At 30.7% G+C, this 62,616-nt stretch overlaps 2 protein-coding genes across 2 annotated transcripts; one reads left to right on the forward strand and one right to left on the reverse strand.

Moving 5' to 3' along the window:
- Nucleotides 1-26,938: 26,938 nt before the first annotated feature.
- On the reverse strand, nt 26,939-29,848 carry LOC124920832. Its single transcript, XM_047461396.1, has 4 exons — nt 29,738-29,848; nt 29,525-29,585; nt 28,429-29,010; nt 26,939-28,346 (listed from the first exon to the last, which is right to left on the reverse strand). The coding sequence occupies exons 2-4, from the start codon at nt 29,528-29,530 to the stop codon at nt 27,210-27,212; spliced, it is 1,725 nt and encodes a 574-aa protein (XP_047317352.1). The 5' UTR covers nt 29,531-29,585; nt 29,738-29,848; the 3' UTR covers nt 26,939-27,209.
- A 7,915-nt stretch (nt 29,849-37,763) lies between these two features.
- LOC124926337 (paired amphipathic helix protein Sin3-like 4) lies at nt 37,764-38,924 on the forward strand. The gene has a single exon (XM_047466544.1). The coding sequence runs from the start codon at nt 37,764-37,766 to the stop codon at nt 38,922-38,924; it is 1,161 nt and encodes a 386-aa protein (XP_047322500.1).
- The last annotated feature ends 23,692 nt before the right edge of the window (nt 38,925-62,616 follow it).

The raw sequence follows: 62,616 nt of genomic DNA on the forward strand, positions 1-62,616 counted from the left end.
TTTTAGTATTTTAAGTAATGAATTAATAATGTAACGAGAGATAGAAAATAATATGATATTTTTGAGTTATAATTATTTAAATAACTTATATCAAATGACGCCTCATATACACCACAAAAATTAAATCATAGTATTTGAAATCATAGTAATGGGATGGTAAAGTCTTGAGATCTTGACTATTTAAAATATATATATATATATATATATATAGATATATATATATATTAATTTCTAATACTTCAATTTTCTTAATAAGAAATTAATTCTTATTAAAATAAATAAATAAAATTATATGTAAAATATTAATTTATAAATAAAAGAAAATAACATTTAAAAAATCAAATCTAAAAGTTACATGTACATTTACCATACTTAAAATTCATTCAAAATAATCCATGCTCATTATATACATTTATTTATATAGAGAGAGACCATTTAAAGTAGAAAAATAGAGAAAAAAAATTAAATTATATTAAATATATTACTAATAGTTATTTAATTAATTTAGAAAAATAATTAATAATTTTAAAATATTTATACAAAAGAGATTTTATACATAATATTTTAACATATTTCAAACAGTTAATACATATTTTATTTTCATAATTAATATTATTATTTAAAAATTATAATTATATCATTTTAAATCTATATTATTAAATAAAAATATTGAAATAAAAATATTAATTAATAAAAAAAAATTGTTGAAAATAAAATAAATAAATATTTAAACTTACAAATATTAAAAATTATTTAACTAACCATATTAACTTTTAAAATTAATATATATATATATATATATATATATATTTAATATTATAATAAACAAAATCAAGAAATCTAATCATATGGGCAAAATTCAAAGAAAAAAAAATACAAATTACCTCGATAACTAAATTTGGAATTTAGTGAACTTGTTTGTTTTGTTTATGATTGTCATCTTTACATATTAGTTAGATGAATATTTGTCCAATAAACTTTTTAATGTATTCAAAGTTCTTTTTTTATTTGTCCAATATCATATTCAATGAGAATCAATTTGATAAGAAATGCATCAGAGAAAAATGGTGGATAAGCCAAGCCAAAAGAAAAGTTGATAAGTGCTAGCTAGAAATATCCAACAACAACCAAAAAAATAAATACAAGAATTTGAATAAAAACAAAAAAAAAACAAGGAATTCACAAAATACACTAGTAAAGCAAAGAAAGTGTCTGATTTCTACAAATTAAGTCGGTTGTTACAATGTTTGCTTTCTAAGCAAAAGGTAGAGGGTTGGTTTTAGAAAAAATAGCAAAGCAAAGACAAAAGGCTAAAAAAAGATTAACATCAAAGGACAACTTCAAAATCAAAGGGACAAGTTGAAAGTCAGGCAAAGACGAGGGCTCCCTAAGCTCCTCAAGTAAATCTACTAGCCAACCAAGTTACAAGACAACTTGGTCCTAACATCAACTAAATTCGTGAATAAGGAGCAGACGTTCCAAGAATCGAAGTGACATTTTGTCATTTAGACGCCGATTTTTGTCACTTAATCTTACATAGTGGAGTTGATCCATCGGAAAATGACTAAAATGACTAAAATGAATATTCATTTCTTATTAACTAGCAACCCATGAATGAGAGACATAACCCACTCAATAATCAAGAAATTCCAATGGAGCCCCGAAATTTTGACGACAAAAGGGGTAGAGGATCAAGATGCATGTAAGCTAAAAATGACTAGATCGTAAATTTTTTAAAAAAAAAAATAATACATAAATATTTAGTAGGTAATACATTTTCTTAGTTAAGCTTAAGCTTAGTACAATTCTACATAAATCCGTTCCAGGTTGGTTGTACGGAACTATTTCTTGTTCTACCCACCTTTCAAACAATTTTTCTCAAACTACCCACCTTTTCATTCACATTCTCAAACTACCCACCTTACTCTCTCTAAATCATTAATCAACTTTTTAATTACACATCTTTCACATTAAATTCACTAATTACTTTATTTTATAAATACAAAAATATATATATATATTTTAATATATAATTAAAATTAAACATTATAAATATAATTCAAATCAATATTATAAACTAAAATAAATTATTATACACTAAAATAAATTAAATTACATAAAGTTTTAATATTATAACATTTATTAAAATAAAATATATATTATATAAATATTAAAACAATACATATATTACATAAATATTAAAATAACACGTATATTTTAAAGTTTATTGTAATTTATTTTATTTTAAGTTTTTTTAAATTAATACTTTTATAAATATTTTAAGATTTAGGTCATTTATTTTAAGATTTAATTTATTTTCTTTTATTTAAGGTTTATGTTATTTATTTAATTTTAGTTTATAATATTTATTTTGATATTTAATTTAGTATGTTTAGTTTTAATTATATATATTATATTTATAAAATTAAGTAGAAATAAAATATATGTGTTGTTTTAATATTCAATGTAGTATATGTGTTATTTTAATATTTATATAATATAATATATTTTATTTTAATATATAATATTATAGGGTTAGGTGATGATATTTGTTTTAGTTTATAATATTTATTTGTATTATTTAATTTATAATGTTTTTTTTAATTATATATATTATAATTATAAAATTATGTAAAAATAAAATATATGTGTTATTTTAATATTTATGTAATATATTTTATTTAATATATATTATTAATTTTAGTTATATATATTTGTATTTATAAAATAAAGTAATTAGTGAATTTAATGTGAAAGATGTGTAATTAAAAGGTTGATTAATGATTTAGAAAGAGAAATGTGGGTAGTTTGAGAATATGAATGAAAAAGTGGGTAGTTTGGGAAAAAAATTTTGAAAGGTTAGTAGAACAGAAAATGGTTCGGTTGTACGGGGTATTCGGAGATTTCTGTATTCTAACTCCCATATTTTGTTGATATTCGAATATTTCCATATTCTAACTCCCTCTTTATGCATGATTCAAACCAGGCGAAATATTAAGCAATTGAGGAGGTTTCACATTAATTTAAATAATATAAGCGTGATCATGATTTAAACGGGGAATTTGAGCAAATGACCATAAAAAGAGGCCTAATTACGGATGGTGAGGGCTGATAATTTTAATAGCGCTGGTGACCCTCTTTTTTTTCTGACGAAAATGCCCCTATTGCGTCACGCATCCTCCAGTTGTGTGACGCACCTGGGTGCATTGTAAAAAGTCCACAATGCCCTTACTATATAATTAGAAAATTTCCAATTCTTCCCATTTTTTTTCATTTCTTTCTTCCCTGTTCTCTCTCTTCACCCCCTCTTCTCCCCTTCTCTTCCTTCTCTCTAAAAAGACCCCGACCCCCGACGTCGGAATCCCAACGAAGACGTCGAAATCCCAACGAAGGAAGGATGTTCGCTGCTACTGGTATGCTTACTTCTTCCTTTATTTCTTTCTTTGAACGCATTGTTTGTTAGGGTTTAGGGATTAGGGATTGATTAGGTAAATGTCACCGGCGGCGAAATCCGGGTGTGTCACGCAGGTGCGTCACGCAGGTGCGTCACGCAGGTGCGTCACGCAGGTGCATCACGCAGTTGCGTGACGCACCTGAGTGACGCACCCCAAACCATTTATAGTTAGTACTTGCATTTCATTGTTACGGTGTCTCTCGATTGATAATAGCAACCATCTGAATATGTTATTTCTTTTTTGTGTTAACAGTTTAAATATGTTGGGTTGATGAAATGCCCTGTTGAAATACCCAATTTATTCTTTGAAGAAATGAGGGTAAATGACAACTGATTTTAAAGTGTTGAAGGCTTGAAGCATGTTAGTTTATTCTTGAATATGAAATCTTCCTCAAATTGGATCTACATAGCTATCTGGTATCAATCCAAGCTGTGTGGCCCATAAAAGCTAGATTTTGTAGTTTAGGATTGTGAAGAATGGTTATTTTAGCACATGAAGTAAAGTTGGCCATGTGATAATATATAGAGAAGTGAATGACTCACCTGGAGGTTGCAGCCGTTCATAATAGGATGAATTAGACAATGTAGTAGATTGATTAGCTTCTATTTTTAATTTGATGACATAGCTTGTCACATATTTCTCCATTGTCTGTTGAAAACTCAGGATAAAGAGATTGATGGGTTTAATGAGCAATTGGAAGAGGATGCAAAAAGTGTTGAACACCTGCAAGTTCATCTCTTGGAGGAGAGAAATAAAAGGTCTCATGTAGAAAGAGAGAACGTGAGATTGCAGAGCCAGATCGACGTGTTAATCATCTTGGCGCGGGAAAATGACGACGAAGAACCCTAGTTTCTGAAAATGACGACGAAGAACCCTTCCAACACAACTTCGTAGAAGCACTTCAGATTTTTCTCAACCTCTTTTTCCAACAAGCTAGCTTTGCGGTTTCTTTTGTGTTTTTTTCCAGAATGCGAGCTTTGAGTTGAGTCTACTTCCAAGACCACATCTGGTAGGATAATATTCACTAAGACAGGTCATATACTATGAACACGAGGCTGACAGAAAGTAGACTCCTGCAAGTTAGGCCATACAAAGAAGATTAAGACTAGTTTTGCATAAAAGGAAGAATCAAGAGAAATCCAATTACGAGCATCACCTTCAAGAAGTTAGAAATAGAGGAAGAAGTTTCCCAAAGACATTGCTTTCAACAAATATTTTCTCTCTCATTTTAAGAGCTAGAAGCAATGCATCGGGATTTCCAGCTTCAGTTGCACCATTAAACCAATCACCAAGACCTAGTGCTTCAAGAATCTCATTCAAGACAGACTCTGCAGGTACCTGTAAACACCACCCAATTAACATATCATATAAATGAGTGAACACCTCAGATAAATAAGTGTACTCATGTCGAAGAAATTTACCTTGTTAATTAGTTCCAGAATTATTGAGACAGCAGGCTCTTGAAGATACCTCTTCTTGGATGCAAGGCCAACTAGAGAACCAATGAATCCAACAATTTGCGTTGAGTTCTGGTCAGTTCTCCAATCTTCAGATAATCTTTAGGATTGTGCAATAGCACCATAAACAAATAATCGACCCAAAAGATTATCTCGCATGTCCTATATTGGCCACCATCATCCAGTTAAATATTAAATGAAAATAAACATTATTCCATTTGGCAAAAAAATATAAAAAAATTTGTTAGGATTTGTATCTCCCAAATCCTACCAGTTTGAAAACAATCTGTAAAAACACAAGAAAGAAGAACTTAAGAACACACAGATTTATAGTGGTTCACTCAAATTGAGCTACATCCACTTCAGCCACCACCAGATTTACTATGAAGAAGAAGAAGGAATACAGAGTTTTTTGCCTCACACTTTATCTCTCTAGAATTCTGTCTCTCCAATGTAAACCCTTAATAATTACATATTTATAGGGTAAACATTCAGGTAATAAACATAAATAACTTTGGTCAGGCCCAAGCCCAAAACCAAAAAAGATAAACCCAATAAACTCTAATTAACAATGTAGAGTTTATTATAAGTATAGGCTCCATAACTCAACAATCTCCCACTTGGAGACTAACTTCATCATCTCTCGATCGGTAGTGGCTTTCCATTCGGTGTCTTAACGAAGAAGACCAGCTGAAGTTGCACACAACTTCAGTTTCTCATTTGTCACGGCTTTCATCAACATATCAGCTGGATTCTCACTCCCGGGAATCTTCTCAAGAGCTAATACTCCATCTTCTAAAGCTGACCGGATGAAATGATAACGAACCTGTATATGCTTCGTCCTGCCATGATAAACAGGATTCTTTGCCAAATGAATGGCACTCTGACTGTCGCATCGCAACACACTTCCCTCGTAGTCTTGACCCAATTCTCGCAAAAAGGGTTGTAACCACATCATCTCCTTAGCAGCTTCTGTCACAGCAACATACTCTGCTTCACAACTAGAAAGAGCAACAATCTTCTACAATTTTGATACCCAACTGATTGTAGTACCTCCCAGAGTATAAATGTACCCTGTTGTGCTCTTCATACTATCAACATCACCACCATTGTCAGCATCAACATATCCTTCTAAACCCATATTAGACTTTCGAAAACACAAAGCGAGACTCGTACTTCCTCTTAAGTATCGTAGTATCCACTTTACTGCTTCCCAATGTTGTCTACTCGGGTTGCTCATGAATATGCTAACAACTCCCACTGCATGTTCTATGTCTGGTCTTGTGCAAACCATCGCATATATAATACAACCAATGGCAGAGGCATACGGAACAGTGGCCATTTAATTTTTCTCCTCCTCTGTTGAAGGCGACTGATCTTTAGATAGTCTGAAGTGACTAGCTAAGGGGGTAGTAACTGGTTTTGCATCATACAAGTTGAACCTACTAAGAACTTTCTTCACATATTCTTCTTGTGAAAGCTTGAGAACTTCTTCATCCCTGAATATTCTCATCCCAAGGATTTGTTTTGCAGCACCCAAATCTTTCATTGCAAATTTTTCAGACAACTCTTTCTTAAGCTTGTTAATCTCATACAAGCTTGCTCCAGCAATCAACATGTCATCAACGTAGAGAAGAAGAATAATGTACGATTTATCAAACCTCTTGATATAGCAGCAATGATCAGCTTCACACCTCAAAAAATTGTTACTTTTCATGAAGCTATAAAACTTCTTGTACCATTGCCTTGGAGCCTGTTTCAAACCATACAGACTCTTCTGAAGCTTACACACAAGCTCATCTTTTCCTTTGATTTCAAATCCTTCTGGTTGTCGCATATAAATTTCTTCATCTAGATCACCATGAAGAAAAGAAGTTTTGACATCCATTTGTTGAAGATGAAGGTATTCTTTCACAACCAAACTCAAAATAGTTCTAATTGTCATCAATTTAACTACTGGAGAGAAGATTTCATTGTAGTCAATACCTTCTTTCTGTTGAAATCCTTTCACAACCAACCTTGCCTTGTACCTCATGGTTTTATCATGTTCTTCTTTAATCCTGAAGATCCATTTGTTGTGAAGTGCTTTCTTTCCCTTTGGTAGCTCAGTGAGCTCCCAAGTCTGATTCAACATCAAAGAGTCCATCTCATCTTTCATCGCAGACTCCCACTTAACCGATTCATCAGATTGTATTGCTTCCTCATAGCATTCAGGTTCACCTCTATCTGTCAACAAGATATAGTTTAGATATGGAGACCACCTCTCAACTGGTTTTCGATTCCTTGATGATCTTCTCAACTGTATAACCGGTGTTTGCTGATTTACCTCTGGGGCCACGTTCTCAACGATTTCATCTTCAACAACACATTGTTCTTTTTCGACAACCGGTATATATTCAGCTGAAAATTCTCTCAAATCGACTGTACCAGTCTCTTCCAACTTGGAATCACCACCTGATGTCTTCCCAACACAATCTTTGTAGAGAACCTGTTCATTGAAGATAACATTTCTGCTACGAATGATCTTCTGATTTTGATTATCCCAGAAACGATAACCAAACTCGATATCACCATAACCAATGAAAAAACATTTATTAGACTTTGGATCAAGCTTGCTCCTATCACATTCATTAATATGAACATATGATAAACATCCAAACACTTTCAAATAAGAAAGGTTTACCTTTTTATTGCTCCAAGCTTCTTCAGGAATTCTGAATTCAAGAGGAACAGAGGGTCCCCTGTTTATCAAATAGGCAGCAGTATTAATAGCTTCTGCCCAAAAGGTTTTAGGCAGCCCTGCATGCAATCTCATGCTTCTAGCACGCTCGTTCAATGTTCGATTCATTCTTTCAGCTACTCCATTCTCTTGAGGCGTTCGGGGAACAGTCTTCACCATACTGATCCCATTCTCAGCACAATACTCTTTGAAATCTGAATTGATATATTCACCTCCGTTGTCGGATCTCAAGCACTTAACTTTCTGATTTGTTTCATTTTCAACCAAAGCCTTTCACTTCTTGAAAATAGCAAATACTTCAGACTTGTGCTTCATAAAGTAAACCCATACTTTTCTTGTTGAATCATCTATAAAAGTCACATAGTAGTATGATCCGCCAATAGAAGAAACAGGTGCAGGTCCCCACACATCAGTGTGTACCAACTCTAGTCTTTCTTTCTTGAGCTCCTTCCCAGTTTTTAAGAAACTCACCCGTTTTTGTTTTCCAAGAATGCAGTTTTCACATAACTGATGTTCAACAGACTTCAGTTCTGGAATCTGTCCATTCTTCAAAAGAATTTTCATCCCTTTTTCGCTCATATGGCCCAACCTGCAATGCCATAGCTCACTATTCTTCGAGTCATCAATTACAGCAGCAACTGTTTCTCTGCAAGTTGAAGTCGTGTATAACGTTCCAGTTTTGTGACCTCGAGCAACAACAATTGCTCCTTTAGTCACCTTCCATGCACCATTTCCACAACTGAAATTGTGACCTTCTTCATCAAGTTGTGTAACAGAGATCAAATTGCGCATTAAACCTGGAATGTGTCTCACCTTATTAATCTTCCAAACAGAACCATTTGCCATCTTCAATTTGATGTCACCAATGCCAACAATATCCAGTGGCTCACCATCTGCGAGATAAACTTTCCCACAGTTTCCAGCCACATAATTCTCCATTAATTCTTTGTGAGCAGTGGTGTGGAAAGACGCTCCTGAGTCCAAAACCCATGAATCTATCGGGATATCAACAGACAGAAGTAATGCATCAGTGACAGATTCTGTAACAACGTTGGCTGCATCATTTTTATCATCTCTGTTTTTCTTCGGTGCTTTGCAGTTCCTCTTTAGATGACCTTGTTTACCACAATTCCAGCACTCAAATGTCCTCCCAGACTTGGACTGACTCCTCCTGCTCCTTGACATAGATCTGCTCTTACTTCGGTTGAAATTTCTATCATTACATCTGCCCCTGTTTTCCACATTCAGAGCAGAACCTTTGAACGTTTCACCAGAATCAATTTTACGAACCTCTTCAGCAATAATACGATCTCTAACTTCAACAAATTTCAGTTTAGCATTTCCAACTGAATTACTAATTGCTGCCCTCATAGGTTCCCAACTATTTGGTAGAGATGCTAACAAAATCAGGGCACTAACTTCATCCCCAAAATCAATCTCAACAGATAGCAATTGATTCACAATTGTATTTAATTCATTCAAATGAGTAGTGACAGAAGTACCATCAACCATTCTTAAGTAAAAGAGTCTTTTCATTAAGTGTACCTTGTTGTTAGCAGATGGTTTCTCATACATATCAGAAAGAGCTTTCATCAGACCCATGGTGGTCTTCTCCTTTGCTACATTGTGAGCAACTGTCTTGGCTAACGTCAATCGAACAACTTCCAAAACCTGTCTATCAAGGAGTTTCCATTCAGCTTCATCCATCTTCTCTGGTTTCTCACTCAAAGGAACATGAAGCTTCTTTCCATAGAGATAATCTTCAATCTGCATTCTCCAGAAGGCATAATCTGTTCCATCAAATCTTCCAATTCCATGTCCTATACTGTTCTCACTTGCCATTGTTTCCAATGCTCAGATCTAGACCAGCTGCTCTGATACCAGTTGTTAGGATTTGTATCTCTCAAATCCTACCAGCTTGAAAACAATCTGTAAAAACACAAGAAAGAAGAACTTAAGAACACACAGATTTATAGTGGTTCACTCAAATTGAGCTACATCCACTTCAGCCACCACCAGATTTACTATGAAGAAGAAGAAGAAATACAGAGTTTTTTGCCTCACACTTTATCTCTCTAGAATTCTGTCTCTCCAATGTAAACCCTTAATAATTACATATTTATAGGGTAAACATTCAGGTAATAAACCTAAATAACTTTGGTCAGGCCCAAGCCCAAAACCAAAAAAGATAAACCCAATAAACTCTAATTAACAATGTAGAGTTTATTATAAGTGTAGGCTCCATAACTCAACAAAATTGAGGCTTTCATTTGTAACGTGTCCTTTCATTGAAGAAGTGGCTGGTAGGGTATCTACTATGAGATTCAGCAATGCATCAATTTTGATGCTTGGGATAGAACCAACTAGGACAGATAAACCCAATGCAAAACTTTGCCTAGCACACTGTAAACGGGACAAATTAGTTAAAGAAACATCATGAACATGAAATCACCAATAATACAGAATTTGAAGTCAGCAAATGTAAGGTAATATACCTCCCTTGATGAAGAAACGCCACGAATAAGCCTCCTGATTGCATACCCCAAACCAGATCATCGCTATCATCGTTATTCTCTCTTTTCATACGCCGTTTGAACATCCTGCAACTCTCGTACAATCGATTCAACATCAGTTTTCCTTAAACTTGCATCAGATGAAGTCAAGTCATTAATAACCCTAACATGAAACTCTAGAAGACCATTGCTAGTGGGGAGAGTGTTGTTAGATCTTTCGGTATCGTCAACTTTGTTAACCAATTGATTCTTCGTCAACTTTCATTTGTAACCTTGCGTGACGCATCCTGCGTGACGTATCCAACCAACCAATCAACCTGCATTTAACGAATTAGGGCGAATCAATGACGTTCTGTAAAGAAATTAACACAAACAATCATATGTAAACGAAATAAACAAAAAATATAAACGAATATAGTGGAAATTTTTGTTACGGCCGTCGTCGTTCGCCGTTGGAGCCGCAGTTCGCCGTTGGAAGTTCTTCGCAGCTATAGGCCATTGAATATGGTGGAATGGTCGATGGTGCCTCTTCGATTGGTTCTTCGGCGATGAGAAAGAAGAGAAAGTCTTCTCCGCCACCATTAGGGTTCACGGCGGAGCGGAGAAGACGGGAAAGAAAGGGGGTGGATGAGAGAGAAAATGAATCGAAAATGAAAAAAATTATGACTTTATAGGGTTTAGGGTGCGTCACGCATCTGGAGGGTGCGTGACGCAGGGGTATAATGGTCATTAAAAAGTTTGGGGGTCACCAGCGCTATAAAAAACATGGGCCCGCACCAAACATAATTTGACTCCTCTTTAGGGTCATTTCCTCAAATTTCCCGATTTAAACACCAGATATATGTCTTCAACTTAAATTGTTTTCTTATTTCTTCTTCCTGTTTTCATGTTCTTTATTTTTTCCAAATTATTTTAAAGTGAAATTCAAAAGCAATATAAAAAAAATTAAAAAAAACTATTAAAAAATATTCCAACATAAAAATGTTCTCGGCCTAAAAATAAATAAACAAAAAGAACAAACTTTAACAAGCACTGAGGTTCTCAAAAAATCAATGGGTTTTCCGACCGTCTCAACCGGTTTACTCAATTAAACATTCTCGATTATCATCACAGTATAATTATGTATTAAACGAATCGGTACATCGCACTCTTAATTTTCATCTTCATATTTAGAATCAATCCTTCAACTTTTACACACATTTTAGTTTTATTTTCTTAATTTTATTCTCTCGTTTCATTTGTTTATTGTTTTTAATTGATTCAAATATATGTTGATTCTATAGTTAAAGTTATCATTCATGGTGTATTACTCTTTTTCCTTCTTTAATTTACTTAGGTTAAAGTTTGTCGTTTAATTTGTATATTCACGAAGTACCTCGGAATTTTACAGTGAACAAACTAAACATGCAAGATTTTTATGGTTGGCTAGTCAATATCAATCAAAAGAAATATTATTAGGATCAGAATCGACGATGGAGACTGGGGTCTCACAAAGTTGAACGCTTACACAAACTTCGTTCGATATTAACTCTGTTAGAAGTTAATATCTGGTTTTTATTCTTCACAAATCGTCACAAACTCCTGAACCGAGTTCAAGTGCGGAAATATTTGTTTCGATTTGAAGCAACACAAAGAGATTAGAGTAATACAAAAAGAACACAAGACACAAGGGTTGTTTATAGATGTTCGGAGTAAACTCTCCTACGTTACCCATTCTTCTCGACCTCGAGAAGGATATTCTTCTCAACCTTAAGAAGAATATTCACTAGAAGATTTGGTTTTATTACAACACGTATACAAACTCAGTCGGACAGTCAGAACTTAGACACTGCATGTTTCCGAACTCTTATTACACAACGCTTGTTGAATAGATATTATATATTCAACTTACAAACAATCAAACATATGTAAAGATTAATACAATGCTTTGTATGAACTGTGTCTCACAGAAAACTCGAAGGCGAGAGCTTGAATATATATATATATATATATTTTGTAGAGAGTTTACTTAGTAAGAGAGCCTAAATTGTCAAGTCTCTTCTCGTCTGTTCTTCCTTTAATCTTTTTATATATTCAAAGCACAACAAGGGTCATATTTTCTTTTGAAGACACCAATCCTCTTTTGATTTGTTTGGCTTCAGAATGGTACAATGGAGAAGATTTTCTTTAATTTTGTCTGTACTTTGATGAGAATAAGCCAAAATTCATTTATGCCCATCCCAAAAATTATCGACAGCTTCCTGAAAACTCTCAAAAGTACTTACCATTTTACTACAATAAATAAATATATATATATATATATATATATATAATTTAACTTATATAATTAAACTTAATTTTATCTATTATTAAAATATTTTCATAAATTATATTCTAACAAATATAATTGTAGATATAAGGGTTGGAGCTGAAGAGACATTATCTTGGAGATGAGTTTTTCTTTCTTCTACCACTTTTTAGATTTTCCTTTTGGTTCTTGATATTGTTGTGAACTTTATTATTTATATTGTTTTATTCTGTTGAGTTCATTATAGATTCTAACATGTTGATAAAATATTCTTCTTTTTGCTTATAATAATGTGAATTAGTAATTCTTCTATATATTTTTTGGTTCATTCAACTTCATAATCAATTTTGTGAGTCAATTTTAAATATGATACTCCACCGTTAAGATATCATAAGTATTGTTAATTTGGCCCTCTCTGAATGTCTTCTATTCTGTTTATTGAGTGAACTTCGAGTTCGCAAAGTTAGAGGTTAAAGTTTCCTATAAGAAGAATTTCATAATAAACTCAAGAGTTAACAAAAATGAATTTGTCCATCTCAATTATTTTACTTCAATTTTTAGTCTTTTATTATCGATTTTCATTTATATATTAATTGATTAACTATTTTTTAAAGTTATTCACATGCTTCCTTAATAATTCATTAGTAAATAAAAATGAAGTAGGTAAATAACCATTGTTCCAAAGTAGTTTTTAAGTATAGAATATTCGAACAAATTCGAATTCATCGGCTGAAAAATAATCAATTCTGTTTATGATTCGATTTTGAGTTAGAAAATTAATTAATTTTTTGTTTTAATTATTTTGTTCTAGTTAATAATTAATATGGCACAAGTAGACCACACTCATCTTTATTCTATCTACTGTCCGTCAACCTTCTTCTTCTCAAATCACACAACATCAACCTCTCTGTGTCGTCATCTCTGGTCTCCGTCGCCAAGATTCTGTTTTCGTGATTTGTTTGATGATGACTCACAAAATTGATTATGAAGTTGAATGATAATTCTTAGTTATCATCTTCTTCTATTCAGATAAATGAACCTGATGATAAGGACACAGGTAGAAATGTTGAAAATAGAGAAATGGATCAATCTGACAATAAAGATGTAACCGGCCAAAAGACATCGTTGTCCAATAGTGATAAGTATATAGGAAAGCCCATTCATGCGATAGATCTCTCCAACTGTGAGAATGTCACTCTAAGTCACCATCTTCTTCTGACTAAGGATTACCCAATTCCTTTGTGTAGTTATAGGACAGAAATTGGTAATGAAGTACTCAACGATCATTGGGTTTCTGTTTCTTCAGGAAGTGATGATTACTCTTCCAAGGACATGTGTCCAAATCCGTATAAAGAAATCCTGTTTCAATGTGAAGATGATAGATATGAAATGGATTTGTTACTGGAGTCTGTGAATGCCACAATTTTGCTTGTTGAAGATCTTTTGGAGAAAATCTTTTGCAGCAAGATTGTCCCATAGAGCAATTTACAGCCCATAATCTAAGGTGCGCCGAACGAATATATGGCGTCCATGGTCTTGATTTCATGGATGTTGAAGAAGAATGTACCTCTTGCTTTACCGGTTCTATTAACACGTTTGAAGCAGAAACAAGAGGAGTGGACTAGATGCCATGCTGAATTTAATAAAGTTTGGACTGAAAGTTTTGCTAAGAATTATTATGAAGCACTTGATCATCGTAGTGTTTATTTCAAGCAGTAAGACTCTAGGAATTTGAGCGAAAAGGCATCGTTGAATGAGAACAAAGAGACTAGAGACACAACCGAAGCCAAAGGATGATGATCTACTGATTGCGGTTTCTACTGAAAAGTATATATTTTTTAGCGTATAATTTTGATTTAAGAAGATTAGGCGGAGGGTTGACGATTGAGTCTTTGATATCCTTTCCTTGTGTTCACTATTCTATTTCCTTACCACATCATCTCAAGACAACTCAAATCAGAATATTCAAACTCCATATGAGATCGAGATGCCTTATTTCCAGCAGAAACCGCAATTAGTAGATCATCAACCTTTTGTGTTTCGGTTGTGTCTCTGATCTCTTTGTTCTCATTCAACGAGGCTTTTTCGCTCAAATTCCTAGAGTCTTGCTGCTTGAAGTAAGCATTCCGCTGATCAAGTGCTTCATAATAATTCTTAGCAAAACTTTCAGTCCAAACTTTGTTAAATTCAACACGGCATCTAGTCCACTCCTCTTGTTTATGCTTCAAGCGTGTTAATAGAACCGGTAAATCAAGAGGTGCATTCTTCTTCAATGCATCCATGAAATCAAGACCATGAACGTCGTATATTTGTTCAACGCACCTTAGATTATGGGCTGTAAATTGCTCTATAGGACAATCTGCTGCAATGGCATTGCCATTGATTTTCTCCAAAAGATCTTCAACAAGCAAAATTGTGGCATTCACAGACTCCATTAACAAATCCATATCATATCTATCATCTTCACACTGAAACAAGATTTCTTCATTCGGATTTTGGCACATGTCCTTGGAAGAGTAATCATCACGTCCGGAAGAAACAGATACCCAATGATCATTGAGTAGTTCATTACCAATTTGTGTCCTATAACTGCACAAAGGAATTGGGTAATCCTTAGGCAGAAGACAGTAACTTGGAGTGACATTCTCACATTTGGAGAGATCTAGGTCATGAATGGGTTTTCCTATATACATATCATTGTTGGACAACGATATCTTTTGGCCGGTTACATCTTTATTGTCAGATTGATCCCTTTCTCTATTTTCAAAATTTCTGCATGTGTCCTTACAATCATCAGGTTCATTGATCTGAATAGAAGATGATGATGAACCCTTGCGTGTTCCAGAATTATCTGTGTTTTCTCTCCTGATCCTCCTCCTCCTAGGTTGATTTGCGAAAGAAGAAGTTTCACCTTGCTCAAAATGTGTGTCATCATCACAATGATCCCTCCAGCCTCTTTCCTCCCTTTTCTTCTTTAATCTTTGACTACGCCTTCCCTGCTCTTCTTCACAAGCTTCGTCTTCCTCATCCTCCTCGGGTGGGAGAGTGATCTGACATCCTCTGGGCAAGAATGTATTAAACCCTAGAACGAGGTGGCGATGTCCTGTAAACAAATCTTTGACTCTGGCCATAACGGCAGTTCTGTTAGTTCTCTGAGTCTTGAAATCAGTCATGACATCAAGAAACTGTTCGTATATTGCTTGATTATCTTGAAATGTGAATTTGACATCCCCGAGATATAAAACTCCATCATATGTTGTTCGTTCCTCTCTTCTTTCTGTATAAACGTCTCTGGACGGCCTCTTCATCTCTATAAACGTCTCTGGATCGTCTCCTTCCTTGGAATGCTGCTGATCGGGAGAGGATGAATTGAAGCCTAAGGAGGATCTGCGACCTGAAGACAAAATGCTATTCTGGGTTTGTGATCTAAAATTCTCTTTTATCGATCATTAAGAACCCTAGTAGCAGAGATCAGTAATGAGTCTTTGAGAGAAAATTATTATATACATACCCGAGCGAAATATTCAAAAGGAATGGCAGCGAATACGTGGAAGGGAGAGTATGTAATAATTTATTTTTTACCTGATTTATTTCTCTTTATTTATTAATTTATAAATATATATTATATATATTTTTTTTAATAATAACTTATTTATTTAATAATTTTTAAGGTAGTAATAAATTTAATAAATTAAATAAAATATATATTTGATAAATACATATTTAAGAGAATATAAAAATTTTAATTATTTTTTTAATTAATTATATTTAGCGATTAATAATTTTTTATTTTTTTAAATGAGTAATTATAATAAGAAAATAAATAAAAATCAAATTAATAAAATATATAAATATATAATTTATATATATATATATATATAAATATATATACTAAAACTCTTTTTCTTTCTTTAAAATAATTGTTTATATATTTTATTTTTTTATAAAATATATTATAAACTCAATCCATTATAGTTAACTAACCTATTATTCTATTAGGTTTTATTTTTAAATATTTTTTATTTTTATTTATATTAAATATTAATAGTTTGAATTACATTTATTTTAAATATCAGTATTTTATTATTTGATTTGAATATTTTAATAATTAAAATTTTGTCAATAGTAGTCTAATTTTAAATAAACTGAATAATAATAAAAAAAATTGATAATACATTTAAAATTATATATATATATATATAAATATATATTAAAAAATGTTTTTTTATAATAATATAATAAAGAGAAATAAATTACTAAATACTTTTTAAAAATATTAAACAATTAAAGATAAAAAACAATGCTGGTGACATGTACAAATCTTTCCTCCTTTATCAACATATCTGTCCATATCTGTTTATATAGAGATGAAAATCTCGCACTAATCCTATATAGACCCTTAAACAATTGTAGAGATTAAATAAAGACCCTTTATAAAATGAAATAGGAAATTGTCCTATATTATCTTACTTGTTTATAATTGATCCAAAATGTGAGATCTCCATCTATAGTGCACAAGAGGGCCTCGAAATTACAATGAAAAGTAATTTGAAGTATACACTCACCAAAAGACATTAAATGAAAAAATCAACAAGAGTAATATACTTAAAATCCTGACTATACTCTCTGAAATATTCAGTCAATGTTTAACAACCAAAGTCAACAAGAGTAACATACTTAAAATTCTGATCATTTTCTATTACCATAATTTCAAATTGTTAAAAAAAAATATATATTAATCATGATTCACAATTAACTTTTATTTTGAAAAATAATATAAACTCAAACTCAATAAAGATAAAGCACAATAAATTGAATCTCACTTTATAACGATCAAAGTCCCAATAATATTCCAAAATAAGATCTTCATATTGGTTCAAATTTATTTGGATGGATCTCTTAGTCAAATATATATTTTTAACCGTTTTTTAGATTTTTAGTCTCTTTCAAGATTATTATTTTCATATGAAACTTTTGAATGTGAGATCCAATCTAAGAGGGAAATTTGACGAAATAACTGATAATAGGGTTATTTCCAAATTTAGCGTAGGCATGATAAATTTTACAAAAGTAATCTTTTGCCATGAACAAAAGACACTTCTACCCTTCAACTAAAAAAATGGGTTATCTTCTTTCTCTTCTTCTCTCTCCATTTCATTTCTTATCTTTCACTCTTCTTCTCTTTGACCGTTTCCTCTTCTTTCTCTCTTCTTCTCCCACAACCAACAAGGCGATCGACGAAGCAACTCACCGATCAACGCATGCAGCAACTCCCCGATCAATGCAGGCAGCAACTCCCATCATTTCAGGTGAGTTTTTCTGTCGTTTATCTCTAACATGCATGCTGAGTAGAAATGTGTTAAGGTCTACAAGTTAATGCCTCAGTTCTAGAACAATTCCAACACCCTTTTCTCGGTCTTAGTGTGCATATGGGACAGTTTATGTTTTTTGTTTAATAATTCTGTTTTGCTTCCCTTCTCTTATATTTCTCTTAAACCAAATTCTGTTATTTCTAAAGTTGTTGTAACAAGTTTGTAACCGATAACTCTTGGGTAATTTAGCCGCTATAAATGTTGATGTCCACCACACTTTTTAACCATGAATGAAAGCTTGTGAAAGTTGTTACTCTAAATTATTCTCTCAGTCTTGACCTCTATCTTGGACTACTAGGTGTATTCTAGTAGTATTCTCTTCTCATCTTTGGTTCTTCTCTCTCCTTAACCTCAATTTCTCTTCTCACATTATATCCGCTATGCTTGATTAAAGAATTTCGCACTCAGTCCCAACACAAGAACCCGTTTCTTGAATTAAAGAACTCAGAAAGCTCAGTTATAGTTTCAAGCTTAACAAAATGATTTTTTGGTTATTTTAGGTTGTAGGGGGGAAGATTGTTTTGTGAATGGTTTGAAACCATCTGTGCAAATGCATTTTCGGAGGCGAAATTACATTTTTCACATGCGCAAATGTATTTTTCTTCTACGAAATTTTTTTTTTCGTCTGCGAAAAATGCATTTGTTACCTGCAAAAATTGCATTTGTCGCCTACGAAAAATGCAATTTCGCATTCGAAAAATGCATTTGTCGCATGCGAAAAATGCATTTGTCGCCTGCGAAAAATGCATTTTCACGCTGTGAGGTCATTTAACTTTCTTAACATTATTTCACTTGGCTAATTTTGCAGAGATTGTTGGTTAAGTATGGGTCTTTGATTTCTTTGATATGTTTTGTGGGTTTATTTGTATACCTGATTGTGACTCATCAAAGTCTGGTGGTGCTAAAAGAAGCAAAATGAAGTGCTAGGAAATCGGTTGTTCTCCTTTGCTTAGGACTTTGAATGAAATCCACTTTTCTGATAAGTTAAAACCCGACACTTGTTTAGATTTTTTCTGTTTGTGTTGTGTTTAGGTTAAAGTTTTTATTACAACTAGTTACTAAAGAAACACAATTTTACTCATTTTGGGTTGTTATAACTTACATGATAATGATTACTTTTTTCGTCATTAGAATTTTATTTCTAGCACAATTGTACAACCGACAGTCCTTTGATTAAGTCATTTGTGCCACTCTAAAGACCAGAGGAAGAACACAACTAACCATTATTATTTTTATACCAAATTTTAAGAATAATGTAAGTTTAAGAATAAAACATAATATAAAAACCACCACTGATGAATTATTAACATCTTCAAAGAGGGGAGAATAATAAGTTGGATCATAGACAAACCCTCCTAGAGCATCATCTAAACCAGATGTATGTGTACCTATAACAGGTTTGCAGGACTAAGAAAACTATTTCGAACATCAAATTCACCATCAGCTCGATCTACACCAGAAACACCCAATTTATACACTTGAACCCATAAAAATGATGAAGACAGTCTAACAAACAATCCATATAATCTGCATCAATAAGGTCAGCTTCACTGAAAATACTACAAGGACCCCATAAATTTCAGAAGAAATGTTCCTGCAAACTCAAGCATACAAACAAACTTCACAATCCAATCAGAAACACCTTACAAGCAGAACATAGAAAACTTACCAAATGTCATGAGCAAAAAGCATGAACTAGACTACATCGAGTATGATTGAGAAGAATAGAAAAACAACATAGGTTCTGCATAGGGTTTGACTACTACTTTCAATTGCAACAAGTGCAAATAGTCCAATTGCTAAATTGATCAACGAAACTCCGTTGTACAATGCTCCCACAAATCCAACCAATGCACAATCAATCTAAAAGTTGAATTATCCACACCGTAATTAGAGATGACATAAGGAAACAATATTATATTGTTACCATATAAGAAAAGAGATTCATACTTGAATGTAATTGAGAATCACGGCAAGGGATTGAATCCTATCATAATCATGAAGTCTTAAAGGCGACAAATGCATTTTTCGTAGGCGATAAATATATTTTTCGTAGGCGAAAATTGCAGTTGTCGGCTGCAAAAAATGCAATTTCGACTCCGAAAATGCATTTGCACGGATGATTTCAAACCATTCACAAAACAATCTTCCCCTACAACCTAAACATAAACCCTAAAATCATTTCTACTCGGCATGCATGTTAGAGATAAACGACGGAAAAACTCACCTGAAATGATGGGAGTTGTTGCCTGCATTGATTGGGGAGTTGCTTCGTCGATCGACTTGTTGGTTGTGGGAGAAGAAGAGAGAAAGAAGAGGAAACGGTCGGAAAGAATAAGAGTGAAAGATAAGAAATGAAATGGAGGGAGAAAGAAGATAACCCATTTTTTATTTGAAGGGTATAAGTGTCTTTTGCCCATGGCAAAAGGTTACTTTTGCAAAATTTATCATGCATATGCTAAATTTGGAAATAATCATATTATTAAGGTTATTTCGTCAAATTTCTCATCTAAGACTAATGGTGTTAAAATATAAAATAATATATTTGTAAGATATTATCATAATATAATAAATTATAATAATATTAATATTATAATATATTATTATATTAGTTACTTATAAGTCTAATTTAATGTCTATATAATAGACATACTATATGTAATTCAGATATCATTTGATAAAATCTCCTTTTATAATCTAACATGGTATCAGTGTTAAAATTTTGTTCTTGAGCTAAAAAAATCTAGTCTTTTGTTGCCTCATTGATGAAGGGATCTAATAATACTCTATTAATTATTAAATTTTAATAGTATTTTTTTCTTTTCAAATAATTATATTGATGTTCTTACTTTTTTCGGTAATCATATTCTCCGAATTTTGATTTTAGTTGTTGCTTCAACCAATAATTTTATGACCATGGGATTGGACCTCTTCGCTGGTTTTATTTTATGCAAAACATGGATAACCCGTCATTGGATAGATTTTAAGACTTAAGAGTAACTTCGGAGTTCATTTAATTGTTGTTTCACCCAAGTATTTAATGCCCATGGGATTCGACGTCTTCGTTGGTTTATCAGTCAACACATTGACATCCTGTAATTGGATGGAGCTCACGAGTTTTTGAAGATTGAAGAATACATCATCAATATTTCAACAACTCGATCGTCTTCAACATTAAGTTGTTCAAGCGTTTTCTATCTTGAGTTTGAGGAGGGATATTAGAATATAAAATAATATATTTGTAAAATATTATTACAATATGATAAAGTGTGAAAATATCAATATAATATAATATTATATTATTATATTAATTTTCTTATAAACTAAATTTTATGTTTATATAATAGACATAACTTATGTAATTCGATATATAATTCCAATATAACTCCCTTTCTATCTTCTAACATATAAAAATTGTATTGGAATAATATATCGAATTACATAAGTTAGGTCTATTATATATAATAGATATTTTATTAAACGTTTAAAGAAACTAATATAATAATATAATATAATATTATCATAATTTATGATAGTGTAATATTATCTTCCTAATATATTATTTTAGATTCTATCCAATGGAATTTGATTAATTAAATGTGTATTAAAATTTATTTTATAAGTGTAATGTGAATAGATTAACTTTTTAAAATTCATAAAAAAAAACAATTCAATTTAAACTTTAAACCAAATAGCATATACTATGCTATTGGTTTAAATTTTGAATTATTATTATTGATAAATTGATTTAATTGTATAGGTTAATATAACAAATGAAAAATTATTAACTAATTTTTAAATGCTATATATTAACAATTTAAAGAACCAATTAAATGATTAGAACCTTATATAGTTTAAATTTGATGTGGTTTGACATATTTAGCTATTTTTATTTTTCTATTTAGTTTATTTGATTAAAGTCAAATCATTATAAAATTACAATGATAAAAGTAATTTGAAATATTATATAGATTATATTTTATACCCAGTAGAATTAAAATTATACCTTTCAATTCATTATTTTAAAAATAATTTTCTTAATAAATAAAAAATAAATTCTCCTCTGATCTTAATTGTGATAAAAGTTAATTATTCACACAAAGTCTTATAACCAATAAAAAGAAATTTTAACTTTAAAACATAAATAAAAAGTAATGCTTCATTACAATAATGATCAATAACAAGACAATGCAGAAAATAAATATAACATTACCAATGGAATCAAGTAGAGCAAAATAGTAAAGAAAATTGATCTCCATACTCAAATTTGGATGGTTTTTATTATATGACATTATAATTTTGAATTTATTTTATATGAGGGTTGAATTATCAATTTTTATTCATTTGAGGTTTTTCCAAATTGACAAATCCTATCTCTTTTTAAATTAAAGTCGTTTTTCTAATTAATTTATTACGTTATTAAATGATATTTAGAGATATTTTGGACATATATTTTTTTCAAGATTTACGCAATCTAATATGTTGAAGTTTGTGTATTTACTAAAAAAATGTGTAATTTGAAGAAAAAAAAGATTTGAGAAAAAAATGAAGAAAAATAAATTTGATATTTATTTTTCAAATAGCTTCGTAGCGACATAACTTTGTATTTGATTTACCAATTTTGACGTATTTGTGTTTTAGTTTTAATATTTTTTAGATATATGTATTCAAATTACTTAATACAATTTAAAACATGTATAATATGTAAAAATATTTTTTTTAGTTGCAGTTTCATATAAAACAATTTAAAGTTGCCTAATTTAATAACAAAAATGACACAAGTTTAAAGCTCAAACAACAATTGGTGACTCTTAATGTCTCAAAATCCTACAAACTTACTCACAAAATTCCCCCAAAAGAAAATTTTATCATTAAACAACACAGGTTATGTTCGACAAAGAACATTCACTTTCAATAACCCATAAAAATCAAATCATTTGCGGACATAGACGGTTATGTCCTGTCCTGATTATACCAGTCAGATACATTAATGAATCGTCTTGCCCACACTATTTAACAAAAGTGACATACTTATAATATAATTTATAATTTCAACTAAAGTTTTCATAACATATAATGAAGGGGCCGAGATCCAATTACTATTTTTGATTGCTTCAAATTGTTCAGAAAATAAATTTGATCACAGCTAACTTTGATTCTTGAATACAAAGTCAACCCGAACTCAAAAAGATATGGATCAAAGTCCCCGTAATATCCAAGATGAGGTTTTTATATTCATTCAAATTTATGTATATTTGGTTGATATGTTATTTATCCTTTCTGGATTTTCGACTTCTTTTATAAGTTTCTTATAGCCCAATTTAAAAACTCCAGTTTGTTTGTATTTTCTTAGTTTTCTTTTTCTTATATTTCATTAGCATTAGTTCAATCATCAATGTATTCTGGCTATTTTTTTTCATTTCTTTAGCATGAGTTCAATCGTCTCAATGTTTTCAGCTCTAACTAATATAGATAATACTGTAAATTTCAATTCTTAAATTCATTTTTTCTGAATTATTTTTAGTAATTAAATTGTGTTAAGTAAATTATCAATGGTTTACTTGCCTGGTTAAAAAACTAGAATGAATCCTGTGATTTTTAAATATAAGAATATATATAATATATTATTTATTTATAAATATTTTAAATAAAATTAATATTATTTAAATCTAATTAATTTTAGTTTGTAAAAATTAAGTTTAATCTTAAACTTAATGTTAATATATATTTTATTCCATCGACACCCACTTAACCCTTCAATTGACCCTTATCTTGTGACTCACACTTTTTCATATGTCTTTTTTATCCCCTCGACAAATCACCCACTAATCTTAGTCGACCTCAATTGATGACACACTTCTTATCTCTTGTCAAACTCAACCACTAACCCTCAATTGACCTTCATCTTGTAACTCACATTTTTTCATATGTCTCTGTATCCCCTCGACAAACCACCCACTAACCATAATCTTGTGACTCACACTTCTTCATATGCTTTTTTATCCCTCGACAAACCACTCACCAATCTTAGTCGACCTATGTTTTACTCTCACTTCAACAAATCAACAACCAATCTCAATTGATCACATACCTCTTATCCAATGTCAAATCAACCACTAACCACCACCCGACTTCCATCTCGTGACCTCACACTTTCAAATGTTTGTCAAACCAGCCACTAATTCCAACCTTATACTCGACAAAACCACCCACCACCCGACTTGCATCTCGTGACCTCATACTTTCAAATACTCGTCAAACCAACCACTACTTCCGACTTCACACTAGACAAACCACCTACCACCCGACCTTCATCTCGTGACCTCACACTTTCAAATGCTCGCCAAATCAACCACTAATTCCGACCTCACATTCGATAAACCACCCACATCCAACCTCCATCTCGTGACCCCACACTTTCAAATGCTCGTCAAACCAACCACTAATTCCGGCCTCACACTTTCAGATGCATTGTATTCTTTGTTTAAAAGGTGCGCCACCATATATTATAATGAATAATACATTTTTGAAAATATAAATGTTTTGACCCTGGTCTTAAACATGAAATGTGAACACTTTAACCGCTAGATCACTTGAAATTGTTGAAATAATATTATTATTTTGTGTATGTACATATATTTTGTATTTAATATTTATTACTAATTAGTTAATTTTTATATTAATCAAAAATTTATTCATATTCATAAAGAAAATATTATATATATATATATATATATAATGAGAAAAAAAAATGTATGATAAAAAATAAAAATATATTTATATAAAATTAGTGATGGAAAATAAAATAATATATATATATATATATTTATAAAGCTTTATTAAGCTTCATACTAACGTGGATGATTCGGATGAGCTTAAATTTTAAACATCATTTTATCTTATTCTATTCTATATATATTTTGCAAACCAGTAAATTCGAAAATGATGATTTCTCAAATAACAGTTAGGTCCTCTGTTACTGTTACGGACTCTCCCTGAGCCCTCTCATAGGGACAAAATGAACATATATATTTAGTCCTTTCCTGTGAGGAAGAGAGTTCTAGAAACTCAGCTGTTCAATTAGAAGTTGAGTGTTGAAGGGATTATCAAGTTCTCCAATAACTTTTATAAAGATTTTTCAAATAATCCTAGGTTGGATGGTAATTTATTAAATTATTAGTGAGACTAATTGGGAGTATTATGGAAGAACTTGTACTAAAAAAGAGGTTTGAGGCGTGGTTAGTAATTATGAGGAAAAAAAACTTCTGGACAAAACTGAATTTACTATAGATGGATTCAAGGAAAACCCGAGAACCATTTAGAATAAAAACAACTATAAACTTAGAGCTATTTTGAGAGCTTGTTCTATTGATTATTTTTAAGTTTTTTTTCTAGAATTTTGTCTAAAAAACTTTATTGGATGAAAAAATAAATTATTTAAAATTTTAATTAGTTAATTATTATAATATCTTTTTGTATTTAAAATTTAAATTTTATAAAGATAAAATAATATTTTAATTTATGAAATTAGTGATTTGATGGTTAAAATATAACAAAGTGATACATATATAATTTATAAAAATTAAATAAAATACTAAAAAAATTAATAAAAGAAAAACATATCAAACAAACTCTAATTGACAACGGATAACTTACATCGAAACACATTGACAACACATTGACAACGGATAACTTACATCGAAACCCTAAACTTACATCGAAACACTAATTGGTTTGGAAACACCTATCATTAATTGGTGGATGTAGCGGCTTGCCAAGATCCAGCTCATCTCTCTGAAAAAAAAAACCTTTTAAGTCTAGGGTTTGTTTGATTTTGAGTTTATTTCAATTTCTTCTTGGTTTTGTCTATAACTTATTTGAAAATTGTTAAATTTATCAAATTTTAACTATCAAAATAAATTTTATTATTTAATATATAAGAATATTATTTTAATCATAATTTAAATATTATAATGTTATTTAACTTAATGATTTTATGTTTTATTGTCTTAATTTTAATTTGATTAATATACTCTATTTAATTTTGTTTTTATTAAGAATTAAATATTTTCAAAATTATTTTTGTCTAACATATTTAATTAAAATTGTATATCCACATAATAATTACCGTATCTCAATTTTAATGATAATAGCCATTAACAATATTTTATAAAAGAACATACATTTCAATATGATAAACAAAATGTATAAGTTATTTAACTGAGTTAAGCATTTAAAAAAATGTTATCAAATTGACCTAAATTATGGGTATACTAAATAATAATAACAAATAATAGCTTAAAACTTAATTAGAAAATAAGAATATATATATAAATTAAATCATCCCAATTATATTTTGGTGGACATCGTCGAACTTTCAAAGATCACAGTCGTCCGAGCATTATTATTCATAATGTTACTTTTATTATTTATTTTTAAATTCATTCTGAAAAGCATATAGAGACCGTCGGGGAGTTAATGATTCTTCATATCATAAGAGCACGATATGTACGAGCACGATATGTACCTTATTTTTTATTTATTTTCTCTTGATATCACACTTTTTTTAGTTGTACTTAAACCAATTTCATTATTTTTAATAAACTTAAAAAAATATTTGTAAAGATATTTGTATCTAATCTAATTACATTATTAATACCAAACATAACAGAAAAAAAATACTTTTCAACCTACCTAAATATATAATTATTCTATTAATAACACATGTATATATGAACGAAGTGCATTGGTTAAGCTTTGACATCATACATGCAAATGAAAGCTACTTAATATATTTTTATTGATATCATAACAAGAAGAATTATAGAGAACTAGATTCCTTAGTTCTGATTTTCTTTAAAGTAACTCTTTTTTTATGACTCATTTTAATTTAAGGTAAAAATCAAATAGTAGATTATTGTATTTAATTAAAATTAGAATTATTTTACTAAATTATTACTAAATATTTTTACACTTCAAATAAAGATTAGGAAAGGAAGTAACTAAGGTATAGATATTTTTTTCTAGACTAATAAGATGACCTAATTGTTCTTTGATATAATAATGAGACTATTTGCTGTATTTTTATAAGTTAAGGACAAACCACACACTCTAATGTAATCTATTATTTTCTTAATTGAAAGTATAATTCTTATGAAAAAAAATAAAAATACTAATAATAATCAGAAATAGAGTAACATTTAAATGTATCCTTGTCTTCAAAGCATGATTCTCTTATGCCAGTTCTCAGCATCTATGAATTGGAGCTTCACAAAAAAGGGGATGAAATATGAGATTTCCTCTCTTTTGATCATTAACATCCAAGTCCATAACCTTTTTTTTTCAAATAATCCGAAACCTCTTGTTCTTGCTCTCGAATCGGACTTCATGAATTACTTCTTGACCGTGAATTCTCTCTACAACGACCTGCTCGGTTCTTGTCTTTTTTGATGCCACTTGTCAATAATCCATCTGCTAAAGCTTCCAAAACCTTTACTGTCGGAGGCCGATACCTAGTACTCTGCCTCCGACCATTAACATTAATAGTCTGTTCCTCCTGTGGACTCGGCTGGGCAACAGTTTCCATCATGAAGATGTCACATGGTTCGAACCCGGGTGGCAGTAGAGGATAGTTAAGGTCAATCAATTCACGCGGTTCAGATTGATTATACGATTGGTCCACATTAAAACTGGAATCCAAAACATTTCCTTCTGTGGCTTCTTTCTGAGAAACCTGTCTCCTCTTGTGTTTCTTGATGGCAACCGAACTATTCGAAGAATTGTTAAGAATAATATCATCTGTAGAAGAGTTTGAATCTTCAGATGAAGGACTAGGAGAATCAGTGATAACATTAATGGATTCATCTGACAACATTCTCAACTGTCTTGTACTAAACGGTTTTCCATCGCTAGTATGACTAGTGTCGACGACAGTGAACTTCAACAAATCCCCGTTTTGATTTGAAGTTCGAGGCTGAAGATAACTCTGACGTTGATGATCACTCGAATTGTCAGGCTCCAGTTTCTTGTCATTTTCGTTGCTTTCATCCGCCTCGAGTTCAATAAGGGTAGGTTCAGAGGCAACTTTGTGTAAGACATCAGTAATTGAATCGAAATAATGGTCGTCTTTTACGAGTCTTCTTCTCGAAAACTTTGTATAACCGGGGACTAGAAAGACCAAAGGTTGTTTCGAAACAGCAGCATAACATTTTGGCTGCTCTGAATGCCAGCCTCGTGCAAGCAAACGAGGCCAAATTGCCTCCCAGAATAGATCATTCGATCTCGCTTTGCTTAACCGAATATCACCAGTTAGAAGCTTGACGATCTCAGATGTGGTAAGAGAGGAACACGCTTTGCCAACTGAATTATTAGCTTTTGGAGGCTCTGATATCATTCCAGTTAGATCTTGCTTACCTTTCCCTATCGAAATTGCTTCTACAAAATTCTTCATTCCCACTATAGCTTTTATAGTAAAGACGAATTCATCCAACCGCATTTTCCCTTCCTCGAATAAATCAGAAACCTGTTAATTTGTTCACAAAATCTGAATTTTCTTTCATCCCAATATTGAATAAAAGAACAAAGACAAATTGTTAGAACAATACCTTGGATAAAGCATTTCGACGTTCTTCTGAAGCGTGCAAGGACAAACGAGACAACAATTCTTGCAGCCTGAAACCCGAGAAAATCTTTTGCCCCAAAACAATCTTCCTGCTTTTCGTTTTCCTGCAATCAGACCATCTTCGATATCCATCAGACTTGTAGAATTTTCCATAGTAAAATGACAATATGGATCCCATTGTTTTGCATGTGAGGAACACTTTCAGCTTCACAAAATCTTTCCCGAAAATATAGAGACCAAGGAGAAGACCCGCCTCTTCTATTTCGCTCCAACCTTCTTCCTTTGATCCAGGAACAAGATAACAGTCTTTTCTTCCTGTTTCCCCTTTGGTTGATGAAGAAGAATGTTTATCTTCTATTTCAACCCACATAACTGTAATGGGAAGACCAATCAGAACCTCAATTGGAGTGTCATTGGCTGTAGATTGTATCCCTTTCAGAATTTCAGCTTGGTATTCATCTCCAACTCGAGGAAACATTTCCTGATCGCCAAATAGAACGCTGGAATCCTCCTCGAGTGCAGTTGATGTTTCTGATGCCTGATTATCTGCACAATTCGTCTCCATCTGCCCAATCAAAAGCATAAGATTTCTAAAGATCATTTGAAGCTAGGCTTCTTGAATCATAGACAATGGTCAAGAAAACAAACAGAAAAAAAGAGGTGAATTGTGGAATGAATTCTGATTTCTAATCTTTTCAAGTGAACAAGATAAACAAAACCCATCAATGATTTGTAGAATTCAATTCCCCAGATCTATCTCCAACTCAAGCAGAAAATGCAGAACCAACCTCAATCCTTGCCATAAAAATCGTGCATTTCATTCCAATGAACAAACACATCAATCCATTAATCTCAACCAAACAAAACAACCCTCAAACTAAACCCCAAAAACAAAATTGCAGAAAAAAAATAAATTATCATGTGATCGGAACAAATTCGACAAGAATATCCCAAGATATAAACATTCTTACACATAAATATAGATATAATCGTATGTGAATGCATAAGAAACACTACATGTACATATATATATACCCATACATATACATATAAAACAAAAGAGTGCGAAATTTACTGACCTCCATTGTAGAAGCAAAAGGTTAGACCACGTGAAGACGACGAGGACCTGATGAAATGGGTCTGCGTTGATTTCGCAAGTTATTTAAGATATAAAAGAAAAAAGGAAACTCAAAGACAGGACGGCGGATATATAAATAATCATGTAATTAAGTTTGTGTAGATATAGTGAGAGAAAATAAGAGTAAAGAGAGAGAAAGAGAGAGAGGATGAACCTGGTTTACCAGAGCTGCGGCTGGTTTCAAGGATTACCAAGGTTGAATTCGCCAAGAACTTGAGAAAGGAGAAGAAAATATTAAAGTCTCTCTTTTGCTAGACTCTCTTGATAATATATTTAGAGAGAGAAAGACAGATTAGTAAAAAATAATTTTAAAAAAAAAATCCCTTTTCTTAAAACATATTTAGGGATGGATCTGAATTTGAAAAATAAAATCAAAATTTTATGAGATATATTTAATTTAATAAATGATGATAAGAACAATCTTGTAATTCAAAGATGGTATTTTAAAAAAAAAAGTTAAAAATTACAATGACATTTAAAATTGTTAAAAAAGTTAAAAATACTTTCTTAACACATAAATGTGTACAGCTGTTTTTTTCTTTATCTTTTTAAATTTTAACTTAATAATGAATGTTTTTAACGAGAATTTAATTTAATTTTGTTCACAAAATTCAGTGGGGATTACACTTTTTTTTTTTTTTAATATTGGTGACTTTACCAAATATCAAACAGACTCAATGAGATCTCAGAAGATCATAATATTATTTTCATAAATTAAGATATGAAGAGATAAAGATCTCATATTTTTATATATTTTTTAAATATAATATAAACAAAAATACTATTCAATGGGACAATAGAGAGAGAATTAGAAGATGAGAAAGGTATTTGCTTCTTTTTTGTATTTCTTTGGAGGAATACTTTTAAACTAAAAGAATTGATATTTTAAAATATAATTTAATTATATATATATATTAATAAATTTAATAATAAAATAAAGTATTTATTATTGTAGTACATCAAAATTATACATAACGCGCAGTAAAAGGTTGTACTGTATAATAATTAATAACAGCATATGACACGTGTTTTGGGTTAGGGGCATTCTCTTTTCATGAAACTTGAAAATTTCGAAAATGCCCTCGCTATTATTTTGCCTTTAAGTAATAATAATAATATTATATTACATGATTTGGATCATGGGTGATAACTAATAATAACTGATATATAATCCATTTAATCAAAAGAATGATATTATTTGTTAATTAATCTAAATATTCAAAATAATTATATCTGTGGTTAATAATTGATCTCTGCAATTTAGAATATTCAAATGAATATATATAATATTAATTTGTTTTGCATGACTATATTTGTTTTCATCCGTTCAAATTATTAGTAATTATTTTAACTAGAATATGATTTTAGGATAGTTTTTTTTTTTTTTTTTTTTTGTTTTTTTTTTTTTTGTGTGTGTTATAAAGATTGATTAAATATATTAAAATAAACAGTAAGATAATAAGAAATTATTATTATCTTATTATAATAATAATCAAAATACTAAATAAATATTTTAAATATTGATCATATATGTTAAAGTTTAAAAAGACATTTTAGGATGTTTTCAAAATTATTTAATGAATTTTAAATAAATTCAAATTAAATGGAGAAACAACATCATAATTAAATTAATTAATGTTATATGAACCTATTTAGAAACCATTAGAACTGAAATTGTGCTTAAACAGTAAAAAAAATGTTATTAAATTTATTAAAATATATTCTAAATCATTATTTTATTTAAATTATATATTTAAATATTTTTAATCCTGGTAAAAAAAATGTTGTTTATACTGAAATTATTTCAAAAAAAAAATCATGCAATTGCAACATTAATGTAGATCTAAAAATGAGAAAAAAAAAATGAACACCAAAAGCTAACATTTTACTACATCCGCAACCACCTTCTAACTGATTCATCTTTATCAATCACATTATACCTTAATTTTATGTATTCGACAATTTATTTCATCTTTATAATATTCTTTCTAAAATTCGCACTAGCTAAGACATGCACGAACTCTGTTCTCAAATTTGAAATATGAACACTTAAAATGTTACACAATTTTTTGTTGTTGAATATAATTTATAATTTTATATATATATATATATATATATATATATATATATATATATATATATATATATATATATATATATATATATATATATATATATATATATATATATATATATATATATATATATATTTTGTATACAAACACTTTATTCTCTTAATTAAATATATAAATAATAAATATAGAAAGAAAATATATAAAAAATATGTTTTTAATAACTTATTTAGAAATTTAATTAAAAAATAAGGTGAAAATATTTATAAATTTTAATATATAATTATATAGAATAAAATAATTAATACAAATAGAATGGAATTATGATGTATATTAAAAAAAAATCAAAGTGAACAAAAAAATTATATTTAAAAAAATAAAAATAAAATTATTAGGAAGACTTTATAATTTGCATTTTGTTCATCTTACATTATATTCACCGTGAATAAATAAATTGGAGTAATATTATCTAAATCTATTCATTATTTTGACTTATAATCAAAATATTCAATTGAGATATATAATCAATTATCGTAGGTACTTTTACTTTGAACATACTTTGAACATTATATACTAATAAACTCGTCATTATCAGTCACATCTACCTCATTCTCATTTTGGGCATTTTTCTCTAATTTGAATCATCATTCTCTTAATCACTCAAATGTGTACTCTCACATCTAACTAATTCGTCAGTATCGATCACATTATACTCTCATTTGGGAAATTTTGATTCAATTCGAACTATAATTCCTTAATCCCTTAAATTTGCACTCACATATACCACCATCATTGCTATTTTAATCTTTATAATACCCTTCTAAAATCCGATCATTGACTGAATCTTGATCTCAAGTTTCAAATGTAAACAATTTAACTACTACACTACTCGTGATTAATTTATTTTTTAATTAAATATATCTTGAATTAATTTTTAAATATGTTATTATATATATATTTAATATATAATTACATAGATTAAAAAATAATTAATAAAAAAATTATTAATATAGAAAGACGGGATGATTACGACATGTAGTTCATCTTACCTTGTATTCAACTGGAATAAATTGAAATAATATCGTCTAAATTTATTCATTATTTTGATCTATATTCGGAAATGACCGGTCGAGAGATATCTAATCACTTACCACACCTTCGTCACTTTGAACATTATGTAATAGACGATTTGTTATTATTGGTCACCTCTATCTTCACTTTGACATTTTGCTCTAATTTGAAGCATTATTTTCTTTAATCCTTCAAATTTGCACACATATCCAATTAATTCGTCATTAACAGTCACATTATACCCTATTTTGAGCATTTTATCTAATTCGAACCATTATTCCCTTATTCTCTTAAATTCGCATTCATATTACATATATCACCATTATTATTATTTTAATATTTATAATACTCCTCTAAAATCAAAACATTCTCTTAATCTTTATCCATACCAATTAGTACTCGAATCATAGTCTTAAATTTAAAATGTGAACACTTTAATACTGACATAATTTTGTAAACGTTGAATTCAATTTATAATTATATATATATATTTATTTATTGTATATATAATCTGGAGACAAATAATCAAACAAATTAATTTATTTTTATTTAAATATATCACAATTAATTTTTAAATAGGTTGTTATATATATATATATATTTAATATATAATTATATAAATTATTAAATAATTAATACAAATAAAATTATTGATATATATAATTTATTTATTAAAAAATTCATAAAAAAATAAAAAAAATAATAAAAAAAAATATTTTTATTTAAATATATTAAATTAATACCTAAATTTCAACCTTCACAAAAAAAAAATTAAAAAATTATTAATTAAGAATCTCAACTTCATTTCCCATTTGCTAAAATACTTTAGGCATATTCTAATTCTATTTTAGGTATGAGTGTAGTTTTGAAAATTAATATAATAAATTTGACTTTGTCATCTAGGTGCAAACCCTCCGCGTGGAACTCTCTAATCCAAATTATGAAGTTTCAAAAAAAAATATTATGTATTTCATTTATCAAACTTATTGGTTGATAAACTTATAAATTTATATTATAAAAAGCATATAAATCTAATACACTATAGAATAACTATTTTTAAAAAGCATTACCTATAATCATTTATTAAAAAAAAATCTCAGTATATGTTTGGATGGATAGAATTAAAAAATAAAATAAAATTGGCATTGTAATTTTAATTTGAGTTTTATGAAATATTAAATGTAATCAATCACAATTCTTATATTTGAAAAAAGAATATAATACAAATTATTTTGATATATATGTTCTATTTCATTAAAATATTGGTTTGACACAACTAATTAGATATCTCAAGTATCAAGAATTTTTTTTTAAGTTTCAATTTTTTTTTTTTAAATATCGGTTAAACATTTTAACTTTATAAATTAAAAAAAGATATCGGTTCGAAATTTTAACTTCTTAAATTCAAAAATAAAATACGTAAGTTCAGTATATTAACTTATTAAATTAATATATATATATATATATATATATATATATATATATATATATATTTAAAATGTTAACTTACTAAATAAATAAAAAATCGATTCGATAAAAAAAATATTATAGAAGGAAAACTTTAATCGTGTTTTAAATGATAAAATAATAAATTATTTTGTTTGAAAAAATATAAAATTAAATAAAATTTGGAATTACAATTTCGATCTAAAATGAGTGAAATTGAGAACTATAAATTACACTAAATTGATTTCTATTAAAATTCTAATTTTAATCTAATTCTTAATATTAGAGAGCCTATCAACCCAATTCTAATTCCAATATCAATTACACGGTTATCAAACACACCCTTATAGATAAATAGAAGGATATTGTTTATGTGAAACCATTTCTCACAATTTCATTCATTGATCTTATATTAAACCTCTTTGAATCTTATTACATATTTTGAGGATCCAATAGGTTATATTGGACAATTTGAGTAGAACAGTTCAAGTCCATAGGGTCTTAGTAAGATTGATGTTCTATTCTAGTCATTATTTGGGATAATCTAGTAAAAAAAAATAGAATCATGTTTGACAAAAAATCGGCTGTTAGAATTTTTAAACACTTTCCACTTACTACTCTAGCTGAAATAAGGTTAGTCAATATCTTGACAACGGGATGCATCATTTATTTTCTTAATGAGATTATGGTCACATAAAGTAAGTTCTAACTCATGTTTTTCTTTCTTGTTTCATGTCGATTTATGTTTGTTTCTGGTTTCAAGCCGCTTTGTCCCATATTTTATTTTATTTTATTTTGGTTTTACTAAATAACTCACGAAAGTTAACATAATTGTGGGAGTCCACCGTTCATTTTTAACGGGAATAGTGTATTTATACCAACTTTTTCCCCTCTTTTAACTTTTTTTCAGTTTCAAAACATTTGGTTTTTGTACACTCGAGTGGATGAAAATGAGTTCATTAAAGTGGTGATCATATTGTATAGTATTTGGTGATAACTTGATTGGAGATGAACAATCTCTGAAATGGCATTTGCTGTTTATCCATGAGGCTATTGATTTTGGAAAGCTCTGATTTATCTTTAAATCTTGTTCAAGTTTTGCTCTAAATATATATTAGGTTTTTCATGTCTTTGATTTGAGCTCATTTCTTTATGTTTAAGTGAGTGACACATTACAATTAACATGCTTATGTTAACTAACCATTCCATTAGATTAATTTTATTTACTTTTTCTCTTTGTTATATTTTGATGTACATAATGTTTGTTTCATTTAATTTATTTTTAATAGAACATAGTGGTTACAAGAGATTTACTTTTCTCCAATAATACTTTTAATTATTATTTTTTAAAAGTAATATGAAATGAATTTTAAAGTACTGATTTATTAAGTAGTTATGTAAAAAAAAAAACATTTACATTAATATGAAACCGAAACTAAAGTTAAAATATAGTTCAATATAATTAATTCATATATACATTTTAATAAATATAATATTATAATATATATTAACAATATATTATAAATTCAATGCATATTCTCAATATCTCTTTAATAAATTATTTTAATAGAAGATATCTTTTGATTAAAGAATAAAATATATTTATTGCATAAAAATGTCCAGTTCTCATCTACTAAAGCAATGTCTAACTAACCATTTAATTTATAAATAAGCACTCTCATTTGAAAATAAATAATTAAATTAATAAATTAAAATAATAAATATTGTTCAATAAGCATTACAAATTTATATTTAGATCATTAAAAAGAAAAAAAAATAGTGACTACTTTAATAATACAATCTATCAAAATAATAATAATAATTCAATTGTGATAAATAAGACCAGAGTGGCAAAAAAAAATAATAATAAAAAGCTTATCCAGGATATCATTAAGACCTCATTTGATCATGTGTTTTTTTACTAGTTGTTTGACTTTTATTTTAGAAAAAACTTGTTTATAGAAAGATAGGTTATTAAAATAGTATTTGTATTTAAATTAAAATTTAATAAAAATAAAGAAAAAAAATATTTTAAAATATTTATTAATACTTTAAGTGATTTAATAATTAAAAGGATAATGAGATATTAAAAATAATAATAAACACTGAGACTTGTTAAAGGGTTAATGGAATTATTTAGGAATGATTTCAATAATCTTATTTTATTGATAAAATAAAATAAAATTGAATATAATAGTAAATAATATTTAATTAAATTTTGTATAACATCTCAAAACAAATCAACTAACAAATTAATTAATTTAAGAAATATTAATTTTTAGTTTCAACTGTAAAAAAATATATTATTGACTACATGCTACATCTCATCATATTCATATCAGTGATCCAATTTTTGCAATTTTGAATTTCAAATTACATTACCAAATTGCCCTTGTGTTTTGCTTGAAATATATATATATATATATATATATATATATATATATATATATATTTAAACTAAATAAAACTAAACACTAAATAATTGATCCATTTAAAAAAAATGTATTCTTTAATTTATTGACCAAACATATATCCAAATCATACTCTTTTTTCTAAATATTAGATACAAAATAAACTAAATAGAAAAAATAAAAATGCCAAATATGTCAAATCATATCACATTTAAACTATATAAGGTTTAATCATTTAATTGGTTCTTTAAATTGTTAATAGCATTTACAAATTATTTAATATGTTTTAATTGTTTTTCATTTGTTATATTGACATATATACAATTAAATTAATTTATCAATAATAATAATCCAAATTTTAAACCAAATATCATAATATATATATTTAGATTGAAACTTTATTTTTTATGATTCTTAAAAAGTTAATCTAAATCAAAAGTTATAGCACTACATATTGCTTTAATCATATTTAACTCATTTACTCTAAAATTTTGGTAGACATCTAATTAATCAAATTCCATTAGTTGTATTAGATTGAATCACACATTTTCAAAAGCTATATAAAAAAAAATTATAATCTTGAAGAAGACTGAAAATCCAAAAATTACATATTTATATATTTTATTAATTTGATTTATTTATATTCTTCTTATTATTACTCATTTTAAAAATAAATAAATTATTAATCGTAAATATATATAATTAACTAAAAAAAATTAAAAATTTTATATTCGTATTTATCAAATATAATATATATATTATTATTTAATTTATAATCATCTTTATTATTACTTTAAAAGTTATTTAATAAATAAATTACTAATCCCATATTCACGTCCCTATCAATTACTCTTTTTACCGATTAACAAATAAAGAGAGATAAATCAGTAAAATAAAAATAATTAATTGAAATAAATAAATTATTACATAGTCTTCCTTAATGATCGCTCGCTCGCAATGATTTCTTTTCTCTATCTCCTCCTCCTAGATCTATAATTCTCGTTTATCTTACATAGTTTTGACTCGATCTCTGCTAGGGTTCTTAATGATCGATAAACGAGAATTATAGATCTCAAATTCTGTATCTCCAATACCCAGAAGAGCATTTTGTCTTCAATTCATCCTCTCCCGATCAGCAGCATTCAAGGAAGGAGACGATCCAGAGTCGACGTTTATAGAGATGAAGAGGCCGTCCAGAGACGTTTATACAGAAAGAAGAGAGGAACGAACAACATATGATGGAGTTTTATATCTCGGGGATGTCAAGTTCACGTTTCAAGATAATAAAGCAATATACGAACAGTTTCTTGATGTCATGACTGATTTCAAGACTCAGAGAACTAACAGAACTGCCGTTATGGCCAGAGTCAAAGATTTGTTTACAGGACATCGCCACCTTATTCTAGGGTTTAATACATTCTTGCCCAGAGGATGTCAGATCACTCTCCCACCCGAGGAGGAGGAAGAAGAAGCTTGTGAAGAAGAGCAGGGAAGGCGTAGTCAAAGATTAAAGATGAAAAGGGAGGAAAGAGGCTGGAGGGATCATTGTGATGATGACACACATTTTGAGCAAGGTCAAACTTCTTCTTTCGCAAATCAACCTAGGAGGAGGAGGATCATGAGAGAAAACACAGATAATTCTGGAACACGCAAGGGTTCATCATCATCTTCTATTCACATCAATGAACCTGATGATTATAAGGACACATGCAGAAATGTTGAAAATAGAGAAAGGGATCAATCTGACAATAAAGATGTAACCGGCCAAAAGATATCGTTGTACAACAATGATATGTATATAGGAAAGCCCATTCATGACCTAGATCTTTCCAACTGTGAGAATGTCACTCCAAGTTACCGTCTTCTTCCTAAGGATTACCCAATTCCTTTGTGTAGTTATAGGACAGAAATTGGTAATGAAGTACTCAATGATCATTGGGTATCTGTTTCTTCAGGACGTGATGATTATTCTTCCAAGGACATGTGTCAAGATCCGTATGAAGAAATCTTGTTTCAATGTGAAGATGATAGATATGAAATGGATTTATTAATGGAGTCTGTGAATGCCACAATTTTGCTTGTTGAGGATCTTTTGGAGAAAATAAATAACAATGCCATTGCGGCAGATTGTCTTATAGAGCAATTTACAGCTCTGAATCTAGGGTGCATTGAACGAATATATGGCGTCCATGGTCTTGATTTCATTGATGTATTGAAGAAGAACGCACCTCATGCTTTACCGGTTCTATTAAGACGCTTGAAGCAGAAACAAGAAGAGTGGACTAGATGCCGTGTTGAATTTAACAAGGTTTGGGCTGAAAGTTTTGCTAAGAATTATTAACAAGCACTTGATCATCGTAATGCTTACTTCAAGCAGCAAGATTCTAGGAATTTGAGCGAAAAAGCCTCGTTGAATGAGAACAAAGAGATCAGAGACACAAACGAAACAAAAGAACGATGATCAGCTGATACTAAATTTGAAGATGATTGTGGAGGGCGATCTTTGGAAATCAGTTTTATGGTCTCTTCATAGACAAGTTGATATTCAAGATTGGCAAACTGCTTGCAGCCAATAAGAAAGACAATAAACTTGTACAGCTTTATTATCCATTCGAAAGATTGTAAAAGTTATTTACTGCTTTTATCTATAGGTTTTATTCAGTCTTATATCTATTCTCAAAATTTGTCTAATTCAAATTCCATTAATTTCTATATCTCCAAATGTCGGAACACATATTGAAGATAACTGTCATTGCATGTAAGATTACGATCCCTACACGAGTTATAAGGTGCACAAAATTACATCCAAAGCCATTGATCGAGCCTTGTTCATTATTAGATTATAACACTATTTTTCAAACAATATTATATTTCATCAGTAATAGAATTCAGAAATTACAAATTTATATTTTTAACAAGTCTATTGCATTCTCTATTTATAAAAGAAAATTTGAAATAATGATACAATGTAGACAACATTTTAAATAATCCAAGGTTAGGTATGCAACTATATCAATATAAATGAATTTGGAGCTTTTATAGCTACTTGATGAATTTGAGTTACTATTATAAGAAAAAATAATTATGTTGACTGAATTGTATTAAATGTAAAATATAAATGGTATTTATTAATTTAGTAAAACGATCAGGGGTGATACAGACTTTGTAACTACCTCACATTAATCAATAACAAATTTATTTCCTTTGCCTTCTCTCAATTCTGTTTTCTTGATTGATATTGACTAGCAAACCATATCAATCTTGCTTGGTTTGTTCATGGTATCATAGGTTCATACTCTTCTTTAGATACAAAGGGAATGATTCAACCAATAAGAATCAAGTAGTAAAATATCAAACCATATTTTGACTAATATATTGAATGATCATCATCTTCAAACACAAATCAAGACATAGAGGCTCGACTCTCGACTGAAGAAGAGAATGATGAACAAGATCAAAAATACACCTCATTACAAATTCTGTACTAACTAGATCTCACTATTATTAGTGGTCTACAAGTATTAGGCTGGTGTTGGAGGCGAAAATGAAGGTTGGATTCATCGACGGAACATTTAAGATGTCATTGAATGCAAATGGAGCAATACAATGATGGCTCGTGGATATTATAATGAGAAACTGGATAATGAACAACGTGAAACAAAATTTAAAAATAAAATGTTATAACTGCTCAACAATTATGGAAAGATATTCAAAATACGTATAAATATAGTAATGGAATAAAACTATACCTTTAAAGCCAATAAGAAAGTGCAACAAATAGCAGAAGATGTTGAAAAGCAAAGTTATTTCAGTTTCTGATTGGAGTAATCACTCTTATAAACAATAGCCAAGAGAAAAACAAAAAAAATTCCAATTTTCTTCCGAAACTAAAATTTTTATGGTCTTGTAAAATACTTTTATCTTTATCAAATAGCAAATCACATGCTCATCTTTAATCAAATTTTCTATATATTAATTCTAAATTTACCATAAAAGGTCTTTGGAAAACCAACTTCCTTTTCGGTAATAAAATTGCACAAATCTAAGAATGATTATTGTGATTCTCGATTTTATTGATAATGTTGTCTTATGGGTTGTAAACCAAATAAAATACCAATTGCAGATCCTTCTAGATAAAGAAGTTTATTAAAAGACACTATATCTTAATTATATTAGACTGACATTACTTTTGTTGTATAACCATTGTTTCAATTTATTAATCAACTAAGGAATCATTTGAAGCAACTTTATATTTGGTTAAATATTTGAAGGGTTCAATTTTGTTGGGACTGTTTTTTCTATCTGACAGACATTCTCTAATTCTAATTTGGACTCTGTCCAAAAAGAAGGAAATCATTATCATGCTTGGTAATTCTGTTATATTTTGAAAACAAAATCATTGTATCTTGTTTCAGCAGCTGAGTATCGCATCTTGACTGTGACGGTTCGCAAAATTAAGTGTCTTCCATCTCATTATTGATTTCAGAGTTGTTTTTCAATTACCCAATACATACATTGTGATAAAAAGACATCTATTCATATATTTCATAAGCTGACAAACTATCTAGATATTGATTGTTATGTGGTTTGAAATAAGTTTCTATATGGTTTTATAAGATTGCAGCACATGTCCACGAAATTATAGATTATTGATATTTTTACAAAGTTTTGGACTATCCACAATTCAATTTTCTTTGATAACAATTATTTATCAAAAAATGATAAAGATTTTATCTTTGATGGTGCAGTATCAATATAAATGAATGTGAAGCTTTTATAGCAACTTGATGAGTTTGAATTACTATCTTAAGAATTTTTTTTATTGACTGAGCTGTATTGAATGTAAAGTATAAGGGTCATTATTAATTTAGTAAAATTAATAGAAATTCATAGCTAGATGAAGACTTTTAACTCCCTAACCTTGATTAATAGCAAATTTATTTCAGTTGCCTTATTTGTTTTTCTTTCAAAAATATTCATTTAATAAAAAATCGTTGTTCTCAAAAACAACGATTAAAACATGACATTAAAAAAAAAGTTATGCACAAATGGATTACATTAAAATAATCTTATGAATAATCTTTAACGACCTACTTTCGTTGTTAAAAGTTCTATGATTTTTTTCCAACCAGATATTCCACCAGAAAATTATAGAGATAGAGACCCATCTTTTAAGTCTCGCATATTTAGTCACCCCAATCCATGCCTCCCAATAGTCACTAACAGTTTCCGGCATAACCCATTGTATTTCAGTCAAATTCCACAAAAAAAGACTATATACTTGCAACAACGTTACAATGTAAAAGTAGACGAGAAGCTGTCTCAACCTCTTTATGACACATACGACAACGACTCACAATAATCATACATTTTTTTCATACATCTATCGTTAGTTAGAATTCCGCCGTGAATAACACTCCAACCAAAAAACGAGATCTTAGTAGGCATCCTAGACTCCCATAAATTTCCCAACAAAAATCAACGGGGCTAACCTTATTGAACAAAGTGTAACAATGTCCCACATTAAAGTTATTCAGATCACGCCACCACATAGAATCTCGAGAAGACGGGTTTAACCTCTTATTTCTAACCATTAACAAAAGTCTATCATTGAACATTCTTTCCTCACTACTCAATCTTCTTCTATATCTGATACAATTAGCAAAAACACTAGGCCGAATGTCAAACATATCTTTAACCGATGAATCTCTTGAAATAGAGATAAAAGCAAACTCAGGGAAAACCTTCACAAAACATATACCACTACATCAAGTGTCGTCCCCAAAACTAATCGAACTTCCATCACTCACAATAAAAATTGAATGCTCCCGATAAACCCTTCACATGGCTTAAATAGCACCCCAAATATTGCAACCCATGGGTCTATAAGAAATTTGGATGAACCAATCAGACTTATCCTGAATAGGGGTGTTCAACAGGTCGGTTAACCGGTCAACCGATTAAACGGTTCCGGTTAATACCGATTTTCCCCTTTTTTTACAAATCGGTTAACCGATCATTAATAGTATCAGTTTTACCAGTTCTAGTTTTACCGGTTTTAGTCGATTCCGGTTGGTTAATCGGGTTTAACCTGGAACCGATAATTTAATTTTTTAAATTAAGTAATAAATATATGAAATTTTTTTTTTAAATTATTGTTTGCACTTTCTGATTATACTATTCTCCATCCTTTCTTGTCTCTATTATAATATATTATTTTATTGTTATAATATATATTATTATTATTATTATAATATATTTTATTGATATATTTAGAAATAGGTTATAATATATAATTTTGTTGTAACAATATAATATATTTTATAGCTATTTTGTTAGTTTTTTTATATTTTTCTTGATAAAATTTAAATTTATTATGTCAATTAGTTTTTGACCAATCAAATATAGACGAATATGATTGAATCTCCTTCACAACCGATAGAACGGGAAGTGGAATCGGTAAGTTATAATAAAATAATGGTTATCTGAATAATTGTGTTTATTATAATTATATGCAAAATATTATATATGTGTTTATAGTTATATGATTGAGTATTTTAAATATATTATAGATTGATCCAATTGTAAGTGAAAAATTTAACAAGAACATGGAAAATGATTATATCACATTCTTCTGCAGAGGTAAAGAACAAACGAAAAGAAGTCAAGAGTGAACCGAGTGGTGTTAGTTCTCGGAAGTAACATTCAATTTGTATTACAATCTATAACTTTGATTTTAGGTGTTTCCGTGTTGGACGTATTGGAAAGAAAGTTAAAACATCAAGGAAATGTCGAAGACATAAGGTTTTCATTTGTTTAACTATTTTGATTTTGTTAATTTATCGTTATAAAAATAATTTTACATATTTTAATGAAATTATTTTAGTTTGTTTTTAATTTACTTTTGTAAAATTTTATATAAATTATAATGTTTTCTTTAAAATAATTCTATAAAAATTATAATTAAAAATTTAAAAATAAAAAAGATTTATATATTATTAAATATTATTTATAATATAACTAATAAAAACTATAAAATATATAATATATAATTAAAATATTACCGGTTAACCGGTTAAACCGTTAGAAAAATAGGTAAACCGAAAACCGAACCGTTAACCAGTAAAAAACCAGTTAACTAGAACCGCTAGAACTGGTTAACCAATAAACCGTTAAAATGAAACCGGTTAACTATCGGTTCGGTTGGGTTACCGATTGTTAGGATTTAGGTCGCGGCTGGGGAACCGGGGTTGGCCGGTTTGCGCGTTTTACTCAAAGGGTGGTGATTAATCCGGTTAGAGATTAATACCGGGGTTTCAATACTACACAAACTGTCACAAACCCTTGAACAAAGTTCAAGCGCGGAAGTGGTTTGTTTCAGGTTGAAGCAGCACACACACGAGATAGGCAGAACCAGATTTGAATAGGACAGGTTTGGAGATTGCTGGGTCGGTTTTGGAACTTAGTAATTCGGTTTAAGTGATGTTGAATCGGTTGGAGCGCTATTAGTAGGTTAATGCAGATCGGTTATAAAGTAAAGCAGGCGGAAAGTAAATAACAAGACAGGTTTTTATGGATGTTCGGAGATAAAACTCCTACGTCACCCCTTCCTCTCGAAACCGCGAGAATGATATTCACTAAGGAATACAAACACAATCCGATCGAGACTTATTTCCTGCTCGATGACACCCGTACAATTTTAACCGGAATTGTAGAATACACTTCAAATAAGCGCTTAAGCTTTTTAGAGATAGAACACAATCTTTTATTTAGGCTGTAGAAAATTCAGAACTTGTGACCCGCATTTATTCCTCTTCAGCTCCTTCTTTTATAGGTGAAATGTGCTAACGGTCACATTTCATTTCCTTGAATTTGATTGGTTGAGCATAGGTTCATTGATTCAGACTTGGAGGTCTAGTCTTCAGACCTGACGGTCTAGTCTTCTGACCTGGCGGTCTAGTCTTCAGATCTGGCGGTCTAGTCTTCCAGTGTGTAGGTCAAACCGGTTAGGTTTGTCTTTTACTCAATATGGCAACTGTCGGTTGGACAGTTGCCTGTACCTGGAAGATTGTCTTTCTGATTTATCCTGAAGTGGAAAGATCTTGTAGAACGGTCTTTTTCAGCCTACAGACTTTCCTCAGACTTGTATGAATATGACAATATTCAATCTGTTCCTTCGGTATCATTCTCAACAGATACCCGAAGTGTCTTTTTATGCTGATCGGTTATTTATGTTAACCGGATGACTTCCGGTTTTTCCATGGCTTCTGATTGACCGACTATTTAATTGATTATGGCCTTCTAATTTGACCGATCTTGTCTTTCTTGTGCGGTCATGTTTCTGGTCGGTTTAATTGCTTGACCGGTTGAGTTTCTTGACCGTTCTTTTGGTTTACAACTCAACCGGTCCTGAACTTGAACCTGTCCGGATTTCTACACATAGGTTGAACCTATCCGGATTTCTGCACACAGGTTGAACCTGTCCGGATTTCTACACATAGGTTGAACCTGTCCGGATTTCTGCACACAGGTTGAACCTGTCCGGATTTCTGCACACAGGTTGAACCTGTCCGGATTTCTACACACAGGTTGAACCTGTCCGGATTTCTGCACATAGGTTGAACCTGTCTGGATTTCTGCACATAGGTTGAACCTGTCCGAATTTTGAACTTCTTGACCGAACCGGTTGACCGAACGCTTCGACCGAGCTTCTTGACCGATCCGGTTGACTGAGCCGGTATACATTGTCGAGCCGATCTTGCCTATAAGTAAATTTCGAATTTTTCTCAGCTTCCCTGAAATAGCAAAACTTTAAATAATATTTGTAATCGGTGAGATTTAATCCCTGGTCACCTGTGTGACAGACATGGGTGTTTACTACTACGCTACAACACATTCTTGTTATATTTAAACAATTAATATACTTGATATGACTTAACGGTTTATTTTTTTTAACAATTTCTCACTTTTTGATTATTTAGAATAAATATTCAAAACTTGTAATCGTTGGCCGATTTAAAATTAACTTAATTTTTCTAACACCGATTTTCCGGTTTTTTTGCACAGTCCTAATCCTGACCATATTTATATTTAATCAATTTTGCCCAAATACTATCTTGCTCAATTGTAAATCTAATACATCATTTGGATAATAAGCTTTATTAAAGGAAACAAGATCGCGTATTCCCAACCCTCTCTACTCTTTTATTAATTTAACCTTATCCCAACTCACTAAATGAGAAAATGAGAAATCAGACGATCCCCATAAGAATTTACACACAATTCTCTCCATCTTCACGGCCACAGACTTAGAGATGACAAATAAATACATCATATAAGTTGGAATTGAAGAAAGAACGCTCTTGATAAGAAGTAATCGACCTTCCTTAGAAATCATCTTACTTTTCCATATGGGAAGCTTCCTCTCCATTTTACTTATGATCGGGTCCTAAGAAGTTTTAGAGCTAGATTTAGTCCCTAGAGGGAGCCCGAGATACATAAACGGAAAAGTTCCAATTTAAAATCCCAGAATACAAGCCAATCTAATATTTCTCCTAGATGAAACTAAATTAGAGAAGAAGATATCACACTTACCAAAATTAACACGCAGAACACGCTCCAAATAACCAAAGAATATCACGAAGGTGCTTGACATTTGTCTCAATAGCCTGAATCATGCAAAGAGTGTCATCTGTAAATAATAAATGAGACATAGAGAACGAAGATCGTCTCACACCGTACTCCACCCCACTAAACCAGCCTGCATCATCAGTAAAAGACATCATTCTAGAAAGGCCATCCATGACAATAACAAATAAGAAAGGGGACAGAGGGTCCCCTTTTCTTAAATCCCTTGAACTCTCAAAGAAACTATGATAGCTCCCATTCACGATAATAGAGAATTTTGTCGTCGATACGCAAAATCTAATCCATCCAATCCATTTCTCCCCCATACCCAATCTACCCATAATATCATAAAGGAACTCCCAATTAACATGATCATATGTTTTTTCGATATCGAATTTGACAAAAGCAAATTTATCGCCTCTAGAGTTAGCCGAATCAATACACTCATTGACGATTAGTGCCACATCGAAAATTTGACGGCCTTTGATGAAAGCCATCTGATTGCAAGAGATAACTATACCTCAAATTCTACGCATTCTGTTTGCCAAACATTTTGAGATAATCTTATAAAATGATGTAACCAAACTAATGAGTCGAAAATTCTTCACGTCGATAGTACCGAATGCCTTATGAATTAGAACAATCAACGTATAATTCTAACTTTTCTCAAAAGATGAAAATCGATAGAAGTGATTCATAGCCGCCATTATATTGGCCTTAAGGAACTCCCAAGCCTTTTAAAAAAAATCCAGAGTAAAACCGTCACTTCCGGGGGACTTATCACTACCACAATCCATTATTGCCGCCTCCACCTCCTCGATAGAGAAAGGAGCTTCCAACATGCATTTCTCATTTGGATTTATAGATGCAAAAACTGATGTTATTCAGCTTTGGTCTAACCCGAAATGGTTCCTGAAACAAATCTTTATAAAATTGAATAATACTATTAGATATACACGATTCGTTCTCATGCACGTCACCAACAATGGATATCGAGTTAGTAGTGTTATTTCTCTCTTGTGCTTTAGAGATACCATGAAAATACTTGGTGTTTTTATCATCTTCCCGCAACCAAATCGCTCTACTGCGTTGTCTCGTCCCAATTTCCTCCTTTTTACATAGTTCAAGCAACTCGCTCACTAGATGAATTAGTGTAGAAATTTCCGTACTAGAGAGATCATGAACTTCCTCTACACCATCAATTGATAAAATTTCATGACTTAGAACCTCAACCTTGGAACAAAACAATGCACGATCCCCTATAAACCAATTCTTTAGCATCTTTCGTAGATTTTTAAGCTTAATAAATAATCTAGAGGATGACGAACCAAACACGACCTCCCTCGCCCACCACCCTTCCACCTTCGAGATAAAATCATCAGTAGTTAACCACTTATTCTCGAATCTAAAAGGTTGACTAGTTGGAACCACCTCCCTCTGCTCAATGAGGATAGGACGATGATCAGAACAACTCCACGGTAATACCTTCTGAAATACATTAGATAGATCACGAAAATCGAGTTACTCGCAAAAAATCTATCAATGCGGGATTGCACACTCCCACAGTCTCTGTTATCTCTTCTAATTGTGAATTTCCCTCCTTCCAAAGACAAATCAACGAGCTCCAAATTTTTAATTGTCTCAGAAAACTCACGCATATGCCTTGTGAGTATTCGTGCCTTTTTTTCTCGGTAGGAACCTTAACTTAATTTATATCCCTCACAAAAGTAATAGGTAGATCCTAAATACTTGTCACCTCCACAATATCATTGAAAAAAAATCAGACTTAAGGTTAGAAAGCACAAGTCCGTACACCGCAGAAAACACCCAACAAAAATTATCCCCACGATTATGAAACTGAATACTAAAAGAAAATCGACCTATATTAAAGTCAATTTTCTCAAATAAATCCTCATTCCAAGTTACCAAAATCCCACATGATGCCTCGATAGAATTAAGAGCCTCCCAACCAAAAAATCTCCAATTACATAGGTCACGAATAATCCATTGATTCATATGTTGCATCTTAGTCTCGCTGAAACAATAATTACCATAGTTCAAAGTGCCAACCAAAGATTTTAACATTTTGCGTTTTGCACTATCGTTAATCGCACAGACATTCCACGCCATAATTTTTTCAATCATTAAGATAAATTAATTAGAATACGCCTATTAGGTTTTGAAACACGTTTTTCATCAATAATATTACCTTTAGGTAGAATAATCTTCTTTATTTCACTTCGAAGATAACAACATGGAAGTGGGAGAATCTCACAAATCTCCGTCCAAACCTCATTCTCACACCTCAAAACTTCTTGCACCGAAGATCTATTCTCATTCAAAATAATTTTATGAGTCGAAAAATCTACGTAAACCTCCTCATCGGCATCATACTCAGGATCAGACTCAACAGATTCTTCCTTAAAAACCTCATGAATAACCACAGTCGGCCCGCAAATGGGATAAATTGATTTTCTTGGGGTGGTATTAGACGTACTAGAAAAGGGAGATCAAATATCATTCTAAACCATTTCAATATTTTCCAAATTATCAAATAAATCTGAGGTTGGATGTGAGACCGGGGGCATCCTAACATGGTATGAGACCAAATGTAAATAATTTTTCATAGGGGAACTAACAAGAGAACCTTGGTTAATAGTCTTAGACACATGTAAAAGAGGAGAAAAATGCTCGATATTACCTCAACCGTGAATAAGATTCAGCAGTCCAATCCCGAATGAGATCTTTTGGGCTCGACTCGAGAGGATCAAACAGAAAACAACGCCAAGTTAATGTGATCGTAAGACAAAAAAGATGTGATCACAACATGAAGAAGCAAAAAGAGTGTTTTCTCAGACGAATACTCCATAACATTGACATGACCCTTATATGAGGCGGGACAATCATGAGAATGATGAGTCAAATATAAGGGTGGAATGACCTCGGATCCAACTTCATGACTAACTTCTTCGCCTAAACACACTGTGACATCCTCAACATATAAGGGATCAAGACTCAATACCCACTTATTATCCTCCACAACGGTTAACCATTCAATATTAGAGAGCCCAACGAAACAAATTTTATCCACATAGAATGGAGTCACCACTAATTCCTTTACACCTTTTTCTAATGTCGTCGGACTCTTAGGATGAACTATTGATAAATTATCAATATTGGTATCATTGTTAGGATCAGAACAATAACTAGTATTCGTCGTTATTAAAATTTCAGTAGAGCGTTCTAGCCAAACCATAACCTTACATTCATGTGTTCCGTGATCCACAAAAGGACTTCTGAATATATAATGTTCGGCTCAAGGGTGGACACAAGAATTCAGACCCATCCTTCATCGTTTCTACTTTGATAACTCTCATCACACTCAATAAACCCACCAAGATCATCCCCTTCTCTACGGAGAAGATTAGAGTTCCATAATAATGTAGACATTCCAAACAAACGAATCCAGATACCATTATGAGTTGAACCTAGTTCAAACCTCCTAGTGACGTATTTTCTTTCATACACTTGTTTATTCATATCCACAACATTAAAAATGTCACTCTTAACCTGCAATTTCGCAGTGACGATCGCTCGATCATTAACAAGTCGATGAAGTCCATCCTCCACTAATGGAATTACTCAATTTATAATCGGCATTATAAATATTGTTTTGAGCTCACACCTTAAAGCAATGTACCTTCCATGTGAATTATAGCCCGTCCAATATTCTCCATTATTAGGACTGAAACCAAGTCGCTCATTCTACCATGATGATAATCGAAGGGATTTACGAATCAATTTCAAGTGATTCTCATTCACTTTGATCGATTTCCTTTTGCCAATCTTACATTCTAAAATAACCACAACTCAATGACGATCTAATAAGGTTTGAAATTCGAAAATTTCCCATCGACCATTATCTTTTCTGTCCAGTCCAACCATATAATGCGCCTTCTTGAGCCAGCCTACATTGCATATGATGGTGCATTGACGGCGCGGGAATCCGGCTGCGTGCAACTAGTAACTGTGTTGGTGCGAACCAACATATTCTCCACCTAGTATTTTCGGATTGGATAGGTTGGACGTCCCACCAAATATTGACTCCTTCCATTATCTTTAATAATATTTCTAATTCTAGTCTTTGATTGTCGCATATTCGCTCCAAAACTAGACCCGATAGGTTCCCTAAGAGGTGGACAAGAAAGTCGACTAAAGACCGACGATTTACGAGACCCCTCAACTTCTCTTGGCCCTTTTGAGAATGCATCATTCCTTTGGTCGTTTAAGCGAACCTGAGGTCGGCCGTCCACAAGACGGAGTATGACAGTCGATGCGGACTCCACCCAAGAACAGTGAATTAACGTCACCACTGATTCTCATAACCAATCTATATTTATAAAACTATAGATAATATCATAGACCCAACTGAACACTAACCTTACACAAAAAGTTATAATAAACTCTTTCAATAGGATGATAACTAAGATAATGAACCAAAACAAAATTGTAGAAGAATCATTAATTCACATCATTATAAGCCAAAAAAGAACATTTTACCAACCTGTTTGAATCTAATCTTGCAGAGATTATACCAATTGATAATGAACTGAACATAACAACATAACGATATGAATAACAAAGTTCACATCATTAAGAAAAAAAAAGAAGAATCGAAAAAGAGGTAGAAGAAAGAAAAACTCATCTCCAATGATAATGTCTCTTCAGCTCCCACCCTTATCTCTAAAATTATATTCTTTTTGATTGATATTGACTAGCCAAACATAAAAAATCTTGTATGTTTAGTTTGTTCACTATAAAATTCCAAAGAACAAGCTTTAACATAAGTAAATTAAAGAAGGCAAAAGAGTAATATACCATGAATGATAACATTAACTCATAGAATCAACATATATATTTGAATCAATTGAAAAAAAATAAACAAATGAAATGAGAGAATAAAATTAAGGAAATAAAACTAAAATGTGTGTAAAAGTTGAAGGATTAATTCTAAATATGAAGATGAAAATTAAGAGTGGTACACCGATTCCTTTAATACATAATTATACTGTAATGATAATCAAGAATGTTTAATTGAGTAAATCGGTTGAGACGGTCAAAAATCCATTGATTTTTTCAAGGACCTCCGTGTGCTTGTTAAAGTTTGTTCTTTTGGTTTATTTATTTATAGGCCGTGAACATTTTTATGTTGGGCTGTTTTTTAATAGGTTTTTTTTTTTAATTTTTTTATATTGCTTTTGAATTTGACTTTAAATTAATTTGGAAAAAAAATAAAGAACCTGAAAAACAGGAAGAAGAAATAAGAAAAAAAAATTAAGTTCAAGACATATATCTGGTGTTTAAATCATGATAACACTTATTTTATTTAAATTAATGTGAAACCTCCTCAAGTGCTTAATATTTCGCCTGGTCTGAATCATGCATAAAGAGGGAGTTAGAATATGGAAATCTTCGAATATCAGCAAAAGATGGGAGTTAGAATACAGAAATCTCCGAATTCCACGTACAACCTGGAACGGATTTATGTAGAATTGTACTAAGCTTAAGCTTAACTAAAAAAATGTATTATCTACTAAATATTTATGTATTATTATTTTTTTTAAATTTACAATCTAGTCATTTTTAGCTTACATGCATCTTGATCCTTTACCTCTTTTGTCTTCAAAATTTGGGGGCTCCATTGGAATTTCTTGGTTATTGTGTGGGCTATGTCTCTCACTCATGGATTGCTAGTTAATAAGAAATGAATATTCATTATAGTTATTTTCGGATGGATCAACCCCAATATGTAAGATTAAGTGACAAAAATCGGCGTCTAAATGAATAAATGTCACTTCGATTCTTAGAACGTCTGCTCCTTATTCACGATTTTGGTTGATGTTAGGACCTAGTTGTCTTGTAACTTGGTTGGCTAGTAGATTCACTTGAGGAGCTTAGGGGCCCCTCGTCTTTGCCTGACTCTCAACTTGTCCCTTTGATTTTGAAGTTGTCCTTTGATGTTAATCTTTTTTTAGCCTTTTGTCTTTGCTTTGCTATTTTTTCTAAAACCAACCCTCTACCTTTTGCATAGAAAGAAAACGTTTTAACAACCGACTTAATTTGTAGAAATCAGACACTTTCTTTGCTTTACTAGTGTCTTTTGTGAATTCCTTGTTTTGTTTGTTTTTTTGTTTTTATTCAAATTCCTTTATTGATTTATTTTTTTGGTTGTTGTTGGATCTTTCTAGCTAGCACTTATCAACTTTTCTTTTGGCTTGGCTTATCCACCATTTTTCTCTATGCATTTCTTATCAAATTGATTCTCATTGGATATGATATTTATGAGCTGATTCTGTTTCCAGATTGGTGTATTTTTTTTAAATGAAAAACAATAGATTTATTAATTCTAATATGCTGTCTAGAAACTTACCGATTCAGGAAAATCAGGATTGATTCAGTCAGAGTTAATTATCCTTATTCAAAATCTAAAGTTCAATAATTTGTTGGGTGACATATTTGTGTTTTAATTCTTATTTTTATGTTTTGTGTATTTTTCTTTTATGTCATACTTATATCTTATTTTTATTATATATACATATTTAAAAAAACAAAATTGACTGAACATGTAAATATTTCTGAAAATATTTGGAAGTTTCAGTTTGGATATCATTTAAATTATAATCTAGCCAACCATTTTAAGGTGTCTTAAATGTGATGAAATCCTATGTACCTCTTATGTACCAGTTTTATGTAACAAATCTTGTTCCACAATCTCATTCCCTCTTGTATCACTCTCTCCCTTCAATTCTTTTTCTAACTAATTAAGTTAAATTGGGGCAGATTTGCACAAGTAGTGTGACTTCCAAATATTAGAGAACTTCAAATTATTTGTTGAGGTGAGATCTACATTAATTATAAAATTAAACATATTTTAAAGTTGGGCACATATAGGAACATTGCTTGTGAAATAGCAGATCTTTCTCCAAATCAGATTTGGTACATGAATAACTCCAATCCTAAGAACTAACAAGGCTTAAGTTTCTATAATTAATTATTATATTTTATAAGACTAATGATAAAGAGATCGAAATATTTGTAGCGCAAATGAGACAACGTGTATCAATTTCTCTTTCTAATTTTAAATTGTATATGTCACCTAAAATTATTTAATAATTTTTCTTTTTAACTTTTTATTATTTAAAATTATTATTTAATAATTTCCTTAATTTTAATTTTTTTTAAACTATTATAAATATTCATCTTGAGTTATATTCTTAATTACTAAGATAATTGGATGAGTTATATTCTTAATTACTAAGATAATTGGATGAGTTATATTCTTAATTAGTAAAATAATTTAATTTAAATTATAAATTACTAATATTCATCAAATTACTAATATTTAACTTGAATAAAAAATGTAATATAATAGAGAAGTTCTAATATTATGTGCTAAATAAATTATTTTTTTTAATAAATATTATAAGAAAATGAAATAATAAAATCAAGATATTTTGAAAGAGAAATTTTAAACAGACACATATATATATATATCTTTTTATTATATATATATAAATTTTAAAAAAAATATACATTTATATATTTTATTAATTTGATTTATTCATTCTCCTTATTATTACTCATTTTAAAAATACATAAATAAGTTAATTAATTATTAGCCTAAAAAAACTAATAGATTAAAAAAAATAATAACTTTTATATTTAACCTTTTATTCTCTTATATATATATATATATTAAAAAGTATATAAATTAATTAATTAATTTAAATATATAATATATAATTACAAACTAATAGATAAAAAGAGAAAAAATAAAATAAATAAAAAGAAAAGAAGGAAATTATTAATGAAATAAGATAAATAAATAATATTTTGAATTAGGCTTAGTTATTAATCCTTACACTTTCGGAAATTTCCTTACACTTTCTCTTTACAGAATTTCCGAACTCCATATCATTACTCATTTTATAAATATTTTAAAACTATTAATTATTCATATAAATATATATAAATGTAATATATATATAAATATAATAATCACTAATAATATTGGGCATGATCAAATGTATGATTACGATTGGTCTAGTTGGTTCACAAAAAATGTCTACAGTGTAACATTTGGAAGAAAATTTTTCTGTGGAAAAGTTTTCGTAAGCAATCTAGATTCATAGTGAGAAATGATTATTCGATCAGTTTTTGAAACGACAATTGGTGCAGTATCAAAAGTCTAGTTACGACGTATCCTTAAATTACTTATATATGTAGAAATATCATAGTTAATGACATGTTTGATCCTCGATCTAGTGGTTTCGTTTAACCGAATTAAGTATAGAAGTAAATTAAATATTATGAAGAGTTCATCTTATAATAGAGTTTTACTTTGGATAGAACGCAAACAAGTGTCCCCGTCTGAACAAGATGTTATGCGTTGATAAGACATGAATATTTTTTCATGTAGGACATTGCTACAAGTTGTTCGCTAAGATGAGTTCACATAATTTTTGTTGGGAGAAACTTTGAATTCAAAGTTTCCATCCAAGATCTCGTTCTTTAGATGAAGTGTTATTCACGGTGAAATTCTTACGAATGATGCGTGCATGAAAAAATGTTGTAATATGCTTAGTCGTTGTCGTATGTGTCATAAGGATGTTGAATCGACAACTCACTTACTTTTGCATTGTCAATGAGTGATTAACATCTAAAGTCTTTTGTGGAGTATCATTAAGATTAATTGAGTGTTGCCCGAGTCTTTGTGTAGTTGTTGAAAAATTCGGATTGATGCGGCTAATATGACATGATACATATAATTATATTACTATTCTAATTATTTTTTGATGGATTATCTAGTTGGAGAGAAATCGTAGAACTTTCACTGATTGTAGTCGCCCGATACGTATCATTCATAATGTTATTATTATAATACTTTATGAGATTAATTCTGGAAAATCGGTAGAGTCCGTCGCAGAGTTAATTGTTCTTCTTGAAAACTTATGAGTCTCGATAACCTATTAAGTAATTTTAATTTTTACTTTTTAGTCTTTAATTTTTATTTATTCTTTATTTATGTCATGGTTTTGTTGTTAAACTAAATGAGTTTTATTATTTTTAATAATAATTAATATATATATATATATATATATATATATATATATATGAACATTTACAAAAATAAATCACTAATAATATATATATATATTTAAATATTAAATAAAAATAATTAATTATATTATATTTTGATATATTTTAAATAATTAATAAATATTTATTATTTTAATTTATAATGTTACTGTACTTGTAAAAAATATTATGGTATGTTGTTAAATAAAAATAATAATTAATTTTATTATTTAGTTTAAAAAATTATTAAATAAAAAATTTAAAATAAGAAAAATGAAATAAATTAAGTTTAATAAAATTAAATTTAAAAAGTTGAAAAAAACAAAATACATAAATTACACTTTAAATCATCCCTTAATTTCCTAAATTCTTTTTGGGTTAATCGTATCTCTCTTAACATTCATTTAGTAGAAAACATTACTTTTAAGTCTTTTAATTTCATTTATTTCAGAGATGCCGTTGCAAAAACCGATACAGATAATCAAATCACTGCAAATTCAGTGAATTTCAATATATTTTAAAATGACAAATTGAAGAAATTATGTTATTTTATTCACATTAAAATATGTTATTATTCAACTTTCTATACGTTAAGTGGTCACCACTTGGACACTTTGAGGATCTTCAATTTTTGTTATATTAAAGATAACCTCTCTCTATTAATTTCGAAAGAGCGGGTTAACAGATAGCAACCCATAAACCAACCCATATAATCCAATTACTTTAAATGCCCTAGCCTCACTTATGTAATTACATTATCGATCATTCCAACAAATTGATCATCTTTAATGATTTGAAGTGAATAAGATCTACTGAACTTGTATGTTTTCTTTTTCTTTTTTTTCTTATGAAACTATTTATTAACAGCCAAACAAACAAATATAAGGTTTATAGATATTTTATTTATCTATAAATTTATCTAGATTATGTTGTGGTGGAGAATGTTCGAGATTAAAGATAAATCCCGAAACATCTCAAGAATGTTAACACTATATAAAAAAATAGCGGCGCCTTTACGAGAGATCACGTGGTGTGCATCATGGTGGAAATAGGGCTGGGGACAACCCAACTAACTATAAATTGCTTAGTGGAGACCTGCCTAGGCCTAGTCCTCCACCAACATTATGTGTCCCAAACCTATTGCTTGACATCATTGGTCCATGAAGAATAATCTACTCATCTTTAGTCTACAAATTTCTATTCTCATTAATGCAGGTACTTTGTAATATTTCTAAACTAGAAAGTGAAATCACTTTTCTCATGAAAGTTGATTGAGGAGGGTCATGATGTTGAAATGAGAAAGGAAATAAAAGGGGCTGATGAGAAGAAATCAAGTTGCATCCGAAAAAATGGCTGCTCAAGATAAGAAGATTCTTGCTGCATGCATGCATTACATTCAATATCTCCTTTCATCCAGAAGAAAATGACTTGGATTGAGATACCACGATGATGTGACATATATAATTGGGCTAGTTAGGGTCCTGATTAATTTGGTTCCGGACTAAAACAAATACTTTTTCATTGGTACAACAAAAGTGTTGTCTATTGTTAAAAAATGAATATTTGATTTGAATGTTTTTATTTTTAAAATGATCTATGAAAAATAGAATAAATGAAAGTCGTTTAAGTTTATCGACAAAAAATTGAGAGAAAACTATTAGAAAACAAAACAACACAAAAATGTTCACAAATGGCCAAAAAAAGAACAAATTTTAACGAGCACGGAGGTACTCAAAACGATCAATGATTTTCCCGACCGCCTCAACCGTTTTACCTAATAAACCTCACTGATTGTCATAATAATATAAATATGTATTAAATGCGTTAGTCGACATCGATCACTAAACATCACACAGTTCTTTTCAAGTCAAATTATCCACCAAAAAATAAGCGAGATAGGGACCCTACGACTCAGACCAACTGAAGTTATTGTTTTTATCCACACTTCTCAACAACTAACGATATATTCCGACATAACTCGCTAAATACCAATCATGTTCCATAATAAGCTTCAAATTGTAACCACTCCTTCACCGTGTAAGAGCAAGTGAGGCGTCAACTACATCTTTTTATGACACACAACGACTCTCCATAATATACAATTTTTTCATGCATTTATCCTCCGTCAAAATCCCTTTCTCATAGAATATATGATGTAGCAACCATTAAAGGAATTGATTAAGTGTTTTCTGAGCAAAAATATCGCCAAATTTATACTCAACAAAGAGATAAAAAAAAGTTTAACATGTAACAACTATAAGAAATCAATTCCTTAACATAACATGTTCTATGTGTTAGAATGAAGAGAGAAATATTGTATTGAATTGTTATTTGGTTATATAGGTTATGAGTATTGTATAGATATTATAATCAATATATATATGGAAAACTAATATAATATAATAATATAATATTGTGATAATATCTTATAAATATCTTATTTATATTCTAACATATCCTCTCAAACTCACGATGCAACACCAATAAACATTTAGAGTTTGTCAGTCAGAAAACGAAAGCGCAAAGCCAAGTTTGCTTATGTAAATATATCAGTAATCCATATTAGTAAGTAATCAACGTAACCAAATAATTTCACATTCTACAACAACAAGAACAACAAGAAGTACTCATTATTCTTAATATTCTTCTCTTCTCTCTCCTGCCAAATCCATTGATCATCCACCCATAAAACAAACCAATCAAACTAAGTTTCACAAACACCTCCAAAAATCAAACCAAAATCAACAACCCCCACCAACCAAATTAAAACCAATCAAATCAAGTTTCATAAACTGCTCAAAAAATCAAACCAAATTCAACAACCCACAACAACCAAACCAAAACCAATAAAACATAGGGAAAATCAAACCAAATTCAACTCCTAGTCTCAAAAACAAAAAAAATCAAGACCAATCAAACCAAGTTTTATAAACACAGGGAAAACCAAACTAAATTCAACTCTTTATTATCAACAACAACAACCAAAACTAAGACCAATCAAATGATGCTTCACAAACATAAGGGAAAACCAAACCAAATTTAACTCCATATTCTCAACAACAACAACCAAAACCAAAACCAAACTCATTAAACCATCCTTCACAATTACACTTTTGATTTCCTCTCCTCCAAGACTAATAATAAAACCAACCTTGTTAAATCCCCATCAAAGATAATCTTTTACCATAACATAAAAAGGAACTTTAATTCCACCTCTTCTAAAGCAACCTAAGACTCCTAGAGAAGCTATTGAAGGGACTTACATTGACACGAAATGTCCCTTCACTAATACTGTCTCAATATTTTGACGTATTCTTGCACATGCCACAGTGCTAAGATGAACATAATTCTTTCTTCTTCCCCTACCATATCAATTCCTTCATTCCCTAACCTATTTCCTTTACATTTCTTCTACGAGAAATGAACACTTTAGGCTCTTTTAGAAATGCCTTTTTAGTCTGTTCTTCCATGATCATAAGATCTGATGTGATCTTCGACTGTAGAGGGAGGCATAATCCAAATCTAAGTAGAAACCCTAATTCTTATTCTTCTTATTCTTCCTGGAACATGCTACAATGCTAAGATGAACATAATCCTTGGTTCTTCCCTAACCATATCCACAAAACCCTCCTACACTTTGGTGATCATATGGTCCAGATCGTTCTCTATTGTATTTATCGCCTCCACCAGATTCCTTGCTTCTTCCCCCATCATAATGATCCTCATTCTTATCTGGTCCATAACGACTCCTGTCGTCATCCCTACTTCCATACATGTCATCTCCTCTACCCTTTCACTACTAGGACATTACCTAGAAAAGTGTCCTATCTTGCCACACCCGAAACAATCACCTCCACCAGATTCCCTTCCCCCTTTAAAGTCACGATCGTGATCTCGATCACAGTCTTGGTCATGAGGCCGGTCTTCACGATCTCTATCAGAAGTTGCTCATGCAAGTCCACCAATGAAACATTGATACTCCTCAACTTTCACAAATGAAAAAAAACAAAATAATAATAATAAATGATTAGAGCCCTCCATCAATTGCTAAAGTAACCATTGATGGAGGTAACGGGAGACTATCACTTGATTAACTCAAGATTGATAATAAGACTTTAAATACCATGTTTCTTAGAACGATGAGTTCCACTTCTCATATGGTGTGCGATTAATCCCCGCGGATTAAGGACATAGCTTGCAAACACACTTAACCAATTATCAGGCACATAATTTACCGCCTGACAAACTCGAACTTAGAATATCAGGGAGGCTGAGGATATCAATCTCTTGTTGTCACTGGACTAGAAGAGAGGATATCTTGTTAAAATAAAAAGTGAAATATTGTATTGAATTGTTATTTGATTATATAGGTTATGTGTTAGAATCCAAACCACAATAAACGAGGATAAAAGCGATAAAGAAGAACGAACACCAAGATTACGTGGAAAACCTTTTACGGGTGAAAAACCACGGGCAGAAGAGAAGATTTCACTATAACGAAGATTGTACAGATTTTTGGTGGACAACATAAAACTGTATTAGAGAAAAGACGACTGTCTTCTCTATATATTGTCTAACCCTAAAATGTGATGTAAATGAAAAGGGGTTAGACCCATTAAGACTACAAGTACATACAGTGCGGGCAAAGCCCGCTGACCCAACAAGAATTCGGGCCACAAACTCTAACAATCTCCACCTTGAAACGAATTCCAATCTTTGATAGCATAACCACAAAATCAAACCTCTTCCACCAAAGCCCCTAAGGGCATAGCTCAGCAATTAAGACCAACCAAGTTCAAGCAATACTCAAACTTGGTAATAGGAAGTGACTTGGTCATCATATCTGCAGGATTATTGTGTGTACTCACCTTGCTCACAACAATATCACCACGAGCAATCACATCACACACAAAATGATACCGTACATCAATGTGCTTAGTCCTCTCGTGAAACATCTGATCCTTTGTCAGAAAAATAGCACTCTGGCTATCACAAAAGATTGTAGAAATCTGCAAATCATCACTAAGTTCGCCAAACAAGCCTTTCATCCAAATTGCTTCTTTGAAAGCTTCTGTAATCGCCATGTACTCTGCCTCTGTAGTAGACAAAGCAACTGTAGCCTGCAACATAACTTTCCAACTAATAGCGCAACCACTAACACAAAAAATGTAACCAGACAATGATCTTCTCTTATCAAGATCTCCAGCGTAATCTGAATCAACGTAACCGACAACTCCATCTCTACTTTTCCCAAACTGTAAACAAACATCAGTAGAACCACATAAGTATCTGAGAATCCACTAAACTGCTTTCCAATGTTCCTTACCAGGGTTTGCCATATATCTACTAACAACACTAACTGCATATGCTAAGTCAGGTCGTGAACAAACCATAGCATACATAAGGGAGCCAACAACACTAGAGTATGGCACTCGCGACATATAATCATCATCACTATCTGACTGTGGTGACAAAGAAGACGAAAGTCTAAAATGAGCAGCTAGTGGAGTACTTACCGGCTTGGCACTTTGCATGTTAAACCTACTAAGGACTTTCTCGATGTACCTCTTTTGACTTATGTACAATTTACCAGCCGGTCGATCTCGAAGAATCTCCATTCCAAGCATCTTCTTTGCTGCACCTAAATCTTTCATCTCAAACTCGCTACTCAGCTGTGCTTTCACCTTTCTGACCTCTCTTTGATCTTTAGCGGCAATTAGCATATCGTCAACATAGAACAACATGTAAATGAACGACCCATCATCACATACTTTAAAGTAGACACAACTATCGTAACTGCTCCTCCTGAAATCATGAGTGGTCATAAATGTATCAAATCTCTTGTACCATTGCCTCGGTGACTGTTTCAAACCATAAAGAGACTTTTTTAACTGACATACATAGTCCTCCTTTCCTAAGTCTACGAATCCCTCTGGTTGCTGCATGTAGATGTCTTCCTCAAGTTCTCCGTGTAAGAATGCAGTTTTTACATCTAACTGCTCAAGCTTAAGATCGTGATATGCCACAATACCTAGTAAAGCCCGAATAGAACTATGTTTCACAACTGGAGAAAATACATCAGTAAAATCAACACTTGGAGTTTGACTATATTCTTTTGCAACAAGCCTGACTTTATACCTGCCTTCTTCAACTCCCAGTGTACCTTCCTTTCTCTTATACACCCATTTGCAGCGAACAACCTTCTTGCTCTTTGGTAACTTCACTAGATCCCATGTAGCGTTCTTGTGAAGCGATTCTATCTCTTCCTGCATAGAGATCATCCACATACCAGAGTTTTCGCAGGTAATCGCCTCTGAATATGTCGCAGGTTCTTCTTCTGAATCAATCTCTTCAGCCACATTTAATGCATACGCAACTAAATCAGCCTCTGCATATCTCTGAGGGCGTTTAATTTCTCTACGAGGCCTATTTTTAGCAATTGAATGCTGTGGAGGTGCTTCTGAGGAGCTAGCACCATCCATAGAAACTGGAATAGGCCCTGGAATTTTCTCTAGTGTAGGTTTCAACCCAATCTCAAGCTCCACCTCAATACTTGACTTCTGTTGATTTCCCTCGGAGGGAGTTGAAGATGGAGACCCCTGAAGCATGCTAGTCTCATCAAAAACAACATCTCTACTAATGATGACTTTACTAGTCTCAGGACACCACAACTTATATCCCTTCACACCTTGCTTGAACCCTATGAACACACACTTCACCGAACGAGGCTCTAACTTGCCATTATCCACATGAGCATACGTAGGACATCCAAAATTTTTTAAATCAGAATAACTAGAAGGAGAACCAGTCCATACCTCTTGTGGAGTTTTCTTATCAATAGCAGTCGAAGGAGAGCGATTAACGAGATGACATGCGTACGCAGCGGTCTCAGCCCAAAACGACATCGACAGCCTAGCATTAAGGCGCATACAACGCACCTTCTCCATCAAAGTCCTATTCATCCTCTCTGCAACTCCATTATGTTGAGGATTATGTCGAACTGTATGATGCCTCACAATACCTTCAGTTCTACATAAAGTATTAAACTCATTAGAACAAAACTCCAAACCGTTATCAGTTCGGAGATGCTTCACTTGCCTCCCTGTCTACTTCTCAATCATTAACTTCCACTCTTTAAAGGTAGAAAATACGTCACTCTTTTGTTTCAAAAAGAATGCCCAAACCTTCCTGGAGAAATCATCTATAATAGTCAACATATAGAACGCACCACCTTTAGATGGTACTCTAGAAGTCCCCCACAAATAAGA

This window comes from Impatiens glandulifera, chromosome 1 (assembly GCF_907164915.1).
Source record: "Impatiens glandulifera chromosome 1, dImpGla2.1, whole genome shotgun sequence".
Taxonomy (NCBI): domain Eukaryota; kingdom Viridiplantae; phylum Streptophyta; class Magnoliopsida; order Ericales; family Balsaminaceae; genus Impatiens; species Impatiens glandulifera.

Bases quoted from the DNA above. Each gene is read 5' to 3' on its own strand.
- LOC124920832 (XM_047461396.1), bottom strand. The intron at 28,347-28,428 runs GTATTGTTCTAA...ACAAATTAACAG, and splicing joins GTCGAAATGCTTTATCCAAG to GTTTCTGATTTATTCGAGGA.
- LOC124926337 (XM_047466544.1), top strand. From the start codon at position 37,764: ATGAAGAGGCCGTCCAGAGACGTTTATACAGAAAGAAGAGAGGAACGA.